The sequence below is a fragment of the Pseudophryne corroboree genome, unplaced genomic scaffold (genome assembly GCF_028390025.1).
Source record: "Pseudophryne corroboree isolate aPseCor3 unplaced genomic scaffold, aPseCor3.hap2 scaffold_1151, whole genome shotgun sequence".
Classification (NCBI taxonomy): Eukaryota; Metazoa; Chordata; class Amphibia; order Anura; family Myobatrachidae; genus Pseudophryne; species Pseudophryne corroboree.
Window position 1 is genome coordinate 120,181 of NW_026967776.1, and position 61,200 is coordinate 181,380.

General features: G+C 50.6%; 1 protein-coding gene across 2 annotated transcripts; it reads right to left on the reverse strand.

Moving 5' to 3' along the window:
* Window positions 1-20,174: 20,174 nt before the first annotated feature.
* LOC134990249 (oocyte zinc finger protein XlCOF6.1-like) lies at window positions 20,175-56,382 on the reverse strand. Of its 2 annotated transcripts, none has more exons than XM_063950666.1 (5): window positions 56,295-56,382; window positions 45,705-45,783; window positions 45,509-45,606; window positions 43,091-43,247; window positions 20,175-21,854 (listed from the first exon to the last, which is right to left on the reverse strand). In XM_063950666.1, exons 2-5 carry the CDS (start codon window positions 45,736-45,738, stop codon window positions 20,851-20,853), a joined length of 1,293 nt encoding a protein of 430 aa, XP_063806736.1. In that variant the 5' UTR covers window positions 45,739-45,783; window positions 56,295-56,382; the 3' UTR covers window positions 20,175-20,850. The 2 variants fall into 2 exon arrangements, with proteins under 2 accessions (XP_063806736.1, XP_063806735.1); XM_063950665.1 differs by having other exon boundaries at window positions 20,175-21,857.
* Window positions 56,383-61,200: the final 4,818 nt, after the last annotated feature.

Below are 61,200 nucleotides of genomic sequence, written 5' to 3' on the forward strand. Positions count from 1 at the left end.
GGGAACTGGGCTGCCAGTGCATGTCTCAACCGTAGGAATTGAAAAAAGAACCTTGATGGAATGTTGTGTGCGTGTTGAAGTTGTTGGAAAGAGTTAAGAATCCCATCACTATATACATGGCCCAAAGATGATACTCCCCATCTTCCCCAAACCTCTCGGACCTGAAGATGACACAGTTCCGGTAACCCATATATGTTATCCAAAGGGTTGTTAGGGTCAACGCCATGGCCACGCATCACCGAGTGCACCATTTTCCACACCAGGAGGGGACCGAGATCATTAACCCATTCCCAGACATGTATCAGTTGCGCCGCGTAGTAGTAGAAACGGAAATTGGGGAGGGCCAGACCCTCCATTTCACGTGTTCTGGTCATGGTATCTAGTTTTAAGCGTGCTCGTTTACTGGCCCACACCAGGGAGGAAAGCAACCCGTCTATTTGTTTAAAAATCTTCTGTGGAATATAGACAGGTGATTGCTGCAGGACATAGAGAAGCTTGGACTGGAAGAACATTTTAACCATATTAACCCTCCCCCTGACTGTTAAGGGCAACTTACCCCACGTCTGCACCCGGCCGCAGAGATACACTATTTGGGGAGTGATATTAAGAGAAGAGAATTTTTGAGAGTTATTAGACACCCAAATACCCAAATATTTGAATGATTCCACCCACTTCAATGGAAGAACCACCAACGGGGAGGCAGGGACTTCGCCCTTAAGTGGGATAATAGAGGATTTCTCCCAGTTTATCAGTAAACCAGAGTATCGCCCGAACCCATCAATAATTTCCAAGATCCTAGGTATAGACTCAGCATAGCGATCCACAAACATCAGGATGTCATCAGCATATAGGGCCACTCTGTCTTCCCGAGCACCCACTTTAAGTCCATAAATACCCGCATCTGTTCTCAGAAGACATGCCAGGGGTTCAATGGCCATAGCAAACAGAGTAGGGGACAAGGGGCAACCCTGTCGCGTGCCTCTAGATAAGGGAAAGGAGTGAGATACGAAACCATTGACCGCCACCCTTGCCGAGGGAGAGGAGTACATCAGTCGAACATATTTAATACATTTCGGGGCGATACCAAATCTACGCATAACTTCCCATAAATATTCCCACTCCACAGAGTCAAAAGCCTTAGCGGCATCTAACGAAACGACAATGGAGGAGGAAGGGTCCGCCCGGGGGATTTGTAGGTGGGTAAACAGACGTCTAAGATTAATGGAGGTCGATTTATTAGGCATAAATCCCGTCTGATCTGGGTGTATAATGTGGGAAATAACTGTATTTAATCTACCAGCCAATCTCTTAGCCAAAATTTTAATGTCAGTGGGTAGGAGGGATATAGGACGGTAAGACTCCACTTTCTTAGGATCCTTGTCAGGTTTAGGGAGAACCACAATCACTGCCTCCGTCTATGGCGGAGGCCATAGACGGGGGAAGAGACTCCTGTGTAAAAATCTGGCCATATAACTCAAGTAAGCGGGGGACAAAAAAATCCAAGTTATGCTTATAGACCTCGGAGGGTATTCCATCCAAACCCGGGGCTTTACCACTAGGAGAGGCCTCAATCGCTGCTCTAACTTCATCAGGGGAAATAGGCGCCTCCAAAAGGTCACAAGCCTCCCCGGACAAGGTGGGGAAGCAGACACCGTCCAAATAACCATTTAATTGTGATGAGGTACAGTCCAATTAAGATTCATATAAGCGACTATAGAAGGATACAAATTCAGCCGTCATCAGTGGAGTCTGGGTCAGGTGAACACCTTCAGCGCTCACAATCTCTACCACCACACTAGTAGGTCTGTCTCCCCGAGCCAGAGAGGCCAGGTATGTCCCCGGCCTGTCCCCCGTAGCGTAAAAGGTATGGGATGAGAAAAGGAGTCTATGCTGAGTCTTTTCCATTAGGTAGTCTCTCCATTCCCTCTGAGCCGACAACCAGGCTGACTTGGAACTGATCAAAGAATCCTGCAAATATTGTAGTTCTGCAGCGGCACTCCGGGCCTCCAACTCAGCCTCCCTTCTCCTATAGAAGGATTTTAACTCAGACACCCGTTTAATCAAACTCCCCCGTATAAAGGCCTTAAATGTGTCCCATAAGTTAGAGATAGACTGGTCGGTACTGTTCAGCTCGAAGTACTCCCGCCATGCGGCCACCATTTCAGATCCGTCTCCCATGTGAACGAACCAGAATGGGTTAAATTTCCACACAGCTTGGCCTCTATCGCAATTAAAGTCTAAATTAAAGGTCAAGGGGGAGTGGTCTGATATACCTCTAGTCTCATATCTAATGTTACCGTCGCGGGGAACCATGTCACTCGAGAGGAGGGCCAGGTCAATCCTAGAGAAAGAAGAGTGGGAGTGTGAGAAACACGAGTATTGTTTAAGAGAAGGATGTCTCAGTCTTCACGGATCGACCAGGCCCAACCCCGACACCACATTTGCAAACCCAGATCTTCCAGGACCTGCAGCAGACGGAGACATGGAGAGCCTATCCATTACCACGTCTAGCACATTATTGAAGTCCCCCAAGCAAATAACAGACACCCCGGGGGATAAGGCCATGAACCCAGCAACCCTCTTAAGTACATCGGGAGAGTATGGAGGGGGCACATAGACTGCTAGCAGGAGGACAGGAACATAAAATAACCTACATTTCAAAAACACATATCTCCCCCAAGGATCTGTTTGTATAGATTCCATTACAAAAGGGACGGTCCGCTTAATAAGGACTGAAACTCCGCGTGAGGCGGACGTGTGCATAGAGTGGTATGCCCAACACACCCAGGGTCTCTTCAGAGAGAGAATCTTACTACCCACCAAGTGTGTTTCCATAAGACAGACAATATCAGCGGCATAGTGTTTGAGCTGTCGGAGCACAAGAGACCTCTTAACTTTATCATTGAGCCCTCTCACATTCCACGATACCACCTTAATCCCCGTCATAGTACAACAAAGGTATGATCAGTGCATCGCCCAGCGGCCGGTCAGCCCAGTCACATACAGATTCAGTAACCAGACACCATTGCTTATATTGCACAGTAATAAACCATGTACTTTCACTACATACATTTCCGCTCAAAAAATAAATATAACCCAACACCCTCCCCTTCCCCCCTCCCTGTATACCACCCCCAACATGCAGCATACCTGGATCCCAAAACTGAGTGTACATACCTAAAAATACCTCAGAGAGTGCCCACGTGTCCTATACAGGGTTATTCTACTACACAAATCCGCTGCTAGCTCCTTGTGCTGACCCTTTACATATTTGTAGATATTAATGTCTCCTCTTAGTTGCTGCGTACTCCAGAGACTCTAACCCTTTATTCAATTTAGTAGCCCGCCTTTGAACCCTTTCTAGTTCTCATATCTTTTTTATAATATGGTGCCAAAAATTTAACACAATATTGTGTTTTTCCCCAAAATGCATAATTTTGCATTTTTCTACATTGAACCTCATTCCCCATTTAGACGCCCAGGCTTCAAGTTTAAATAAGTCATTTTGTAGAGACTCCACATCGCTATCTGAATTAATTACCTTACACAGCTTAGAATCATCCACAAAGATTGACACTGTGCTTTCCAGGACTATTCCTAGATTGTTGCTAAATATATTGAACAGTAGCGGGCCAAGTATGGACCCTTGTGGTATTCCGCTAACTACTGGTGCCCAGCTGTAGAACATCCCATTTACCATTACTCGTACTCTGTTATCCAGCCAATTACCTAGCCATGTACAAATAGTATATCCTAGACTAAGTTCCCTTAATTTGATGATCAGTCTCCTGTGAGGAACTGTTTTGAAGGCTTTTGCAAAATCTAAATACACCACCTCCACTGCTTTTCCCTGATCAAGATTCTCGCTCACTTCCTCGTAGAAGCTAATTGTTAGTTTGACATGATCTGTCCCTTACAAATCCATGCTGACTTTTGCTAATAATCTTATTAACCTGCAGATAATCCTCTATGCTATCCCTCAAAATACCTTCCAATAATTTGCCCACTATAGAGGTTAAGCTAACTGGTCTATAATTACCAGGATTATTTTAAGTTCCCATTTTAAATAAAGGCACTACCTCCGCTATGCGCCAATCCTTAGGTACCTTGCCTGATCTGATTGAACTGTGGAAAATCAAGTATTGGGATCTTTATTTTGCTTAGTCTCTCCAGGACTACAAGTATCCAGCCAAGAGTCATTACCTTCACTATCTTTATGCACTACTTTCTCTGACTGATCCTCCCTGGTGAATACTGAGGAAAAAAATTGTTCAGTATTTCCGCTTTTATTTTATCATTGTTTATCAAAGCTCCCAATTCATCTTTTAATGGGCCTACGTTCTCCTTTAACTTTTTACTGTTTATGTATTTATAAAACTTTTTAGGATTGTTTTTACTCTCTATAGCGATTTGCTTTTTATTTACAATTTTGCTGCAATTATTACTTTTTTGCATTTTTTATTGCATTCCTCGTAATGCTGGAATGACTCCACCCCTCCATTAGATTTAAATGTTTTGAAAGCACGCCTCTTTTTAGCCATTGCTTCTTTGACCCCCTTATTAAGCCACATTGGTTTGTTTTTAGTACTCCTGCGTTTACTGCTCATGGGAATGAATTTGTGAATATGCTCATGGGAATGAATTTGTGAATATTGCTATCAAGCAACCCTTTTAAAGCTACCCACATTACCGTTGTGTCTTTACCATGAAACAAAACTTTCCAATCAATCTCGTTTAGTGCCTGTCTAAAATATCCCTCCAAATTCCCAACCCAGTCATGAGAGTCGTCCTACCATGTTTCCGTAATACCTATAATATCATACTGAGACTTTGATACAAGCCATTCCAATTCCCCCATTTTACCCGATAGGCTTCTTGCATTCACAAGCATACATCTTAGCTTGGCCTCTCCATTGTCCGTTTGTTTTAGTGGTATCTTATCTATATTTACTAGTGATGAGCACCGGAAATTTTTCTGGTTTTGTGTTCGGTTCCGCGGCCGTGTTTTGGGTTCGAACGCGTTTTGGCAAAACCTCACCGATTTTTTTTTGTCGGATTCGGGTGTGTTTTGGATTCGGGTGTTTTTTTCAAAAAACCCTAAAAAACAGCTTAAATCATAGAATTTGGGGGTCATTTTGATCCCAAAGTATTATTAACCTCAATAACCAAAATTTCCACTCATTTTCAGTCTATTCTGAACACCTCACACCTCAAAATATTATTTTTAGTCCTAAAATTTGCACCGAGGTCGCTGGATGACTAAGCTCAGCGACCCAAGCGGCCGACACAAACACCTGGCCCTTCTAGGAGTGGCACTGCAGTGTCACGCAGGATGGCCCTTCCAAAAAACACTCCCCAAACAGCACATGACGCAAAGAAAAAAAGAGGCGCAATGAGGTAGCTGTGTGACTAAGCTCAGCGACCCAAGTGGCCGACACAAATACCTGGCCCATCTAGGAGTGGCACTGCAGTGTCACGCAGGATGGCCCTTCCAAAAAACACTCCCCAAACAGCACATGACGCAAAGAAAAAAAGAGGCGCAATGAGGTAGCTGTGTGACTAAGATAAGCGACCCTAGTGGCCGACACAAACACCTGGCCCATCTAGGAGTGTCACTGCAGTGTCACGCAGGATGGCCCTTCCAAAAAACACTCCCCAAACAGCACATGACGCAAAGAAAAAAAGAGTCGCAATGAGGTAGCTGTGTGACTAAGATAAGCGACCCTAGTGGCCGACACAAACACCTGGCCCTTCCAAAAAACACTCCCCAAACAGCACATGACGCAAAGAAAAATGAAAGAAAAAAGAGGTGCAAGATGGAATTGTCCTTGGGCCCTCCCACCCACCCACCCTTATGTTGTATAAACAGGACATGCACACTTTAACCAACCCATCATTTCAGTGACAGGGTCTGCCACACGACTGTGACTGAAATGACGGGTTGGTTTGGACCCCCACCAAAAAAGAAGCAATTAATCTCTCCTTGCACAAACTGGCTCTACAGAGGCAAGATGTCCACCTCATCATCATCCTCCGATATATCACCGTGTACATCCCCCTCCTCACAGATTATCAATTCGTCCCCACTGGAATCCACCATCTCAGCTCCCTGTGTACTTTGTGGAGGCAATTGCTGCTGGTCAATGTCTCCACGGAGGAATTGATTTATAATTCATTTTAATGAACATCATCTTCTCCACATTTTCTGGATGTAACCTCGTATGCCGATTGCTGACAAGGTGAGCGGCGGCACTAAACACTCTTTCGGAGTACACACTTGTGGGAGGGCAACTTAGGTAGAATAAAGCCAGTTTGTGCAAGGGCCTCCAAATTGCCCCTTTTTCCTGCCAGTATAAGTACGGACTGTCTGACGTGCCTACTTGGATGCGGTCACTCATATAATCCTCCACCATTCTTTCAATGGGGAGAGAATCATATGCAGTGACAGTAGACGACATGTCCGTAATCGTTGTCAGGTCCTTCAGTCCGGACCAGATGTCAGCATCAGCAGTCGCTCCAGACTGCCCTGCATCACCGCCAGCGGGTGGGCTCGGAATTCTGAGCCTTTTCCTCGCACCCCCAGTTGCGGGAGAATGTGAAGGAGGAGATGTTGACAGGTCGCGTTCCGCTTGACTTGACAATTTTCTCACCAGCAGGTCTTTGAACCCCAGCAGACTTGTGTCTGCCGGAAAGAGAGATCCAAGGTAGGTTTTAAATCTAGGATCGAGCACGGTGGCCAAAATGTAGTGCTCTGATTTCAACAGATTGACCACCCGTGAATCCTTGTTAAGCTAATTAAGGGCTCCATCCACAAGTCCCACATGCCTAGCGGAATCGCTCTGTGTTAGCTCCTCCTTCAATGTCTCCAGCTTCTTCTGCAAAAGCCTGATGAGGGGAATGACCTGACTCAGGCTGGCAGTGTCTGAACTGACTTCACGTGTGGCAAGTTCAAAAGGTTGCAGAACCTTGCACAACGTTGAAATCATTCTCCACTGCGCTTGAGACAGGTGCATTCCACCTCCTATATCGTGCTCAGTTATATAGGCTTGAATGGCCTTTTGCTGCTCCTCCAACCTCTGAAGCATATAGAGGGTTGAATTCCACCTCGTTACCACCTCCTGCTTCAGATGATGGCAGGGCAGGTTCAGGCGTTTTTGGTGGTGCTCCAGTCTTCTGTACGCCGAAAGTGTCCCGCAATTCTTCTGGCCACCGACAGCATCTCTTGCACGCCCCTGTCGTTTTTTAAATAATTCTGCACCACCAAATTCAAGGTATGTGCAAAACATGGGACGTGCTGCAATTTGCCCAGATTTAATGCACACACAATATTGCTGGCGTTGTCCGATGCCACAAATCCACAGGAGAGTCCAATTGGGGTAAGCCATTCCGCGATGATCTTCCTCAGTTGCCATAAGAGGTTTTCAGCTGTATTCTGGAAAGCGGTGATACAAAGCGTAGCCTGCCTAGGAAAGAGTTGGCGTTTGCGAGATGCTGCTACTGGTGCCGACGCTGCTGTTCTTGCGGCGGGAGTCCATACATCTACCCAGTGGGCTGTCACAGTCATATAGTCCTGAGCCTGCCCTGCTCCACTTGTCCACATGTCCATGGTTAAGTGGACATTGGGTACAACTGCATTTTTTAGGACACTGGTGACTCTTTTTCTGAGGTCTGTGTACATTTTCGGTATCGCCTGCCTAGAGAAATGGAACCTAGATGGTATTTGGTACCGGGGACACAGTACCTCCAACAAGTCTCTAGTTGGCTCTGCAGTAATGATGGATACCGGAACCACGTTTCTCACCACCCAGGATGCCAAGGCCTCAGTTATCCGCTTTGCAGCAGGATGACTGCTCTGATATTTCATCTTCCTCGCAAAGGACTGTTGGACAGTCAATTGCTTGGTGGAAGTAGTAAAAGTGGTCTTACGATTTCCCCTCTGGGATGACCATCGACTCCCAGCAGCAACAACAGCGCCAGCAGCAGTAGGCGTTACACGCAAGGATGCATCGGAGGAATCCCAGGCAGGAGAGGACTCGTCAGAATTGCCAGTGACATGGCCTGCAGGACTATTGGCATTCCTGGGGAAGAAGGATATTGACACTGAGGGAGTTGGTGGGGTGGTTTGCGTGAGCTTGGTTACAAGAGGAAGGGATTTACTGGTCAGTGGACTGCTTCCGCTGTCGCCAAAAGTTTTTGAACTTGTCACTGACTTATTATGAATGCGCTGCAGGTGACGTATAAGGGAGGATGTTCCGAGGTGGTTAACATCCTTACCCCTACTTATTACAGCTTGACAAAGGCAACACACGGCTTGACACCTGTTGTCCGCATTTCTGTTGAACCCATTTCTCTGTATTTTCTTCACACGATTGCATCTAGGAATATAGATAACTCAGCTCACTTAGATATGAGATTATCTCATACAGAGTGATGTACAATTTAGCTGGACATATTTCTAGTCTGCAGCGATAGCTGAAGTTATCTTTTGGTAATCCCCACTCCCTGATTGCCACTCGTGACATATTGCTCCTCACAGATTAGTTTATATATGGGGACTCTTCACTTTTCTTCTCGGGCAGGCATAGATACTTATGAGAGGACGGTGGTGGGGGAAATCCTACCTCACTATTGCTTTCATGTCCTCTAACGCTCATACACGTGGCCACTGTTATTGGTCCTTGTATATGACCGTTAGCCGGAGGTCACTGGTCAATGCTAAAATGGTTATTAGTACGGTAATGTTTATCATATTGTACGACCTGTTGTTTACTTTTTTCTTTTCTAATGCTTCTCCCCCCCTTATATTGTCTCTATCCTCCCCCCTCTCACCTACCCCCCTCCCAGGATGTGACTGTCATTATCTGGATAAAGCTGATAGTGGTTGGTGCATATGTTTAATCTTTGACACGACAACATGCCTGACTTAGTAGTGGGAACTTGGAATGTAGGGGGATTTAACTCCCCAGCGAAGAGACGGAAAATAATCCTTTATCTCAACAAACAACGGATAGATCTGGCTTTCCTGCAGGAAACGCACCTCACACAGGAGGAGACGGTGAAGTTGAACACCTTAAACTGGCAGGTACTGGGTTTTAGCTCATATAATTCTAAAGCTAGGGGTGTTGTCTTATTGGTAAAGTCATATTCTCACGGAGGTGGTTTCCACTTTAACTGACCCAGATGGTCGTTATGTTATATTATCTGCACAGATTAATGGTAAAATGTACACCATATGCAACGTTTACGCTCCTAATGTTTATAACAAGATGTTTTTTCAGTCTCTACTAGCTAAATTGACCCCCTTTTTAACAGAACCTTTGCTCCTAGGTGGTGATTTTAACCTTATCTCTTCCTCCTATCTAGATAGGTCTCATCTTCCCGTGAGACATCTCACACTGCCTAAACTTGGAGTTCCCTTTTTAGAAGAAAGATTACAAGCAGTAGATATCTGGAGGGCTCTGCACCCCACGGAAAAAGAATACACATGCCTCTCCGCTGCCCATCACACACTATCCAGGATAGATTACATTTTATTATCCCATTCTTTACTTCCTCATGTGTCTGACTCCCAAATTGAGACCATAGCCCTCTTGGATCATGCCCTGGTAACTGCGACCCTTCACTTTCCAAATGTCTCCTCCCCATCTCCTAAATTATGGCGGTTCCCGTCATATCTCGCAAACTCCCTAAAATTCCAACAGAAATTGGAATCCTCCTGGGAATCTTTTCTGACTAATAATGTATCCCATCTAGAAGAAGATCCTATATTGTTCTGGATGACTGCGAAATCAGTTCTCCGGGGTGATATCTTATCATACGTCTCAGCTAATAATAAAAAATATGCCACTCAATATTTAGAGTTTCAGAGGCCCCTGTCAACAGCCTACCAGCAATACAAATCCTCCCCTACCCCACAAAACCGCCTCATTTATCTTAACGCTAAAACTCATTTTGACGAATTCATGTCATCTATGGGCAGTAGATTCTCCTTTTCGGTAAATTATAAATTCTTTAAATTTGGCAATAGAACTGGAAAATTATTGACGACTTTACTAAATGGTTCTCGTCCTCCTATGGTCATGCACCCACTTCGCACATCCACTGGTGCGCTAACCACTTCTAACCAAGAAATCTCTGACATTATATCCTTTTATGAAGGCCTATACTTCCCAACTCCACCTCCTTTGCCCGAATCTCCCCCTACAGTCTCCCCATGGCCCTCTAACTTTTGGGACACTCTTCCTGTTCCACGATTACTCCCCAATATGGTTCAATCATTGCTAGATCCCATCACACTTGAAGAAGTCAGAAATGTCATTGGACAATTCGGCAGGGACAAGGCACCGGGTCCTGATGGCTTCAGTGCTGATTTTTATAAGATTCTTCTACCACGTTTTGGTGAGACTTTGGTGTCGGTCCTGAATGCGGTTTTGACCACTGACACTCTTCCCAGACATTTTAATACAGCCATTCTCAAGGTTCTTCCTAAACCCAGGAAGGACCTCTCTCAGCCGGGATCATACCGCCCAATCTCTTTACTGAATCTCGATTACAAGTTACTTACCAAAATATTAGCGGATCGGATTAAACATTTACTCCCTCATATTATACATAAGGACCAAACAGGATTTATCTGGCGAAGACACTCTGAGGTCAACGTACGACGGGTCCTGTCAGCTATCTATGCTTCCTCCTCCTCTTTTTCTCTCGCCACTCACCCAGTTATCCTATCTCTTGACGCAGAAAAAGCGTTCGATCTGGGTGACTGGGATCATCTTTTCTCTTCTCTTTCACTTTTTGGCTTTCCTGCCCCTTTTGTAAATCTCCTGAAACTCCTTTACACTACTCCTCGGACGCAGGTCTGGTGTAATGGAGTTCTATCCCCAGCTTTTGAGATACATAGAGGAACCAGACAGGGATGCCCCCTGTCACCATTAATCTTCGCCATAGCGCTGGAGCCTCTGGCGATAGCCTTACGACAATCCCCAAGATTTAAAGGAATCAAAATAGGGGACGTGGATCTCCGCCTGGCCCTTTTTGCCGATGACATTGTCTCAGACCCAGTGACCTCCATCCCAGAGATCCTGGACCTGATTCAGACATTTGGAAATAGGGCAGGATATAGGATTAATGTAGCTAAATCAGACATTTTACTCTTAGGCCCCACTACAAATGTCCTATCAGATCTCCTTTCATCACTTTCTTTCAAAATTGCCCCCACAAAAATCACATACCTAGGGATCCAAATCCCGGCGAATCTGTCTAGATTGTACGAGGAGAATTACTCCCCTAGCCTGGCACGAGTAACAACACTTTTGGATAGTTGGAAATGACTTCCCTTGTCACTGTTGGGGAGGATAGCAGTGTTACAAAACATAATCTTCCCCAAACTGTTTTACCTTATGCAAATGCTCCCAATCCGACTTAATAATCGAGACATCCAATACCTACGGAAAATTATGTCAAAATTCTTGTGGAAAGGAAAAAAATCATTCATAGCTTTAGACAAGCTGATGGCTCCTAAGTTGGAGGGTGGGTTCGGGGTCCCTGATTACGCATCTTATTCAATGGCTTCGCTGTTTCGTTTCGCTGCTGGCTGGCTGTTTGATAGGGAACTCTTCACTGACTCCGCACTGGATGAGGCCTTGTTCGCTCCTTATTCCCCGGGAGCTCTGCTACTTTGAAACATAGAATTTGTCGGCAGATAAGAACCACTTGGCCCATCTAGTCTGCCCCTTATTTTTTATATTTTTTTATATTATTTTTTATCACTAACCTTATTTGATCCTTATTTCTTTGTAAGGATATCCTTATGTCTATCCCATGCATGTTTAAATTGCTCTACTGTCTTAGCCTCTACCACCTCTGATGGGAGGCTATTCCACTTGTCCACTACCCTTTCTGTGAAATAATTTTTCCGCAAATTTCCCCTGAACCTCCCCCCCTCCAGTCTCAGTGCATGTCCTCGTGTCCTATTGCTTCTCTTCATTTGGAGAATGTTTCCCTCCTGGACTTTGTTAAAACCCTTCATATATTTGAAAGTTTCTATCATGTCCCCCCTTTCCCTTCTCTGCTCCAAACTATACATATTGAGATTTCTTAGTCTTTCTGGGTATGTTTTGTGATGTAGGCCATGCACCATTTTAGTTGCCCTCCTTTGTACAGTTTCTAATGTATTAATATCCTTTTGAAGATATGGCCTCCAGAACTGAATACAGTATTCTAGATGAGGCCGTACCAATGACCTATACAGTGGCATTATTACTTCTTTCTTTCTGCTGCTGATTCCTCTCCCAATGCAGCCAAGCATCTGACTAGCCTTCCTCATTGCCTTGTTACATTGCTTACCTGCCTTTAAGTCATCTGAAATAGTGACTCCTAGATCCCTTTCCTCCTCAGTAGTTTCCAGTATAGTGCCATTAATACTGTATTTAGCTTTAGGATTTTTGAGACCCAAGTGCATGATTTTGCATTTTTTGGCATTAAACTGTAATTGCCAGACTCTTGACCATTCCTCTAGTCTACCTAGATCCTCAATCATTTGTTTTACCCCACCTGGTGTGTCTACCCTGTTGCATACCTTTGTGTCATCTGCAAAAAGGCATACTTTCCCTTTAATCCCATTTGCAATGTCACCAATAAAGATATTGAAAAGCACTGGTCCAAGTACAGATCCCTGGGGTACTCCACTGGTAACATTTCCCTCCTGTGAATGCACTCCATTTACCACAACTCTCTGTTTTCTATCCTTCAACCAAGATCTTATCCATTCAATAATCCTAATATCCAATCCCAAACTTTCAAGTTTATTTAGCAGTCTGCGATGTGGAACTGTGTCAAAAGCCTTACTAAAGTCAAGATAAGCTATATCCATGGCTCCACCTTTATCCATCACTTTAGTCACACAATCAAAAAAGTCAATAAGATTTGTTTGACATGATCTTCCCCCAGTGAATCCATGCTGTTTGGGATCCAGTAAATTGCCGGATTTGAGATGATCTACAACTCTTTCTTTTAAGAGTGTTTCCATCAATTTCCCTACTACTGATGTAAGACTCACTGGTCTGTAGTTGTTTGCCTCTTCCTTGCTTCCACTTTTGTGCAGTGGGACTACGTTTGCTCTTTTCCAGTCCCCTGGAATTTCTCCTGTAGCTAATGACTGGTTGAATAATTCTGTCAATGGTGCTACCAGCACCTCTTTAAGTTCTTTTAGTATCCTTGGATGTATCCCATCTGGCCCCATAGATTTGTCCACTTTCAGCTTTGAGAGTTCTGTTAGGACCTTCTCCTCTGTAAATGTACTTGTTTCATTTTCCTGAATATCCCTGCAACTTAACTGTGGCCCCTTCCCCTCTCTTTCAGTAGTAAATACTGAGCAAAAATAATCATTAAGATGATCTGCTATGAAATTGTCTCCCTCAACAAGATTCCCAGTGTCCGTCTTTAGTTTTATAATTCCGCCTTTTGTTTTTCTTTTTTCGCTTATATACCTAAAAAAAGTTTTGCCTCCTTTACCCACTGACTGGGCCATTTTCTCCTCAGCTTGTGCCTTTGCACATCTGATTACCTTCTTTGTCTCCTTCTGTCTAACAAGATATATCTTTTTGTCTTCATTATTTTGTGTCTGCTTATATTTCCTAAAAGCCATCTTTTTTGCTCTCACAATATTTGCTACTTCTTTTGCAAACCACACTGGCTTCCTTTTCCTTGTGTTTTTCCTAACAGTTTTGATACAAAGGTCTGTTGCCTTCAATATTGCACATTTGAATGTTTTCCACCTCTCCTGCACTGTTTCCAAGTTCCTCCACTCTGCCAAAGAATCGCTTACACATTTTCCCATCCCTACAAAATCAGCCTTCCTAAAATCCAACACCTTTGTTTTTGTATGGGACGAGTCAGTCTCTGTCTTAATGCTGAACCATACTGCTTGATGATCACTGGATCCGAGGTTTTCACCCACTTTTACGTCTGATAATCTGTCTCCATTTGTAAGTATTAAGTCTAATATTGCGTCTTTCCGAGTGGGCTCCCTCACCAATTGGTGGAGGGATGCTCCCTGAAGGGAATTTAAAATGTTCCTACTTCTAGTGGAACTAGCAACAGACACCTCCCAGTTTACATCAGGAAGATTAAAGTCTCCCATGATTATTACCTCTCCTTTTAATGCCATTTTAGTTATGTCCTGCAATAGGTTCTTGTCAAGTTCCTCTTCCTGACCTGGTGGCCTGTATATCACGCCATTACTAGTGCTGTGACCCTTGAAGTCTTCTAAAAGCTCTTCGTCAGGTCTGTCTAGCGCAGCCCCACCTGTTAGTGACCTGCACTGCAGGCACCAACTTACAAACTGAGCTCCAGTGCCTGGAGGCGGGGCTATAGAGGAGGCAGTGCGGTGCATCCTGGGAACAGTCAAAGTTTTAGCCTGCTGGTGCCTCGGAACAAGATCCAACTCTACACCCCGATGTTATTCCCTGTGCCTATACCAGTGTACCCCGCTGCAGAAATACTTTTACTGACATACAAGGCTATTAACCAAACTGCACCAAAATACATCTCTTCAATCATCTCAAAATTTTTACCTACCCGACCTCTCCGCTCTGCACAAGATCTGCGTCTCTCATCCACACGCATTACTTGTTCACACTCAGGGGTGCTGGAATGGGGGGGCAAGGGGGCAACTCACTCACCCCAAACATGGGAGAGGCGTCAATACTGGGGCAGAGGAGCGGCGGGCAGCTAGGTGTGACGCACATGTGTACTAGCGCCTCTGCCCCCGCTCATGCTGGCACTGGGAGTGCTGTGGTTGGACACCTCCTTGCGCATCTGCGGACAGCTCTGTATCCTCCTCAGTGCTGATTAAGGGGGGTCCCAGGGGGTAAGTACCCTGGGCCCTACTCTCTAAGAGCCCCCCGGAGCTGCTGTATAGGGATCATCCAGCAGACTCCCAGCAGCAGCAGCGGAAGCTGCTGTTGGAGCTGCTGCTGACGGTGGAGCCTGGCGTTAAGGAGAATCATCCCGATGCCGGCCCTGTACCCGCCGCGGGAGGCAGCGCTGTGATCAGATGCTACTGCAGCACCGGTGACTACAAGAAGACGCCGGCGCTGTGCATTTGACATTGGGGCTGTGGAGGAGGAGCGCGGGAAGCTGCCTGACTTTGGGTGCACTCCAGTCAGCAGAGGTCAGTGTATGAGGACACGGGGGAGGGGGGTTCATTAAATATATTCTATAAGTGATAGTGAGTGCTGTTAATGAAATATATACAAGGTGGGGAGGAGGTGGGATCATTAAATATTTAATCTGTGGGGGATCATATGTAAGGGATGGGGTGTTCGTTAGGGGGCTGATGTGCTGAGAGTGTGTGTGTGAAGTCCGTATGTGTGTGTGTATATATATATATATATATATATATATATATACACACACACACATATATGGACTTGGACAGACTTTACAGACACACATGTATATATAATAGGAAGACGTGGGGACATATAGGGGGTCATTCCGAGTTGATTGTAGCAGCTACGATCATGCACACTGACATGTGGGGGGACGCCGCATGTTAGCCCCCCCCCCCTCCACAGAAGTGCAGAGGTATCACACAGCGGCGATGCCTTTGCACTACAAGAGCAGCTCCCGACCAGCGCAGATTTAGCGTGCTGGCCGGGAGCTACTCATCGCTCCCCAGCCCGCATCGGCTGCATGTGACGTCACACAGCCACCGCGGCCTTCCCCTGTAACGGTCAACGCTGCTCCCGCCCAGCGACCGCCTCAGCCTCAGAGGTGATCGCTAGGCAACGACGGCTCCCATGCACCAGCACACTGTGGTACCGGAGCATGCGCAGTTCTGACCCGATCGCTGCGCTTCAACAAACTGCAGCGAGCGATTGGGTCGGAATGACCCCCATAGTACACATAATAGAATATATATATATATATATATATATGCATAAAGATGACCGCTTGCCCTCTGTAGACACCCTATATTTCTATGTTTTGGTCTTGCGCCCATTATCAATCAAAGTATTGTGCCTGCCGATGGATGCAAGACCGAAATGTAACAAGTCTGCAGATTGCAAACTGTCATCTCTATGCCCTAGGAGGGCACCGTAGCGAGTATACCTGTCACCACTTGTGAGTGCCAGACTCATGGAGCTGGTTTTATATAGCGCTAGAAGGCTTCTGTGGTCCTTTAGCTTCTGAAAAGTCAGTGAGTGCCGCCAATTTTTGTTTTTGTATATATATATATCCTGCAAATGCCCGCAGGGTGTCTCTGTGAAAAATGGAAAAGGGGAAGCCAGATGATGGAGAACTGGCGGCAGATGCTTCCCGACCAGATATCATGCACAAGAACCTGCTGCTGGTGGTGCTCTGCCTGATGTTTGGCGTGGAGGTCACAAAGATGTCATTTACCTGCTGAACCTCTGTCATCTAGTCACCATGTTGCAGTTACTAATAATAGCAATGCCCCCACACATCTTCCTGGCATATACCTGCTGAACCCCTGTCTGTGTTTACAGGTTGGGGCTGATATGCCGGTGTTCCCAATAGTTAGAATCCCGACGGGAAGAAAAGTATGTTTACCCTACCCCTCAACCCTCCCTTTTAGCAGCCTAATCCTAACCCATAACCCCCCCAACCTGCTGCAGCCTAACTCTAACCCTCCCCAATGGTGCCTATACCTAACCCCACCCCACAGCCTAACCCTCCCCAGCGGTGCCTAACCCTAACCCCCCCCCCCTTCCCACAGCCTAAACCTAACCCCCCCTCGCAACCTAAACCTAACCTCCTCCAACCCCCCACTTTCACCCTCTGCAGCTTACTTCTCCGGGGGCCCACCACACAGACATCCAGGATCCTGGCAGTCCGTATTCCGGCACCGGGATTGTAATCTTATTCGGAATACCAACACTAGCATTCCAAGCAGTGTCGGACTCCAGTGTAGGTATTTACACTGTCAGGATTCTCACCGGATCCCGTGCTTACCATGTTGCTGATAATGCTAATAATCATAATGATGCACCGACACGTATGACCGGAGACAGTGTACGTCTGAGCGTCTGATGACGTACGTTTCATGTTTGCTTGATCACATCGGTGCCTGGATTTTAAAATGATATACTTGGTTATAGGAAAACATTTCCTCTCAATACCAATATTATTACACAAGTGCTGAATTGAACATATATGTTTCTTTGTGCCTGTGAGAACGATCCCACTGTTATACATTATAGGTAGTAACACTGTCTTAACGTGTGATCCGCTACGGGTAGTAACAAAGTGGTCATTGTAAGACATAGTGGTACCAGAAAAGGCCACTTAGGTTGTATGCAGTAGTAACGCTCTGCAGGGAGCACTTAGTTTGTATGCAGTAGTAACGCTCTGCAGGGAGCACTTAGGTTGTATGCAGTAGTAACGCTCTGCAGGGAGCACTTAGGTTGTATGCAGTAGTAACGCTCTGCAGGGAGCACTTAGGTTGTATGCAGTAGTAACGCTCTGCAGGGAGCACTCTTAGGTTGTATGCAGTAGTAACGCTCTGCAGGGAGCACTTAGGTTGTATGCAGTAGTAACGCTCTGCAGGGAGCACTTAGGTTGTATGCAGTAGTAATGCTGTGCAGGGAGCACTTAGTTTGTATGCAGTAGTAACCCTCTGCAGAGAGCACTTAGTTTGTATGCAGTAGTAACCCTCTGCAGGGTGCACTTAGGTTGTATGTAGTAGTAACGCTCTGCAGGGAGCACTTAGGGTGTATGCAGTAGTAACCCTCTGCAGGGAGCACTTAGGTTGTATGCAGTAGTAACGCTCTGCAGGGAGCACTTAGGTTGTATGCAGTAGTAACGCTCTGCAGGGAGCACTTAGGTTGTATGCAGTAGTAACGCTCTGCAGGGAGCACTTAGGTTGTATGCAGTAGTGACGCTCTGCATGGAGCACTTAGGGTGTATGCAGTAGTAACGCTCTGCAGGGAGCACTTAGTTTGTATGCAGTAGTAACGCTCTGCAGGGAGCACTTAGGTTGTATGCAGTAGTAACGCTCTGCAGGGAGCACTTAGTTTGTATGCAGTAGTAACCCTCTGCAGGGAGCACTTAGGTTGTATGCAGTAGTAACACTGCAGGGAGCACTTAGGTTGTATGCAGTAGTAACGCTCTGCAGGGAGCACTTAGGTTGTATGCAGTAGTAATGCTCTGCAGGGAGCACTTAGGTTGTACGCAGTAGTAACGCTCTGCAGGCAGCACTTAGGTTGTATGCAGTAGTAACACTCTGCAGGGAGCACTTAGGTTGTATGCAGTAGTAATGATCTGCAGGGAGCACTTAGGTTGTATGCAGTAGTAACGCTCTGCAGAGAGCACTTAGGTTGTATGTAGTAGTAACGCTCTGCAGGGCACAGCTGTAAAACATTTTTTTTCTGAGATCACAATCCCGTTGTGAAAGGATCTCATAAATTTGATTTAAAAAAAAGTGTGTTTTAAATCCCTTTTATATTTCACTTGCTTATATCAGTTATTGCTCCACCCATATACCCATACATAGGTAGTGCTGGTATATAAATTATTTTATATCTTTCATAAATTTGTTGTCTTTCCAGGCTGACAATCAATTGGCTTATGTCATGCCTATTGAAAAATCTATCTTAAATAAAAATAATAAAAGTTATGTTTTAATTTATTCATGAAACATAAAGAAAAAAGAGTGCGCCACACATTAAGGCTTCTTTAGATATAAGCCCACAAGCGTTTTTTTTCTAAACCCTCTAACCAGTCATCGCAATTTGCTTAATGTCGCACCTCCAACCAGATTAACTAATCTTTGGTATTAACACTTTCGGATTAATCCCTCTATCGGTTGGTTCATACATAGAAGGATCATAAAACAATTATCACTTGGGCCTGTGCATAGTCCCTCAGACTTAACGTCTTCCCTGGAAATACTTGTGGATGGAGCCCTTCATTCGCTTTGGCAGGATTCAACGGTGGTCAATCTGTTGAAATCAGAGCACTACATTTTGGCCACCGTGCTCGATTCTAGGTTTAAAGCCTACGTTGTATCTCTCTTTCCGGACACAAGTCTGCAGAGGTGGAAAGACCTGCTGGTGAGAAAATTGTCAACTCAAGCGGAACGTGACCCGTCAACAGCTCATCCTTCATTTTCTCCAGCAACTGGGGCTGCGAGGAAAAGGATAACATTTCCGAGCCCACCCGCTGGACACAAAAGTAACAATACAAGTGACACATTAACAGGAAATTGTTTCTGTCACCATAGCGACAATTATCTGGAAATAAGATAATACACAGACACATAAAAAGACTCAACGGAAATCTTTTGTTTTTAAACCACTTTATTTCATATCTTTAATACACAGATTTTTCTCTATATTTTAAACTTCAAAAATACTTTACTCTGCACAACATGGATAAAATATCCTTTAAATCACAGAAACAATTCAAGTTACATTATAGTATTGCAGGCAAGTAAAACAGATACATATCAGGAGAGCCAAAACCCTATGGGGGTCATTCAGACCCAGCCGCAATAGCGGTCCACAGCAGTTTGCTGGTGGTGGCAAAATGCATATGCGCAGCGGCCGCGCAGACACACATTGTGGCCGCATCCCTGAGGGGTAAATGCGTGTGGGCCGGGACCATTTTCCGGGGGGCTGCGTGATGTCACATCTGTGTTCATCTCTGATTAACCCCCTATAAGCTTCCAGAGTGCACCTCATATCTCATCTTTTCCAAGTTACTACAAATGATATGAGATTGGTAGCAGCACTACTTTCAGGATTATTACACAGAACACACATAAAGGCTGACACAGCAAATAACAGTAACACATACAAGGGATTAATTAGAAATAAGGAAGCATAATCATCATTAAGTCTAATTATCAACTGATTCTGTGCGGAACACATACACCTCTTTACTGCCTCCAGCAGCCCCTGGTACTGTACTGTGACCATCCGTCCTGTCTCCCCCCACCACTGCCACCCGCCCTGTCTTCCCCCCCTACTGCCACCCAGTCTCCTTTCACTACTGCCACCCGCCGTCTCCTTCCACTACTGCCACCCACCCTGTCTCCCCCCACTGCTGTCACCTGCCCTGTCTCCTCCCACTCGTCCTGTCTCCCCCCACTACTGCCACCCGCCCCATCTCCCCCCACTACTGCACCCACCCCGTCTCCCGCCATTACTGTCACCCGCCCTGTCTCCTCACTACTGCCACCTGTCCCATCTCCTCCCACTACTGCCACAACCGGTCACACCCACTACTGCCACAACCAGTCACACCCACTACTGCCACCCACCCTGTCTCCCCAATAAGGCTGTTACCACCTTATTGCAAAAAGCATAGGAGATAGGATAAGAACCTTAAAGAACAACGCATGGCAATGATGAGTATACTCCAAAATAAAATAGTTCCTCACCTGAGTGATGTCTATTGTGTGCAACAAGAGCAGATTTATTTCTCAGAGTATAGAAATGGCTTCTGTGTGACTTTGCTGATGTCTAACAAGAACTGATTTGTGCGCAAAACATTTCCCACACTCAGAACATGGGAATGCCTTCTCACCTGTGTGACTTTGCTGATGGGTAACAAGTTGTGATTTTTGTGTAAAACATTTCCCGCACTCAGAGCAAGAAAATGGCTTCTCACCTGTGTGACTTCTGTGATGTATAACGAGATCTGATTTCTGTGCAAAACATTTCCCACACTCAGAACATGGAAAAGGCTTCTCACCTGTGTGACTGCGCAGATGTGTAACAAGTTGTGATTTACTTACACAACATTTCCCACACTCAGAACATGGAAATGGCTTCTCACCTGTATGACTTCTGTGATGTATAACAAGATGTGATTTACTTACACAACATTCCCACACTCAGAACATGGAAATGGCTTCTCACCTGTGTGACTTCTGTTATGTCTAACAAGAGCTGATTTCTGTGTAAAACATTTCCCACACTCAGAACATGGGAATGCCTTCTCACCTGTGTGACTTTGCTGATGGGTAATAAGTTGTGATTTTTGTGTAAAACATTTCCCGCACTCAGAGCAAGAAAATGGCTTCTCACCTGTGTGACTTCTCTGATGTTTAACAAGATCTGATTTCTGTGCAAAACATTTCCCACACTGAGAACATGGAAAAGGCTTCTCACCTGTGTGACTGCGCAGATGTGTAACAAGTTGTGATTTACTTACACAACATTTCCCACACTCAGAACATGGAAATGGCTTCTCACCTGTGTGACTTCTGTGATGTATAACAAGATGTGATTTACTTACACAACATTTCCCACACTCAGAACATGGAAATTGCTTCTCACCTGTGTGACTTCTGTTATGTCTAACAAGAGCTGATTTCTGTGTAAAACATTTCCCACACTCAGAACATGGAAAAGGCTTCTCACCTGTGTGACTGCGCAGATGTGTAACAAGTTGTGATTTACTTACACAACATTTCCCACACTCAGAACATGGAAATGGCTTCTCACCTGTGTGACTTGTTTGATGTAGAACAAGATGTGATTTACTTATACATTTCCCACACTCAGAACATAGAAATGGCCTCTCACCTGCCTTACCTGTGTGTGGGTTAATAGGCTTTGTGTTCTGTGTAAAACATTTGGCATCTATAGAACAGGGAAACACTGTATCTACTGTCAGAGCTGTAACAGATGCCCCAATATCAGAGTGATCAGGAGAACATTTCCCAGGATCAGAGGGATCAGCTGATAGAGCTGGATGTATAATTGGGGTAATGGGGTTATCTCCTGGAGAATCCTGTCTACTGTCATTATCTTTTATGTCACAATCCGGGGATAACATTAGATGTCCTTCTGAGATATTCCTGCTTGTGTGACCATCTGCTGGAAATAAAATACATTATGGAAATGTGAAATTTTCTGTAACAACATTAATCTTGTAAACAATAGAAGACGACTCTCTGGGACACTTAATTGTAAATGTGTGTGTATAATAAAACATAACTTTTAATGAAGGCTTTATAATATTGTGTCTCAGACTATCATTGTGTCCACCCTCCTGAGAACACTCACAATAACAAATGTAATATTATAATAAGACTTAGATATATCTCTCTCTTGTACTGGTAACTAACCATGAAGTATAAATGGAGATGTAGTCACTCGCCAAGTCCTATGTCAGCACCAATGTAAAACAATGAATGGGGAACATATCGTATGAATTGGAGATTCTAGATGAACAATAACATCAGTCATATGAGCTGATGGATCAGAGAAATGTCTCCTAACGTTACTCCTGGAAGCATTGGTAAGGTAGCATTCCTTTATGTGTGTGCTCATACGCTGGTAAGCCTGTACATGTGTTACTCGCCCTTATATAAGGTATATTGCTACAGCAGAGTAGGTGTGGAACAAGGTATTTTACATGCAATACACCATATAATACCCTGTAATCATCATCATCTGCTAGGTTATAAACTACTTTCTCTTACGTCCTAGAGGATGCTGGGGTCTATTTAGTACCATGGGGTAGAGATGGGTCCTTTGGGAGCCACTGGCACTTTAAGAGTTTAATAGTGTGGGCTGGCCCCTCCCTCTATGTCCCTCCTATCAGACTCAGTTTAGAAAATGTGCCCGGAGGAGCCGGTCACAGCTAGGGGAGCTCCTAGGAGTTTTCTTAGTTTTTTATTTTCTATTGTTAGTTAGGTACAGGGAGGCTGCTGGCAACAGCCTCCCTGCTTCGTGGGACTTAGTAGGGGAGGGGGGGAGTAGGAACCAACTTCCTGAAGAGTTAATGGCTCTCTACTCCGCTGACATGACACTGAGCTCCTGAGGGTGCTGATCACAAGCCCACAAGGCGACAGCTGTCTCCCGAAGCACGGCCGCTACCCCCTAACAGAGCCAGAAGAAAGAAGAGTGGTGAGTATAGCGCCCGTGGCCCAGTTAGCGGGTCACCAGCGGGTATGATGGCACAAGGGTGTGAGCGCAGCTCTGACAGGCTGCGCTCCAGGAAGGCTCAGCAACACACAGTGTAGGCGCTTTGAGGGGCATCCTGAGCCAACACGGATAAACCCTACACTGGTCACGCAGCTAACAGGGGCTAATCTCCCTGTTATCACTAAAATCCTCAGGCCAGTATAAACAATTAGTGCGGGAAGCCGCTCGACATTACAAGGGACGGGGCTTCCTCAGAGCGGATCCAGCACTCACCAGCGCCATTTTCTCCCTGCAGATCATAGGAACTAGGACACTGACCTATTAAGGTTAGTTAGTCAGTGCCGAGCTGTTATCATAATAACTGCCTACAGGGGCGCTGTGTGGCTGGCTCCTTATACTCTGTGACTCTCTGAAGGTACTCTGGGGGAAACTGTGTCTGACATTTTCCGGTGTGTGTAAGTGTGTATATCCACATTACCATGTCTAAGGACTCTGTGTCCTGTGCTGCAGAGTGTGTATCTTCTCCTGAGGAGTCTATTCCATCTACTCAGGACTGCAATGTGCTGTCTCAGCCTTCTGACTCCAAACCCCCATGGGTGGATTATTTAAGGGGAATGATATCCCAGATTTCAACAAGGATGTCACATACTGAGAAAGAGACGCAGGTTTTGAGACAATCTGTAGTGGGTTTGAAGTATTCAGCTCCCACTACTTCATCTAAATCCCCAACTATATACCCCCAAAAAATGTACACTTGTCCAGATAATGCAAGCTGACACTGATACCGACTCTGATACAGGGGACGGTGATAGGGATATGTAGGGGGGGGGTGTAGCCCTTGCTAAAGGGGTGCCGCTAATGTTTGAAGCCATTAGGGATGTTTTGCATATTTCTGAGAAGGTTCCGGAACAAGTAGAGGAATCTTATATTACAGTAAATAAGAAATCCTCGCTTACCTTCCCTGCTTCTAAGGAGTTAAACTACTTGTTTGAAAAATACTGGGAAAACCCAGAGAAAAAAATTCCAGACCCTAAAAGAATTCTCTTTGCTTTCCCTTTCCCTGAATAGGATAGGAAGAATTGGGAAAACCCACCTATAGTAGACGCTTCTGTATCTAGGCTGTCTAAAAAGGTGGTTTTACCTGTCCCTGGTTCAACCGCTTTAAAGGAGCCGGCTGACCGCAAGATTGAGACTACGCTCAAATCACTATACACTGCTACAGGCGTGGCTTTAAGGCCCACTATTGCTTGTGCATGGATTTCTAAAGTCATAGTAAAGTGGTCAGAGACCTTTCTAGAGGACTTAGATACTATGGATAGGAGTGACATTGACTTGTTTTTACGCCACATACAAGATTCAGCAGGTTTCACTTTATCTCACCCTTCATTACCTCTCACTAATTTACCCCTGCTGTTTTCAGCAGCCTCTCTCACTAACCTATTTTCACTTTTTCACTATATATTTTTTCACTTTTGTGTTGCCCTGGGGTCACTCAGCTGCTTCATTTTGGGGGGTCCCGCACCCTAGATTTGTACCCCCCAAAATGTTAGGGACTTGCCCGACTAATGAGGTCACCTGGACGCGGTGGGCAAGCCGTTACTTATGGCCATAACTATGCGAAGAACCTCGCTTAAAATGCCAAATTTTATTGCTATTATTATTAATAAATTGGTAATGTTTGAATTGTGCACCTGCAACCTTTTTCTTTGTATGCAGTTCTACTGAAAGGTCTCCGCAGGGTCGCACCTCTCATTACCGGTGTGCACCCCAGGACCCCTCCCCTGTATACCTAATGCTGTGTATTCACATACACAATAGAAGGCCAGAGACCCCTTCTGCCTGGTGGTAGCACCCACGCCCACCTGTCCTATATATTGGTTTTAATTAGGTTCCTGACATTTCTTAGACTGCATGCAGAGCAAGGTGAGTCCTGCACAAATGTATATTGGATTATCAGATGGGGGTGCATTTCCGGAGTGTGGGTCCCCCTGGACTGTTGTGGCTGTTTTGCCTCAGGAGCAACACATACTAACACTTATTTTCATATTTACTTTCATCCCTATCGTGTGTTTTGTTTCAATGTAATTCATTTCCTACCTTCACTTTTCACTACTTTACCTCTCACTACTTTATCTCACCCTTCATTACCTCTCACTAATTTACCCCTGCTGTTTTCAGCAGCCTCTCTCACTAACCTATTTTCACTTTTTTACTATATATTTTTTCACTTTTGTGTTGCCCTGGGGTCACTCAGCTGCTTCATTTTGCCCCCCCGCACCCTAGATTTGTACCCCCCAAAATGTTAGGGACTTGCCCGACTAATGAGGTCACCTGGACGCGGTGGGCAAGCCGTTACTTATGGCCATAACTATGCGAAGAACCTCGCTTAAAATGCAAAATTTTATTGCTATTATTATTAATAATAAGAATTTACTTACCGATAATTCTATTTCTCGGAGTCCGTAGTGGATGCTGGGGTTCCTGAAAGGACCATGGGGAATAGCGGCTCCGCAGGAGACAGGGCACAAAAAAGTAAAGCTTTACTAGGTCAGGTGGTGTGCACTGGCTCCTCCCCCTATGACCCTCCTCCAGACTCCAGTTAGGTACTGTGCCCGGACGAGCATACACAATAAGGGAGGCATTTTGAATCCCGGGTAAGACTCATACCAGCCACACCAATCACACCGTACAACTTGTGATCTAAACCCAGTTAACAGTATGATAACAGAAAGAGCCTCTTAAAGATGGCTCCTTAAACAATAACCCGAATTAGTTAACAATAACTATGTACAAGTATTGCAGATAATCCGCACTTGGGATGGGCGCCCAGCATCCACTACGGACTCCGAGAAATAGAATTATCGGTAAGTAAATTCTTATTTTCTCTATCGTCCTTGTGGATGCTGGGGTTCCTGAAAGGACCATGGGGATTATACCAAAGCTCCCAAACGGGCGGGAGAGTGCGGATGACTCTGCAGCACCGAATGAGAGAATTCCAAGTCCTCTTTTGCCAGGGTATCAAATTTGTAGAATTTTACAAACGTGTTTTCCCCCGACCACGTAGCTGCTCGGCAGAGTTGTAATGCCGAGACCCCTCGGGCAGCCGCCCAAGATGAGCCCACCTTCCTTGTGGAATGGGCCTTAACAGATTTAGGCTGTGGCAGGCCTGCCACAGAATGTGCAAGTTGAATTGTGCTACAAATCCAACGAGCAATCGACTGCTTAGAAGCAGGTGCTCCCAACTTGTTGGGTGCATACAGTATAAACAGCGAGTCAGACTTTCTGACTCCAGCCGTCCTTGAAATGTATATTTTTAAGGCTCTGACAACGTCCAACAACTTGGAGTCCTCCAAGTCGCTAGTGGCCGCAGGCACCACAATGGGTTGGTTCAGGTGAAATGCTGACACCACTTTAGGAAGAAAATGCGGACGAGTCCGCAGTTCTGCCCTATCCGAATGGAAAATTAGATAAGGGCTTTTATAAGATAAAGCCGCCAATTCAGATACTCTCCTGGCAGAAGCCAGGGCCAGTAACATAGTCACTTTCCATGTGAGATATTTCAAATCCACCTTTTTCAATGGTTCAAACCAATGGGATTTGAGGAAATCTAAAACTACATTTAGATCCCACGGTGCCACCGGAGGCACCACAGGAGGCTGTATATGCAGTACTCCTTTGACAAAAGTCTGGACCTCAGGGACTGAGGCCAATTCTTTTTGGAAGAATATTGACAGGGCCGAAATTTGAACCTTAATAGATCCCAATTTGAGACCCATAGACAATCCTGATTGCAGGAAATGTAGGAAACGACCCAGTTGAAATTCCTCCGTCGGAACACTCCGATCCTCGCACCACGCGACATATTTTCGCCAAATGCGGTGATAATGTTTCACGGTGACTTCCTTCCTTGCCTTAATCAAGGTAGGAATGACTTCTTCTGGAATGCCTTTCCCTTTTAGGATCTGGCGTTCAACCGCCATGCCGTCAAACGCAGCCGCGGTAAGTCTTGAAAGAGACAGGGACCCTGTTGGAGCAGGTCCCTTCTCAGAGGTAGAGGCCACGGTTCGTCCGTGAGCATTTCTTGAAGTTCCGGGTACCAAGTCCTTCTCGGCCAATCCGGAACCACTAGTATTGTTCTTACTCCTCTTTGCCGTATAATCTTCAATACCTTTGGTATGAGCGGCAGAGGAGGAAACACATATACTGACTGGTACACCCAAGGAGTTACCAGCGCGTCCACAGCTATTGCCTGTGGATCTCTTGACCTGGCGCAATATTTGTCCAGTTTCTTGTTGAGGCGAGACGCCATCATGTCTACAATTGGTCTTTCCCAACGGTCTATTAACATGTGGAAGACCTCTGGATGTAGACCCCACTCTCCCGGATGAAGATCGTGTCTGCTGAGGAAGTCTGCTTCCCAGTTGTCCACGCCCGGGATGAACACTGCTGACAGTGCTATCACGTGATTCTCCGCCCAGCGAAGAATCTTGGCAGCTTCTGCCATTGCACTCCTGCTTCTTGTGCCGCCCTGTCTGTTTACATGGGCGACCGCCGTGATGTTGTCCGACTGAATCAACACCGGCTTTCCTTGCAGGAGAGGTTCCGCCTGGCTTAGAGCATTGTAGATTGCTCTTAGTTCCAGAATGTTTATGTGAAGAGACTTTTCCAGGCTCGTCCATACTCCCTGGAAGTTTCTTCCTTGTGTGACTGCTCCCCAGCCTCTCAGGCTGGCGTCCGTGGTCACCAAGATCCAATCCTGAATGCCGAATCTGCGGCCTTCTAATAGGTGAGCCTTCTGCAACCACCACAGAAGAGACACCCTTGTCTTTGGTGACAAGGTTATTCGCAGGTGCATCTGAAGATGTGACCCTGACCATTTGTCCAACAGATCCCTTTGGAAAATTCTTGCATGGAATCTGCCGAATGGAATTGCTTCGTAAGAAGCCACCATTTTCCCCAGGACTCTTGTGCATTGATGCACTGACACCTTTCCTGGTTTTAGGAGGTTCCTGACCAGGTTGGATAACTCCTTTGCTTTTTCCTCGGGAAGGAAAACCTTTTTCTGAACCGTGTCCAGAATCATTCCTAGGAACAGCAGACGAGTTGACGGGATTAATTGGGATTTTGGAATATTCAGAATCCACCCGTGTTGTCTTAGCACCTCTTGAGATAGTGCTAATCTTGTCTCCAGCTGTTCTCTGGACCTTGCCCTTATTAGGAGATCGTCCAAGTATGGGATAACTAATACGCCTTTTCTTCGAAGAAGAATCATCATCTCGGCCATTACCTTGGTAAAGACCCGAGGTGCCGTGGACAATCCGAACGGCAGCGTCTGAAACTGATAGTGACAGTTTTGAACAACGAACCTGAGGTATCCCTGGTGTGCGGGGTAAATCGGAACGTGGAGATACGCATCCTTGATGTCCAAGGATACCATAAAGTCCCCTTCTTCCAGGTTCGCTATCACTGCTCTGAGTGACTCCATCTTGAACTTGAACTTTTTTATGTAGAGGTTCAAGGACTTCAGATTTAGAATAGGTCTTACCGAGCCATCCGGCTTCGGTACCACAAATAGAGTGGAATAATACCCCCTCCCTTGTTGTAAGAGGGGTACTTTGACTATCACCTGCTGAGAGTACAGCTTGTGAATGGCCTCCAAAACCGTCTCCCTTTCGGAGGAGACGGTTGGTAAAGCAGACTTCAGGAAACGATGAGGAGGATCCGTCTCTAATTCCAACCTGTACCCCTGAGATATTATCTGCAGGATCCAGGGGTCTACCTGCGAGTGAGCCCACTGCGCGCTGTAATTTTTGAGACGGCCGCCCACTGTCCCCGAGTCCGCTAGAGAGGCCCCAGCGTCATGCTGAGGTTTTTGCAGGAGCCGGGGAGGGCTTCTGTTCCTGGGAAGGAGCTGCCTGTTGGTGTCTCTTCCCTCTGCCTCTGCCTCGTGGCAGGTACGACAAGCCCTTTGCTCTCTTATTTTTGTAGGAGCGAAAAGGCTGCGGTTGAAAGGTCGGTGCCTTTTTCTGTTGGGGAGTGACTTGAGGTAAAAATGTGGATTTCCCGGCAGTAGCCGTGGCCACCAAGTCTGATAGACCGACTCCAAATAACTCCTCCCCTTTATACGGCAAAACTTCCATATGACGTTTTGAATCCGCATCGCCTGTCCACTGTCGTGTCCATAATGCTCTTCTGGCTGAAATGGACATAGCACTTACTCGTGATGCCAGTGTGCAGATATCTCTCTGTGCATCACGCATATAGATAAATGCATCCTTTATTTTCTAACGACAGCAAAACATTGTCCCTATCTAGGGTATCAATATTTTCAATCAGGGATTCTGACCAAACTACTCCAGCACTGCACATCCAGGCAGTTGCTATAGCTGGTCGTAGTATAACACCTGCATGTGTGTATATACTCTTTTGGATACCTTCCATCCTCCTATCTGATGGATCCTTAAGTGCGGCCGTCTCAGGAGAGGGTAACGCCACTTGTTTAGATAATCGTGTTAGCGCCTTGTCCACCTTAGGGGGTGTTTCCCAGCGCGCCCTAACCTCTGGCGGGAAAGGGTATAATGCCAATAACTTCTTTGAAATTATCAACTTTTTATCAGGGGCAACCCACGCTTCATCACACACGTCATTTAACTCTTCTGATTCAGGAAAAACTGTTGGTAGTTTTTTCACACCATACATAATACCCTGTTTTACGGTATCTGTAGTATCAGCTAAATTTAACGTCTCCTTCATTGCCAAAATCATATAACGTGTGGCCCTACTGGAAAATACGTTTGAATTTCCACCGTCGTCACTGGAATCAGTGCCTGTGTCTGGATCTGTGTCGACCGACTGAGGCAAAGGGCGTTTTACAGCCCCTGACGGTGTTTGGGGCGCCTGGACAGGCATTAATTGATTGTCCGGCCGCCTCATGTCCTCAACCGACTGTTTAAGTGAAGTGAGACTATCACGTAATTCCACAAATAAAGGCATCCATTCTGGTGTCGACCCCCTGGGGGGTGACATCTGCATATTTGGCAATTGCTCCGCCTCCACACCAATATCGTCCTCATACATGTCGACACACACGTACCGACACACACAGCAACCACACAGGGAATGCTCTAATGAAGACAGGACCCACTAGCCCTTTTGGGGAGACAGAGGGAGAGTCTGCCAGCACACACCAAAAAGCGCTATATATGACAGGGATAGCCTTATTATAAGTGCTCCCTTATAGCTGCTTTATATATATATATATATATATATATATATATATATATATATAATATAGCCATTAATCTTGCCCCCCCTCTCTGTTTTACCCTGTTTCTGTAGTGCAGTGCAGGGGAGAGACCTGGGAGCCGTCCTGACCAGCGGAGCTGTGACAGAAAATGGCGCCGTGTGCTGAGGAGATAGGCCCCGCCCCTTTTTCGGCGGGCTCTTCTCCCGCTATTATTTGAGTTAGGCAGGGGTTAAATATCTCCATATAGCCTCTGTGGGCTATATGGGAGGTATTTTTAGCCTTTAGTAAGGTTTTTATTTGCCTCTCAGAGCGCCCCCCCCCAGCGCTCTGCACCCTCAGTGACTGCCGTGTGAAGTGTGCTGAGAGGAAAATGGCGCACAGCTGCAGTGCTGTGCGCTACCTTATGAAGACTGAGGAGTCTTCAGCCGCCGATTTTGGACCTCTTCTATCTTCAGCGTCTGCAAGGGGGCCGGCGGCGCGGCTCCGGTGACCATCCAGGCTGTACCTGTGATCGTCCCTCTGGAGCTAGTGTCCAGTAGCCAAGCAGCAAATCCACTCTGCACGCAGGTGAGTTTACTACTTCTCCCCTAAGTCCCTCGTTGCAGTGATCCTGTTGCCAGCAGGACTCACTGTAAAATAAAAAACCTAAACTAAACTTTCTCTAAGCAGCTCTTTAGGAGAGCCACCTAGATTGCACCCTTCTCGTTCGGGCACAAAATCTAACTGGAGTCTGGAGGAGGGTCATAGGGGGAGGAGCCAGTGCACACCACCTGACCTAGTAAAGCTTTACTTTTTTGTGCCCTGTCTCCTGCGGAGCCGCTATTCCCCATGGTCCTTTCAGGAACCCCAGCATCCACAAGGACGATAGAGAAAAATTGGTAATGTTTGAATTGTGCACCTGCAACCTTTTTCTTTGCATGAAGGACATTGGCCTGCTACTTCCATGGCTATCTCGGCACGCAGAGGACTCTGGCTACGCCAATGGACTGCGGATGCAGAATCCAAGAAAAGTGTGGAGAACCTGCCAGTCACAGGTCAGGCACTATCTGGGGACGTATTGGATGCGTGGATTTCCACTGCAACTGCGGGTAAGTCGACATTTCATCCGTCCGCAGCAGCCCTAGTTAGGAAATCTTATCCTTCGTCCACACTGCAGTCCTTTCAGACCGCAAAGTTTAAAAAATCCAAACCCCCTCCCACCTTCTTTAGAGGAGGTCGGGGAAGATCCAAAAAACCTGCACCAACAGGTTCCCAGGAACAGAAACCAGGTTCTGCTTCCTCCAAATACTCAGAATGACGGTGGACCTCTCAGTCTGGAGATCAGGCAGGTGGGAGCGAGACTAAAAGATTTCAGTCACATCTGGGCGTCATCATGCCTAGACCTCAGGGTGACGGATATTGTTACCAAGGGGTACAGACTGGAGTTTCAGGAACTCCTACCTCACAGATTCTTCAAATCAGGCTTACCAGCTTCGCTGACAGAAAGTGCTATCCTACAGAAAGCCATTCAAAAATTGGTACGAACAAATGTTATTGTTCCAGTTCCACCTCACCCAAAAACCAATGGTTATTACTCAAACCTGTTTGTGGTACCAAAACCGGACGGTTCCGTAAGGCCTATATTGAACCTGAAGTTGTTGAACCCCTACTTGAGGGTTTTCCAAATCAAGATGGAGTCTCAGAGCGGTGATCTCAGGTCTGGAGGAGGGGGAAATCCTAGTATCCCTTTATATCAAGGATGCGTACCTTCACATTCCGATCTGATCCCACCTCACCAGGCCTATCTACAGTTTGCACTACAGAACTGTCACTATCAGTTCCAGACGTTGCCATTTGGCCTCTCTACAGCAGTGAGGGTGTTCACCAAGGTCATGGTGGAGATGATGCTCCTCCTATGCAAATTGGGAGTGAACATAATTCCATATCTGGATGAAAGGCTAATAGAGGCATCTTCCAAGGAGAAGCTGTTGCAGAGTATTGCGCTCTCAACTCAACTACTCTGGGATCATGGGTGGATCCTGAACCTTCCAAAGTCACATTTGGAACTGACAAGGAGACTGCCCTTCCTGGGGATGATACTCGACACAGAAATGCAGAGTGTGTTTCTACCGGTGGAGAAAGCATTGGTGATCCAATCAATGGTCCGGGATGTCTTGAAACCTCCCCGGGTATCGGTTCATTGATGCATTCACCTTCTGGGGAAGATGGTATCCTCCTACGAGGCTCTACAATACGGAGATTCCATGCACGGTTCTTCCAGCTGGATCTCCTGGACAAGTGGTCGGGATCGCATCTTCACATGCACCAGCCGATATGCCTGTTGCCGAAAGCCAGAATTTCACTACTCTGGTGGCTGCAAACTTCTCACCTGCTGAAGGGCCGCAGGTTCGGGATTCAGAATTGGATTCTTCTAACCACGGATGCAAGCCTCAAAGGTTGGGGAGTAGTCACCCAAGGGGAAAACTTCCAAGGAAAGTGGTCATGCCAGGAATCGGTCCTTCCAATATACATTCTGTAACTAAGGGCCATATACAATGGCCTTCTACAAGCGGCTCATCTTCTGCAAGATCGAGCCATTCAGGTTTAGTCAGACAACGTCACAGCGGTGTACTACATAAACAGGCAGGGTGGAGCGAAGAGCAGGGCTGCAATGTCAGAGGTAACAAGAATCCTCCTCTGGGCAGAAAGACACACACTGGCACTGTCAGCGATCTTCATTCCGGGAGAGGACAACTGGGAAGCAGACTTCCTCAGCAGACATGACCTCCATCCAGGAGAATGGGGCCTCCACCCGGAAGTATTCACAGAGGTAACACGCCGATGGGGTATACCTCAGATAGACATGATGGCCTCTCGCCTCAACAAGAAGCTTCGGAGGTACTGTTCCAGCTCACGAGACCTACAGGCAGTGGCGGTGGACACCCTGGTGACTCCATGGGTGTTCCAGTCAGTGTATGTGTTCCCTCCACTTCTACTCATCCCAAGGATTCTCAAACTAATAAAAAGATCAAGAGTTCCGGCGATCCTCATTGCTCTGGACTGGCCAAGTCGGGCTTGGTACGCGGATCTTCTGGCATTACTGCTGGAGGATCTGAGGCCTCTTCATCTTCGCGAGGACCTTTTACTGCAGGGGCCGTTTGCCTATCAAGACTTACCGCGGCTACGTTTGACGGCATGGAGGTTGAACGCCAGATCTTAGCTCAGAAGGGCATTCCGAATAAGGTTATTCCTACTCTGATCCAAGCTAGGAACGGGGTAATGTCTAAGCATTACCATCGAATTTGGAAAAAGTAAGTGTCTTGGTGTGAATCCAAAAAGTTTCCTAAGGTGGAGTTTCAACTGGGACATTTTCTCCTCTTTCTGCAAGCAGGTGTTGGCCTACACTTGGGCTCCATCAAGGTACAGATTTTGGCCTTGTCTATTTTCTTCCAGAAACAATTGGCTGCTATCCCTGAGGTTCAGATTTTCTTGAAAGGAGTTCTGCACATCCAACCACCCTTTGTGCCTCCTATGGCACCTTGGGATCTTAATGTGGTGCTGTAGTTCCTGCAATTGGATTGCTTCGAACCTTTACAGGAGGTGGACGTAAAGTTTCTTACTTGGAAGGCGATTCCTTACTTGGCCTTGGCTTCTACCAGACGTGTGTCAGAATTGGGGGCATTGTCGCACAAGAGCCCCTGCTTGATTTCACATGAGGATAGAGCTGAGCTCAGAACGCGTCAGCAATTTCTCCCTGAGGTTGTGCCGGCTTTTCATATCAACCAACCTATTGTGGTGCCAGTGGCTACTGACACCTCAATTACCTCAAAGTCCTTGGATGTCGTGCGGGCTTTTGAAAATCTATGTGAAGAGAACTACTCGTCACAGGAAGTCGTACGCACTATTTGTACTTTATGATCCCAATAAGATTGGGTATCCTGCTTCTAAGCAGACAATTTCACGCTGGATCAGGCTTACTATCCAGCATGCTTATTCCACGGCAGGATTGCCAATTCCAAAATCTGTTCAGGCGCACTCTACCCGTAAAGTGGGTTCTTCCAGGGCAGCTGCCCAGGGTGTCTCGGCTATTCAGCTTTGCCGAGCAGCTACATGGTCACGTTTGCTAAGTTTTACAAGTTCTATACTTTGGCCTCTGAGGACCTCAAGTTTGGTCAATCAGTTCTGCAGGAACCTCAGCACTCTCCCTCCTGTACTGGGAGCTTTGGTATATCCCCATGGTACTAAATGGATCCCAGCATCCTCTACAGACTACGAGAAAAGGATTTACCGGTAGGTAATTAAAATCATATTTTCTCTAACGTCCTAGTGGATGCTGGGGACTCCGTAAGGACCATGGGGAATAGACGGGCTCCGCAGGAGACATGGGCACTTTAAGAAATAATTTAGATTCTGGTGTGCTCTGGCTCCTCCCTCTATGTCCCTCCTCCAGACCTCAGTTAGAATCTGTGCCCGGACGAGCTGGGTGCTGTTTAGTGAGCTCTCCTGAGCTTGCTATAAGAAAGTATTTTGTTAGGTTTTTTTTTATTTTCAGAGAGCTTCTGCTGGCAACAGACTCCCTGCATCGTGGGACTGAGGGGAGAGAAGCAGCCCTACTCTCTGAAGCTAGGTCCTGCTTCTTAGGCTACTGGACACCATTAGCTCCAAAGGGATCGTGCACAGGCTCTCACCCTCGTCGTCCGATCCCGGAGCCGCGCCACCGTCCTTCTAGCAGAGCCGGAAGACAGAAGCCGGGTGAAAGAAGCAAGAAGACTTAGAAATCGGCGGCAGAAGACTCCAATCTTCACTGAGGTAGCGCACAGCACTGCAGCTGTGCGCCATTGCTCCCACACTAAACCCACATACTCCGGTCACTGTAAGGGTGCAGGGCGCAGGGGGAGGGGGGGGCGCCCTGGGCAGCAATTAGAGACCTCTTTGGCAAAAGTTTGCATATATACAGTTGGGCACTGTATATATGTATGGGCCCCCGCCAAAAATTGTACATGAAAGCGGGACAGAAGCCCGCCATCGAGGGGCGGGGCTTCTTCCTCAGCACTCACCAGCGCCATGTTTTTTCTCCACAGCACCGCTGAGAAGAACTTCCCCAGCCTCTCCCCTGCAGTTACACGGTAGAAGAGGGTAAAAAGAGAGGAGGGGGGTGGGCACATAATTAGGCGCAAAAATCAATATAAACAGCAGCTACTGGGTTAACATTAAGTTACTGTGTTATTCCTGGGTTAATAGCGCTGGGGTGTGTGCTGGCATACTCTCTCTCTGTCTCTCCAAAGGGCCTTATGGGGGAATTGTCTTCAGATGAGCATTCCCTGAGTGTGTGGTGTGTCGATACGTGTGTGTCGACATGTCTGAGGTAAAAGGTTCCCCTAAGGAGGAGATGGAGCAAATATGTGTGTGTGTGTGTGTGTGAGAGGGTGTCTCCGTCGACAACGCCGACACCTGTTTGGATATGTGTAATTAAGTGCTAAGGTGAATTTATTGCACAAAAGATTAGAGAACAGACAGGAATTCTACCCATGTCTGTCCCTATGTCGCCGAGACCTTCAGAGTCTCTCAATGCTCACTATCCAAAATAATAAACACTGATATCGACACGGAGTCTGACTCCAGTGTCGACTATGATAATGCAAAGTTACAGCCAAAATGGCAGAAAAGTATTCAATATATGATTATTGTAATAAAAGATGATTTGCATATCACTGATGACTCATCTGTCCCTGACACAAGGGTACACATGTTAAGGGGAAGAATGCTGAGGTAAATTTCCCTCCTCTCATGATGAAAAAGAGCGGGAATCTCCAGACAAGATATATATAGAGATATATAGAGATATATATATATATATATATATATATATATATATATATATATATAGAGAGATATATATATAGAGATATATATATATAGAGATATATATATTAAAGATGCTGTCTTAAGAGATATATATATATATATATTATATATATATATATATATGAAACATGCCCAAAGAGACATGAGTCTACTGGGTCCTAGGGTCAAAGCTATGTCGATTTCTGCTTGACGTGTCCTGTAGAATATGCAATGGACAGATGATGCCGACTTAAGAGGCATATGGAAGGCTGAGGATTGTGTGGAGAAGGGTTCTCGGACCTGGTCTCCACAGCTATAGCTGGTAATTCTGATTTTTTTGCCTTATATCCTGCACAGCCTAGGAAAGCACGACATTATCAAATGCAGCCTTTCGAACAAAGAAACAAGAAAGTCCAAGGTGTGTCCTTTCTTGCCAGAGGCGGATGCAGAGGAAAGAAGCTGCACAACACAGCTAGTTCACAGGAACAGAAGTCCTCCCGGCCTCTACAAAATCCACCGCATGTCGCTGGGGCTCCACAGGCAGAGCTAGGCCCGGTGGGGGCACGCCACAAGTGGGTTCACTCCCTGTTAGATCCCTGGGCAATAGATATTGTGTCTCAGGGATACAAGCTGGACTTTGAGGAGATGCCCCCTCACCGACGGCCGTGCCGCCTTCCCCCCACGAGAGGGAAACAGTGTTAACTGCAATTTACAAATTGTATCTTCAACAGGTGGAGGTCAAGGTTCCCCTCATTCAACAAGGAGGGGGTTATTATTCGACCATGTTGTAGTCCAGAAACCAGACGGTTCGGTCACTCATATTGAATTTAAAATCCCTGAACACATACCTGAAAAGGTTCAAGTTGGAATCGCTAAGAGCGGTCATTGTAAGCCTAAAAGGGGGAGATTTTATGGTGACTCTGGACATAAAGGATGCATACCTTCATGTCCCCATTTATCCACCTCATCAGGCGTACCTCAGAAATGCGGTACAGGATTGTCATTACCAATTTCAGACGTTGCCGTTTGGTCTCTTCACGGCCCCGAGAATATTCACCAAGGTAATGGCGAAAAGGATGGTGCTCCTGCAGAAGGAAGGTGTCACTATTATCACGTACTTGGACGATCTCCTCATAAAAGCGAGATCAAGAGAGCAGTTGCTGAACAGCGTATCACTTTCTCTGGAAGTGTAACGGCAACACGGCTGGATTCTCTATATTTCAAAGTCGTAGTTGGTTCCTACAGCTCATCTGCCTCTCCTAGGCATGATCCTAGACACAGACCAGAAAAGGGTTTATCTCCCGATTGAGAGAGCTCAGGAGCTCATGACACTGGTCAGGAATCTATTAAAACCAAAACAGGTGTCAGTGCATCACTGCACTCGACTCCTGGGAAGGATGGTGGCATCATACGAGGCCATTCCCTTCGGCAGGTTCCATGCGAAGACCTTCCAATGGGACTTACTGGACAAGTGGTCCGGATCACTTCTTTAGATGCATTGGTTAATCACCCTATCCCCCAGGGCCAGGGTGTCTCTGCTGTGGTGGCTGCAGAGTGCTCACCTTCTCGAAGGTCGCAGATTCGGCATTCAGGACTGGGTCCTGGTGACCACGGATGCAAGCCTCCGAGGGTGGGGGGCAGTCACACAGGGAAGAAATTTCCAAGGGCTGTGGTCAAGTCAGGAGACTTGCCTTCACATCAACATCCTGGAACTAAGGGCCATATACAACGCCCTACGTCAAGCGGAGTCCCTGCTTCGCGACCAACCGGTTCTGATTCAGTCAGACAACATCACCGCAGTGGCTCATGTAAACCGCCATGGCGGCACAAGGAGCAGGGTGGCGATGGTAGAAGCCACCAGAATTCTTCGCTGGGTGGAGAATCATGTAAGCGCACTGTCAGCAGTGTTCATTCCGGGAGTGGACAACTGGGAAGCAGACTTCGTAAGCAGACATGACCTACACCCGGGAGAGTGGGGACTTCATCAGGAAGTCTTCGCACAGATTGCAAGTCGGTGGGGACTGCCACAGGTAGACATGATGGCGTCCCGCCTCAACAAAAAGCTACAGAGGTATTGCACCGGGTCAAGAGACCCTCAGGCAGTAGCGGTAGACGCCCTAGTGACACCGTGGGTGTTCCGGTCAGTCTATGTATTTCCTCCTCTTCCTCTCATACCCAAGGTGTCGGGGATAATAAGAAGAAAAGGAGTGAGAACAATCCTCATTGTTCCAGATTGGCCACGACGGACCTGGTATCCAGATCTGCAGGAAATGCTCACAGAGGATCCGTGGCCTCTTCCTCTAAGACAGGACCTGTTGCAACAGGGGCCCTGTCTGTTCCAAGATTCTAGCAGAAAAAGGCATTCCGGTTGAGGTTATTCCTACGCTGATAAAGGCTAGGAAGGAAGTAACAGCAAAACATTATCACCGTATATGGCGAAAATATGTTTCTTGGTGTGAGACCAAGAATGCTCCTACGGAAGAATTCCATCTGGGCCGTTTCCTTCACTTCCTACAAACTGGAGTGAATTTGGGCCTTAAATTAGGCTCCATTAAGGTCCAGATTTCGGCCCTATACATTTTCTTTCAAAAAGAATTGGCTTCTCTCCCAGAAGTTCAGACTTTTGTAAAGGGAGTGAACATGGTGTTAAGTTTCCTAAAGTCACACTGGTTTGAACCACTTAAAACGGTAGAGCGGAAATATCTCACGTGGAAGGTGGTCATGTTATTAGCCCTAGCTTCGGCTAGGCGAGTGTCAGAATTAGCAGCTTTGTCACATAAAAGCCCCTATCTGGTTTTCCATGTGGATAGAGGAGAATTGCGGACCCGTCCACAATTTCTGCCAAGGGTGGTATCATCTTTTCATATGAACCAACCTATTGTGGTGCCTGTAGCTACACGTGACTTGGAGGATTCCGAGTCCCTTGATGTGGTCAGGGCTTTGAAAATGTATGTAGCCAGAACGGCTAGAGTCCAGAAAACAGAGGCACTATTTATCCTGTATGCAGCCAACAAGCTTGGTGACCCTGCTTCAAAGCAGACTATTGCTCGCTGGATCTGTAACACGATTCAGCAGGCGCATTCTAGGGCAGGATTGCCATTACCTAAATCGGTCAGGGCCCATTCCACTAGGAAAGTGGGCTCTTCTTGGGCGGCTGTCCAAGGGGTCTCGGCACTACAGCTGTGTCGAGCTGCTACTTGGTCGGGTTCAAACACTTTTGCAAAATTCTATAAGTTTGATACCCTGGCTGAGGAGGACCTCATGTTTGCTCAATCGGTGCTGCAGAGTCATCCGCACTCTCCCGCCTGTTTGGGAGCTTTGGTATAATCCCCATGGTCCTTACGGAGTCCCCAGCATCCTCTAGGATGTTAGAGAAAATAAGATTTTAAACCTACCAGTAAATCTTTTTCTTGTAGTCCGTAGAGGATGCTAGGCGCCCGTCCCAAGTGCGGACTACTTCTGCGAGACTTGTATATAGTTATTGCTTCAATAAGGGTTATGTTATAGTTGCATCGGTGCTGAACTGATGCTATGTTGTTTTTCATACTGTTAACTGGGTTGTTGTCACAAGTTATACGGTGTGATTGGTGTGGCTGGTATGAGTCTTGCCCTGGATTAACAAAATCCTTTCCTCGTACTGTCCGTCTCCTCTGGGCACAGTTTCTCTAACTGAGGTCTGGAAGAGGGGCATAGAGGGAGGAGCCAGTGCACACCCAGAACTAAATTCTTTCTTAAAGTGCCCATGTCTCCTGCGAAGCCCGTCTATTGCTCATAAAAAAGATTTACCGGTATGTTTAAAATCTTATTTTTCTGTGATTAGAAAAACGACTGCTGTACGGCAGCGTCTTCCAATAGGACTTTTATCACATCCCTGATAGCAAGTATAAGGCGCTCAATACCCTGTTCAGAAGGTGAGTCCTCTGTAATAGGATACCATTCCTCCCCCTCCTCCTGTACCTCATCCTCAGTTTCTGAGAGTAGATCAGGCAGCCCACGCTTATGTGGCCCTGAACTAGGGAGGGGGGGGGTTGTTTATTATCTGCCCTTGCAGCTAGGTCTGCTACATCCTGCTGCAGTTGTTGTGTCTTTTGCTTATTAGCAGTGAGCTGGGATGACATGTCTGTCATCATGGTTTTTATGGCACTGAGCCAGGATGGCTCCTGACCCTCCCCCTCCAGTCTAACTAACTTGGGAGGATTGGCTGCATTGTTCACATGAGAGGGAACCAACCGCAGAGGGAGAGAATCTGGTGTGACATACACTGCATAATTGGTGTTTTACCATGTTTACAGTAGACAAACACACACACACACACACACACACACACACACACACACACACACACACACAGATAAGTATATTGAAAAGCAAGCCTTCCCAGATTGGTATGTGAGAAGGAGACACAGAGAGAGAGGAACAGCACACCCAGGCCCAGCAGACCCAGTGAGACTGCAGGCTGTCTGTATCACAGTATAACACCGTAGTCTTTACTTTTCAGGACACTATAGTGTGTATAATAGCGGTTCTCCACCTTATTTACACCCCTGTCCCAGTTTCCTGCGTATCCTGAGTGTCTGCAGGAGCTGTGTGTACTTGCTGCTGCAGCTGTAATTAGAGGAAAGCACCAAAACGCCCCTGGTCCCGCTCTGAGGAAGCTCCACCCGCTGTAATGGCGCCGGAGCTCCACAGATATTTATACTGACAAATGTCCCCTAACAGGTGTAAAACGTAACATGAATCCCTGTTTCCACCACCGCTGCCAGTGTACACAGGGGGGCTATAGCGGATCCCTCCATAGAGCGTCCGTATGCCGCCCCTGTAAACGCGCCGCACCAAGAACCGAGGGACCCCCTTGTGGGTCCCCCGGTTTGTACTCACCACTCTTCTCACCTCCCGGCATTGCTAGGGGTGTGCGGCGTGCTGTGATTGCGTTTGGTAAGGCGCAATGCCCTGCGGTACCAACAACCTCTCAGGACGGTGGTCCTGCAGCGGGGAAGCTGTTCTGATGCCTGAAGAGACCGGAACCCCCCCCCCCCCCCCCTAACTCCCTCAGTGCAGGTATACTGTTATACTGTCGCTCCCACACAGCATACCGACAACAACAACGTTTAAAATAAACTGAAGAAAATCCTCTGGAGCTGCAGAGTGGCATCCTCTCCTGAGGGCACATATTTCTAAACTGCCTGTATGAGGGGGCATAGAGGGGAGGAGCCAGCACACACAGTGGAAGAAATGTAAAGTGCACCGGCTCCTTTGGACCACATCTATACCCCATTGTACTAAGTCACCAGTATACCTTATGGATATTAGAGAAAAAGGAGTGGTTTATATATAGGACCGGCGTATGCTAATACAGACACTCTCATTGAATACCTGGCATGTAATACCATAGGCTGAGGTACTGCTAGCACACAGTATGGCTGCTGGTGACACAGAGTGACATGATGTGAGGGGGAGAGCAGGAGTATAATAGGGGCTGATGGCTCCTGATGTATGAGATACACCAGAGAGTGTGGGGAGGAGACTGGTCAGATCTCAGGGCTGGTAACACACAGTGACATGATGTGAGGGGGAGAGCAGGAATATAATAGGGGCTGATGGCTCCTGATGTATGAGATACACCAGAGAGTGTGGGGAGGAGACTGGTCAGGTCTCTGGGCTGGTGACACACAGTGACATGATGTAAGGGGGAGAGCAGGAGTATAATAGGGGCTGATGGCTCCTGATGTATGAGATACACCAGAGAGTGTGGGGAGGAGACTGGTCAGATCTCTGGGCTGGTAACACACAGTGACATGATGTGAGGGGGAGAGCAGGAGTATAATAGGGGCTGATGGCTCCTGATGTATGAGATACACCAGAGAGTGTGAGGAGGAGACTGGTCAGGTCTCTGGGCTGGTGACACACAGTGACATGATGTAAGGGGGAGAGCAGGAGTATAATAGGGGCTGATGGCTCCTGATGTATGAGATACACCAGAGAGTGTGGGGAGGAGACTGGTCAGATCTCTGGGCTGGTAACACACAGTGACATGATGTGAGGGGGAGAGCAGGAGTATAATAGGGGCTGATGGCTCCTGATGTATGAGATACACCAGAGAGTGTGGGGAGGAGACTGGTCAGATCTCTGGGCTGGTAACACACAGTGACATGATGTGAGGGGGAGAGCAGGAGTATAATAGGGGCTGATGGCTCCTGATGTATGAGATACACCAGAGAGTGTGGGGAGGAGACTGGTCAGATCTCTGGGCTGGTAACACACAGTGACATGATGTGAGGGGGAGAGCAGGAGTATAATAGGGGCTGATGGCTCCTGATGTATGAGATACACCAGAGAGTGTGGGGAGGAGACTGGTCAGATATCTGGGTTGGTAACACAGAGTGGCATGATGTGTATGAAAGAGCAGGAGTATAATAGGGGCTGATGGCTCCTGATGTATGAGATACACCAGAGAGTGTGGGGAGGAGACTGGTCAGATCTCTGGGCTGGTGACACACAGTGACATGATGTGAGGGGGGAGCAGGAGTATAATAGGTGCTGATGGCTCCTGATGTTTGAGATACACCAGAGAGTGTGGGGAGGAGACTGGTCAGATATCTGGGCTGGTAACACACAGTGGCATGATGTGAAGGAAAGAGCAGGAGTATAATAGGGGCTGATGGCTCCTGATCTACGAGATACACCAGAGAGTGTGGGGAGGAGACTGGTCATATCTCTGGGCTGGTAACACACAGTGACATGATGTGAGGGGGGAGCAGGAGAATAATAGGGGCTGATGGGTCCTGTTGTATGAGATGCACCAGAGAGTGTGGGGAGGAGACTGGTCATATCTCTGGGCTGGTAACACACAGTGACATGATGTGAGGGGGGTGCAGGAGAATAATAGGGGCTGATGTCTCCTGATGTATGAGATACACCAGAGAGTGTGGGGAGGAGACTGGTCAGATCTCTGGGCTGGTAACACACAGTGACATGATGTGAGGGGGAGAGCAGGAGTATAATAGGGGCTGATGGCTCCCGACTCTCCCTGAGAACATACATATTCCTCATTAGTTTGTACTGACTGAGCAAGGAGAATGTGACTCTTCTGTAATAAGTGTTTATTACTCACCTGTGCTGATAACTGTAGGAATTTCCTCCTCCTTACACTGCTGATCACCCCTCACATACGTCTCTTCTTCTTCCTCTGTATCTTCTGCCTTTATAACAGTTAGATACGTCTCTTCTCCCTCTATATCTTCTGTTTTAATATCAGACAGACGTTGTACCTACAAAAAGCAAAAAAATTAGATTTTACCGTTGTTAAATCTATCTGCGAGGTACACTGTGTTCCACAGGGAATAACATTGGTGTGTAGAGTATGATCTTGATCCGAGCCACCAACAGGATAAAAGCTTTGACCGTTCCCAGAATGCATAGTGCCGCCTCCTCTATAACCCCGCCTCCGTGCACAGGAGTTCCGTTTTTGTTAACCAGTCCAATGCAGTAGCAGGTAAAAGAGACAACAATCATTAGTAACCACATACAAGACACTCTCACGACAGGAGAAGGTGTCAGCAGCTAATGCCATACCAACCAAAAGAAGCCAAGTGCGTCAGGGTGGGCGCCCTGTGGAACCCAGTGTACCTCGCAGAAAGATTTAACAACTGTAAGTTCTTACCATAAATCTTGTTTTCGGCTGCGGGATACACTGGGTTCCACAGGGAACAACATCGGGGATGTCCTAAAGCAGTTCCTCATGGGAGGGGATGCACTGTAGCGGGCACAAGAACCCGTCGTCCAAAGGAAGCATCCTGGGAGGCGGAAGTATCGAAGGCATAGAACCTTATGAACGTGTTCACTGAGGACCAAGTAGCCACCTTGCACAATTGTTCAAGGGTCGCACCACGGCGGGCCGCCCAAGAAGGTCCAACAGATAGAGTAGAATGGGCATTGATAGTCGCAGGAGCTGGACCACCAGCCTGTACATAAGCATGCGCAATCACCATTCTAATCCATCTGGCCAAGGTCCGCTTGTGAGCAGGACAGCCACATTTGTGAAAACCAAACAGTACAAAGAGAGAATCAGACTTCCGAATGGAGGCAGTTCTCTTCACATAGATACGTACCAAATTCAAAGACCGCTCTTTGGAAGACAATTTAGGAGAGGCAAAGGCCGGAACCACAATCTCATGATTAAGTTGGAAAGAAGAAACCACCTTAGGTAGGTACCCGGGACGTGTTCTATGAACCGCCCGCTCACGGTGAAAAATCAGATATGGAGACCTACAAGACAAGGCACCCAAATCCGACACCCATCTAGCAGAGGCAATAGCCAGCAAAAAACAGAGACCCTTGTAATGCCTCCAGAACCACCGACAAGTCCCAAGAAGCCACAGGCGGGACGTAAGGAGGTTGAATCTGCAACACACCCTGAGTGAATGTATGATCAGGTAGAGTCGCAATTTTCCTCTGCAACCAAACCGACAAGGCAGAAATATGAACCTTGATGGAGGCCAGACGAAGGCCTAAGTCCAGGCCCTGTTGTAGAAAGGCCAAAAGTTTGGCCGTACTAAATTGGTAAGCATCATGATTGTTAGTGGTGCACCAAGCAAAGTAATTCCAGACCCTATGATAAACCAGAGCAGAAGCCAGTTTCCAGGCCTTCAACATAGTTTGAATGACCGCCTCAGAAAATCCTTTGGCCCTCAGAATGGAAGCTCCAAGAGCCACGCCGTCAAAGCTAACCGGGCCAAATCCTGTTATACACAGGGGCCCTGAACGAGGAGATCTGGGCACTGTGGAAGAAGAAGGGGACGCTCTATCAATAGACCCTGAAGGTCTGAGGACCAATGCCGTCTGGGCCACGCTGGAGCGATCAGAAGTAGGATTCCTCCTTCTTGCTTGAACTTCCTTATTACTCTGGGCAGGAGTGACAACGGAGGGAACACGTGTTGCAGACGAAAGTTCCATGGAATTGCCAGTGCATCCACGAACGCTGCTTGAGGATCCCTTGTCCTTGTTCTGAAGACCGGAAAATTGTGATTGTGTCGAGATGCCATCAGGTCCACATCTGGAAGGCCCCATTTGTCCACGAGGAGTTGAAATACTTCTGGATGGAGGCTCCACTCTCCGGCGTGCAGCCGTTGAAGTCTTCATTTTTCACTTAAAAAAGCTCATCTGAGGACTGCTGGAGCAGCCCGTCTGTTGTATGCCTGCACTGCATGGCACCAACTACAAAACTGAGCTCCTGTGCACAGAGGCGGGGTTATAGAGCAGGCGGAGCTATGCACTCTGGGAACAGTCACAACTTTTAGCCTGTTGGTGCCTCGGATCAAGATCCTACTCTACACCCCAACGTTACTCCCTGTGGAACCCAGTGTACCCTGCAGCAGAAAAAAAAACCACAACACTATAATGACATTTGCATACATTCAGATTAAACTGAGGTGAAACAGTATAATATCAGTGTATAAAACACACAGCTCCTCTACAGATTATATAGTGACAGTCACTTTGGTATATTGGGGAGAACTTAAATCCCACCTACCTGATCCTCCTGTGGGATCCTGTGATTCTCCTCTGTACAATCCTGGGAATACAGAGGACGGGGACATCTCTCTGGGGTATCTCTGTTACTGGGTCCACCTGTAGGAGACACACAGAGACTGAGTACAGTGTATATATGTGATTATCAGGCCCCATACCTGCTCTCCCCTGTACAATACATGACAGTCTCCTCTTACCCAGTAATGTGAGGGGCCGGTTATTCTCCATCATCACGTCCTTGTACAGACCCCTGTGTTCCTCTATATACTCCCCCTCCTGCATGGAGACATAGACAGTGACATCCTGACACCTTATAGGAACCTGACACACACAGTGATACAGTCATCACCCAGACACATCCCCTGGTGTAACTGTATAATGCCCCATTCCCAGCAGTCACCTCTCCAGTCATCACCCAGACACCCCCCCTGGTGTTACTGTATAATGCCCCATTCCCAGCAGTCACCTCTCCAGTCATCACCCAGACACATCCCCTGGTGTTACTGTATAATGTCCCATTCCCAGCAGTCACCTCTCCAGTCATCACCCAGACACATCCCCTGGTGTTACTGTATAATGTCCCATTCCCAGCAGTCACCTCTCCAGACATCACCCAGACACGCCCCCCGATGTTACTGTATAATGCCCCATTCCCAGCAGTCACCTCTCCAGTCATCACCCAGACACGTCACCTGGTGTTACTGTATAATGTCCCAATCCCAGCAGTCACCTCTCCAGTCATCACCCAGACACGTCCCCCGGTGTTACTGTATAATGTCCCATTCCCAGCAGTCACCACCCAGACACATCCCCTGGCGTTACTGTATAATGTCCCATTCCCAGCAGTCACCTCTCCAGTCATCACCCATACACATCCCCTGGTGTTACTGTATAATGTCCCATTCCCAGCAGTCACCTCTCCAGTCATCACCCAGACACATCACCTGGTGTTACTGTATAATGCCCCATTCCCAGCAGTCACCTCTCCAGTCATCACCCAGACACGTCCCCCGGTGTTACTGTATAATGTCCCATTCCCAGCAGTCACCACCCAGACACATCCCCTGGCGTTACTGTATAATGTCCCATTCCCAGCAGTTACCTCTCCGGTCATCACCCGTACACATCCCCCGGTGTTACTGTATAATGTCCCATTCCCAGCAGTCACCACCCAGACACATCTCCTGGTGTTACTGTATAATGTCCCATTCCCAGCAGTTACCTCTCCGGTCATCACCCGTACACATCCCCTGGTGTTACTGTATAATGTCCCATTCCCAGCAGTCACCTGTCCAGTCATCACCCAGACACATCCCCTGGTGTTACTGTATAATGTCCCATTCCCAGCAGTCACCTCTCCAGTCATCACCCGGACACATCCCCTGGTGTTACTGTATAATGTCCCATTCCCAGCAGTCACCTCTCCAGTCATCACCCGTACACATCCCCTGGTGTTACTGTATAATGTCCCATTCCCAGCAGTCACCTGTCCAGTCATCACCCAGACACATCCCCTGGTGTTACTGTATAATGTCCCATTCCCAGCAGTCACCTTTCCAGTCATCACCCGTACACATCCCCTGGCGTTACTGTATAATTACCCATTTCCAGCAGTCACCACCCAGACACATCCCTGGCGTTACTATATAATGCCCCATTTCCAGCAGTCACCATCCAGACACATCCCCTGGCGTTACTGTATAATGCCCCATTCCCAGCAGTCACCTCTCCAGTCACCACCCAGACACATCCCCTGGTGTTACTGTATAATGCTCCATTCCCAGCAGTCACCTCTCCAGTCATCACCCAGACACATCCCCTGGTGTTACTGTATAATGCTCCATTCCCAGCAGTCACCTCTCCAGTCATCACCCAGACACGTCCCCCGGTGTTACTGTATAATGTCCCATTCCCAGCAGTCACCACCCAGACACATCCCCTGGCGTTACTGTATAATGCCCCATTCCCAGCAGTCACCTCTCCAGTCACCACCCTGACAAGTCCCCCGGTGTTACTGTATAGTGACCCATTCCCAGCAGTCACCTCTCCGGTCATCACCCAGACACGTCCCCTGGTGTTACTGTATAATGTCCCATTCCCAGCAATCACCTCTCCGGTCATCACCCAGACACGTCCCCTGGTGTTACTGTATAATGTCCCATTCCCAGCAGTCACCTCTCCAGTCATCACCCAGACACATCCCCTGGCGTTACTGTATAATGTCCCATTCCCAGCAGTCACCACCCAGACACATCCCCTGGTGTTACTGTATAATGCCCCATACCCAGCAGTCACCTCTCCAGTCACCACCCAGACACATCCCCTGGCGTTACTGTATAATGTCCCATTCCCAGCAGTCACCACCCAGACACATCCCCTGGTGTTACTGTATAATGTCCCATTCCCAGCAGTTACCTCTCCAGTCATCACCCAGACACGTCCCCTGGTGTTACTGTATAATGTCCCATTCCCAGCAGTCACCTCTACAGTCATCACCCAGATACATCCCAGATGTTCCTGTATAATGTCCCATTCCCAGCAGTCACCTCTCCAGTCATCACCCAGACACATCCCCTGGCGTTACTGTATAATGCCCCATTCCCAGCAGTCACCTCTCCACTCACCACCCAGACACATCCCCTGGTGTTACTGTATAATGCTCCATTCCCAGCAGTCACCTCTCCAGTCATCACCCAGACACATCCCCTGGTGTTACTGTATAATGCTCCATTCCCAGCAGTCACCTCTCCAGTCATTACCCGTACACATCCCCTGGCGTTACGGTATAATGTCCCATTCCCAGCAGTCACCACCCAGACACATCCCCTGGCGTTACTGTATAATGCCCCATTCCCAGCAGTCACCTCTCCAGTCACCACCCAGACACGTCCCCCGGTGTTACTGTATAGTGACCCATTCCCAGCAGTCACCTCTCCGGTCATCACCCAGACACGTCCCCTGGTGTTACTGTATAATGTCCCATTCCCAGCAATCACCTCTCCGGTCAACACCCAGACACGTCCCCTGGTGTTACTGTATAATGTCCCATTCCCAGCAGTCACCTCTCCAGTCATCACCCAGACACATCCCCTGGCGTTACTGTATAATGTCCCATTCCCAGCAGTCACCACCCAGACACATCCCCTGGTGTTACTGTATAATGCCCCATACCCTGCCGTCACCTCTCCAGTCACCACCCAGACACATCCCCTGGCGTTACTGTATAATGTCCCATTCCCAGCAGTCACCACCCAGACACATCCCCTGGTGTTACTGTATAATGTCCCATTCCCAGCAGTCACCTCTCCAGTCATCACCCAGACACGTCCCCTGGTGTTACTGTATAATGTCCCATTCCCAGCAGTCACCTCTACAGTCATCACCCAGATACATCCCAGATGTTCCTGTATAATGTCCCATTCCCAGCAGTCACCTCTCCAGTCATCACCCAGACACGTCCCCTGGTGTTACTGTATAATGTCCCATTCCCAGCAGTCACCTCTACAGTCATCACCCAGATACATCCCAGATGTTCCTGTATAATGTCCCATTCCCAGCAGTCCCCTCTCCGGTCATCACCCGTACACATTCCCTTGCGTTACTGTATAATGTCCCATTCCCAGCAGTCCCCTCTGCGGTCATCACCCGTACACATCCCCTGGCGTTACTGTATAATTACCCATTTCCAGCAGTCACCATCCAGACACATCCCCTGGTGTTACTGTATAATGCCCCATTCCCAGCAGTCACCTCTCCAGTCACCACCCAGACACGTCCCCCGGTGTTACTGTATAGTGACCCATTCCCAGCAGTCACCTCTCCGGTCATCACCCAGACACGTCCCCTGCTGTTACTGTATAATGCCCCATTCCCAGCAATCACCTCTCCGGTCATCACCCTTACACGTCCCCCTGTGTTACTGTATAATGTCCCATTCCCAGCAGTCACCTCTCCGCTCGTCACCCAGACACGTCCCCTGGTGTTACTGTATAATGTCCCATTCCCAGCAGTCACCTCTCCAGTCATCACCCAGACACATCCCCTGGTGTTACTGTAAAATGTCCCATTCCCAGCAGTCACCTCTCCAGTCATCATCCAGACACATCTCCCGGTGTTACTGTATAATGTCCCATTCCCAGCAGTCACCTCTCCAGTCATCACCTAGACACATCCCCTGGTGTTACTGTATAATGTCCCATTCCCAGCAGTCACCTCTCCAGTCATCACCCAGACACATCCCCTGGTGTTACTGTATAATGTCCCATTCCCAGCAGTCACCTCTCCAGTCATCACCCAGACACATCCCCTGGTGTTACTGTAAAATGTCCCATTCCCAGCAGTCACCTCTCCAGTCATCATCCAGACACATCTCCCGGTGTTACTGTATAATGTCCCATTCCCAGCAGTCACCTCTCCAGTCATCATCCAGACACATCTCCCGGTGTTACTGTATAATGTCCCATTCCCAGCAGTCACCTCTCCAGTCATCACCCAGACACATCCCCTGGTGTTACTGTATAATGTCCCATTCCCAGCAGTCACCTCTCCAGTCATCACCCAGACACTTTCCCTGGTGTTACTGTATAATGTCCCATTCCCAGCAGTCACCTCTCCAGTCATCACCCAGACATGTCCCCTGGTGTTACTGTATAATGTCCCATTCCCAGCAGTCACCTCTCCAGTCATCACCCAGACACATCCCCTGGTGTTACTGTAAAATGTCCCATTCCCAGCAGTCACCTCTCCAGTCATCATCCAGACACATCTCCCGGTGTTACTGTATAATGTCCCATTCCCAGCAGTCATCACCCAGACATGTCCCCTGGTGTTACTGTATAATGTCCCATTCCCAGCAGTCCTAGTGTCATCACTGATATCTTTGGTAATTACACACACAGACATGGATATGCCCGTCTTACCCCAGCAGGTGACAAACAGGAAGGCAGGGGGCAGCAGGGGAGGGGGTATGGGAGGCAGGGGGCAGCAGGGGAGGGTGGTATGGGAGGCAGGGGGCAGCAGGGGAGGGGGGTATGGGAGGCCGGGGCAGCAGGAGTGGGTGGTATGGGAGGCAGCAGGGTATAGGGGGCAGCAGAGGAGGGGGGTATGGCAGGAAGGGAGCAGCAGGGCAGGGGGTATAGGGGGCAGCACGGGGAGGTATGGGAGGCTGGGGCAAAAGAGGAGGGAGGGGAGGGCGGTATGGGAGGCAGGGAGCAGCAGGAGTGGGGGGTATGGGAGGCAGGCAGGGAACAGCAGGGCAGAGGGGTATGGGAGGCCAGAGCAGCAGGGGATGGGGGGTATGGGAGGCAGAGGGCAGCAGGGGAGGGGGGTATGGGAGGCAGGGGGCAGCAGAGGAGGGGGGTATGGGAGGCAGGCAGGGGAGGGCGGTATGGGAGGTAGGGGGCAGCAGGGGAGGGGGTATGGGAGGCAGGCAGGGGAGGGGGTATGGGAAGCAGGGGGCAGCTGGAGAGGTGGTATGGGAGGCAGTAGGGTATAGGGGGCAGCAGGGGAGGGGGGTATGGCAGGCAGGGGGCAGCAGGGGAGGGGGTTATGGAAGGCTGGGGCAACTGTGGTGGCAGGGAGCAACAGGGCGGTATGGGAGGCCAGAGCAGCAGGGGAGGGGGGTATGGGAGGCAGGGAGCAGCAGGGTAGGGAGGTATGGGAGGCAGGCAAGGGGCAGCAGGGCATGGGAGGCAGGCAGGGGGCAGCAGGGGAAGAGGGTATGGGAGGAAGGGGCAGAAGGAGAGGGGGGTATGGAAGGCAGCAGGGGAGGGGGGTTTGTGAGGGAGGCAGGGGGCAGCAGGGGAGGTGGATATGACAGGCAGGGAGCAGTAGGTGGGTATGGGAGGCAGCAGGGTATAGGGGGCAGAAGGGGAGGGGGTAAGGCAGGCAAGGCAGGGTGTATAGGGGCAGCAGGGGAGCGGGGTATGGGAGGCTGGGGCAACAGGGCAGGGGGGTATGGGAGGCAGGCAGGGGAGGGGGTATGGGAGGCAGGCAGGGGGCAGCAGGGGAGCGGGGTATGGGAGGCAGGGGCAGAATGAGATGGGGGTATGGGAGGCAGGGGGGCAGCAGGGCAGGGGGGTATGGGAGGCAGGGGGCAGCAGGATATGGCAGGCAGGGAGCAGCAGGGCAGGGAGGTATGGGAGGCTGGGACAACTGTGGCGACAGGGAGCAGCAGGGCAGGGGGGTATGGGAGGCAGGAGAAGCAGGGGAGGGGGGTATGGGAGGCAGGGAGCAGCAGGACAGGGGGGTATGGGAGGAAGGGGCAGAAGGAGAGGGGAGTATGGGAGGCAGCAGGGGAGGGGGGTTTGTGAGGAAGGGGGCAGCAGGGGAGGTGGGTATGACAGGCAGGGAGCAGTAGATGGGTATGGGAGGCAGCAGGGTATAGGGGGCAGAAGGGGAGGGGGTAAGGCAGGCAGGGCGTATAGGGGCAGCAGGGGAGGGGGGTATGGGAGGCTGGGGCAACAGGGGAGGCAGGGAGCAGCAGGGCAGGGGGGTATGGGAGGCAGGCAGGGGAGGGGGTATGGGAGGCAGGCAGGGGAGCGGGGTATGGGAGGCAGGGGCAGAAGGAGATGGGGGTATGGGAGGCAGGGGCAGCAGGGTAGGGGGGTATAAGGGGCAGCAGGGCAGGGGGGTTTGGGAGGCAGGGGGCAGCAGGGGATGGGGATATGGCAGGCAGGGAGCAGCAGGGCAGGGAGGTATGGGAGGCTGGGACAACTGTGGCGGCAGGGAGCAGTAGGGCAGGGGGTATGGGAGGCAGGAGAAGCAGGGGAGGGGGGTATGGGAGGCAGGGAGCAGCAGGACAGGGGGGTATGGGAGGCAGGCAGGGGGGCAGCAGGGGATGGGGGGTATGGGAGGCAGAGGGCAGCAGGGGAGGGGGTATGGGAGGCAGGGAGCAGTAGGGCAGGGGGGTATGGGAGGCAGGCAGGGGGCAGCAGGGCAGGGGAGGAGGGTATGGGAGGAAGGGGCAGAAGGAGAGGGGGGTATGGGAGGCAGCAAGGGAGGGGGGTTTGTAGGCAGGTGGCAGCAGGGGAGGTGGGTATGACAGGCAGGGAGCAGTAGGTGAGTATGGGAGGCAGCAAGGTATAGGGGGCAGAAGGGGAGGGGGGTAAGGCAGGCAGGGCAGGGTGTATAGGGTGCAGCAGGGGAGGGGGGTATGGAAGGCTGGGGCAACAGGGGAGGCAGGGAGCAGCAGGGCAGGGGGGTATGGGAGGCAGGCAGGGGAGGGGGTATGGGAGGCAGGCAGGGGGCAGTAGGGGAGCGGGGTATGGGAGGCAGGGGCAGAATGAGATGGGGGTATGGGAGGCAGGGAGCAGCAGGGCAGGGGGGTATGGGAGGCAGGGGGCAGCAGGGGAGGCAGGGAGCAGCAGGGCAGGGAGGTATGGGAGGCTGGGACAACTGTGGCGGCAGGGAGCAGCAGGGCAGGGGGGTATGGGAGGCCGGAGAAGCAGGGGAGGGGGGTATGGGAGGCAGGGAGCAGCAGGACAGGGGGCTATGGGAGGAAGGGGCAGAAGGAGAGGGGGGTATGGGAGGCAGCAGGGGAGGGGGGTTTGTGAGGAAGGGGGCAGCAGGGGAGGTGGGTATGACAGGCAGGGAGCAGTAGATGGGTATGGGAGGCAGCAGGGTATAGGGGGCAGAAGGGGAGGGGGTAAGGCAGGCAGGGCGTATAGGGGCAGCAGGGGAGGGGGGTATGGGAGGCTGGGGCAACAGGGGAGGCAGGGAGCAGCAGGGCAGGGGGGTATGGGAGGCAGGCAGGGGAGGGGGTATGGGAGGCAGGCAGGGGACAGCAGGGGAGGGGGGTATGGGAGGCAGGGGCAGCAGGGTAGGGGGGTATAAGGGGCAGCAGGGCAGGGGGGTTTGGGAGGCAGGGGGCAGCAGGGGAGGGGGATATGGCAGGCAGGGAGCAGCAGGGCAGGGAGGTATGGGCGGCAGGGAGCAGTAGGGCAGGGGGGTATGGGAGGCAGGAGAAGCAGGGGAGGGGGGTATGGGAGGCAGGGAGCAGCAGGACAGGGGGTATGGGAGGCAGGGGATGGGGGGTATGGGAGGCAGAGGGCAGCAGGGGAGGTGGTATGGGAGGCAGGGGGCAGCAGGGCAGGGGGGTATGGGAGGCAGGGGGCAGCAGATGAGGGGGATATGGGAGGCAGGCAGGGGAGGGGGTATGGGAGGCAGGGGGCAGCAGGGGAGGGGGGTATGGGAGGCAGGCAGGGGAGGGGGTATGGGAAGCAGGGGGCAGCAGGAGAGATGGCATGGGAGGCAGCAGGGTATAGGGGGCAGCAGGGGAGGGGGTATGGCAGGCAGGGAGCAGCAGGGGAGGGGGTATAGGGGGCAGCAGGAGAGGGGTTTATGGGAGGCTGGGGCAACTGTGGTGGCAGGGAGCAACAGGGCGGTATGGAAGGCAGGGAGCAGCAGGGTATGGGAGGCAGGCAGGGGGCAGCAGGGCATAGGAGGCAGGCAGGGGATGAGGGTATGGGAGGAAGGGGCAGAAGGAGAGGGGGGTATGGGAGGCAGCAGGGGCGGGGGGTTTGTGAGGCAGGGGGCAGCAGGGGAGGTGGATATGACAGGCAGGGAGCAGTAGGTGGGTATGGGAGGCAGTAAGGTATAGGGGGCAGAAGGGGAAGGGGGTAAGACAGGCAGGGCAGGGTTTATAGGGTGCAGCAGGGGAGGGGGGTATGGGAGGCTGGGGCAACAGGGGAGGCAGGGAGCAGCAGGGCAGGGAGGTATGGGATGCAGGCAGGGGAGGGGGTATGGGAGGCAGGCAGGGGAGGGGGGTATGGGAGGCAGGGGGCAGCAGGGCAGGGGGTATAAGGGGCAGCAGGGCAGAGGGGTATGGGAGGCAGGGGGCAGCAGGGGAGGGGGATATGGCAGGCAGGGAGCAGCAGGGCAGGGGGGTATGGGAGGCTGGGACAACTGTGGCGGCAGGGAGCAGCAGGGCAGGGGGGTATGGGAGGCAGGAGCAGCAGGGGAGGGGGGTATGGGAGGCAGGCAGGGGAGGGGGTACGGGAGGCAGGCAGGGGAGCAGGGTATGGGAGGCAGGGGCAGAAGGAGATGGGGGTATGGGAGGCAGGGGGGTTTAAGGGGCAGCAGGGGAGGGGGGTATGGGAGGCAGGAGCAGCAGGGGAGGGGGGTATGGGAGGCAGGGAGCAGCAGGACAGGGGGGTATGGGAGGCAGGCAGGGGGCAGCAGGGGAGGTGGGTAGGGGAGGCAGTCAGGGGGCAGGAGGGTATGGGAAGCAGACAGGGGACAGCAGGGCAGGGGGGTATGGGAGGCAGGAGCAGCAGGGGAGGGGGGTATGGGAGGCAGGCAGTGGAGAGGGTATGGGAGGCAGGGGGCAGCAGAAGAGGGTGTATGGGAGGCAGGGGGCAGCAGGGGAGGGGGGTATGGGATGCAGGAGGCAGCAGGGGAGGGGGTATGGGAGGCCGGCAGAGAAAGCAGGAGAGGGTGGTATGGGAGGCAGGCAAGGGGCAGCAGGGTATTGGGTGCCGCAGGGCAGGGGGTATGGAAGGCAGCAGGGGAGGGGGGTAAGGGAGGCAGGCAGGGGGTAGCAGGGGAGGGGGTATGGCAGGCAGGGAGCAGCAGGGGAGGGGGTATGGGAGGCTGGGGTAGCAGGGGAGGTGGTTATGGGAGGCAGGCAGGGGAGGGGGTTATGGGAGGCAGGCAGGGGGCAGCAAGGGAGGGGGGTATGGGAGGAAGATGAGGGGGTATGGGAGGCAGGCAGGGAGCAGCAGGGCAAGGGAGTATGGGAGGCAGGGGGCAGCAGGGGAGGTGGGTATGGGAGGCAGGCAGGGGGCAGCAGGGGAGGTGGGTATGGGAGGCAGCAGGGGAGGGGGGTATGGGAAGCAGGGGGAAGCAGGGGATGGGGGTATGGGAGGCAGGCAGAGGAGAGGGTTATGGGAGGCAGGCAGGGGGCAGCAGGGGAGGGGGGTATGGGAGGCAGGGGAGGGGGGTATGGGAGGCAGGGGGCAGCAGGGGAGGGGGTATGGGAGGCAGGGGGCAGCAGGGGAGAGGGGTATGGGAGGCAGCAGGGGAGGGGGGTATGGAAGGCAGGGGGCAGCAGGGTAGGGGGTATGGGAGGCAGGGGAGGGGGGTATGGGAGGCAGGGGGCAGCAGGGGAGGGGGGTATGGGAGGCAGCAGGGGAGGTGGGTATGGGAGGCAGCAGGGGAGGGGGGTATGGGAGGCAGGCAGAGGAGGGGGGTATGTGAGGCAGGCAGGGGGCAGCAGGGGGGGGGTATGGGAGGCAGGGAGCAGCAGGGGAGGGGGTATGGGAGGCTGGGGCAGCAGGGCAGGGGGTTATGGGAGGCAGGCAGCGGGCAGCAAGGGAGGGGGGTATGGGAGGCAGGCAGGGGGCAGCAAGGGAGGGGGGTATGGTAGGCAGGGGGCAGGAGGAAGAGTCAGGAGAGGAGGGGGGTATGGGAGGCAGGTGGCAGCAGAGGAGGGGGGTATGGGAGGCAGGGGGCAGCAGGGGAGGGGGGTATGAGAGGCAGGGGGCAGCAGGGGAGGGGGGTATGAGAGGCAGGGGGCAGCAGGGGAGCGGGGTATGGGAGGCAGGGGGCAGCAGGGGAGGGGGGTATGGGAGGCAGGGGGCAGCAGGAGAGGGGGGTATGGGAAGCAGGGGAGGGGGGATGGGAGACGGGGCAGCAGGGGAGGGGGGTATGGGGGGCAGGGGGTAGCAGGGTAGGGGGGTATGGGAGGCAGGGGGTAGCAGGGTAGGGGGGTATGGGAGGCAGGGGGTAGCAGGGTAGGGGGGTATGGGGGGCAGGGAGAAGAGACAGGAGGGGGGGGGGGATGTTACCAGGGACAGTATTTCGGGGTCAGCGCCTAACTCATCGCATGGGATCAGCCACCAGCCCCGCCCACTCTCTCATAGGCTGCAGCAACCCGTCACTCAGCCAGCCCCGCCCCTGCCTCTAGCTATTGGTCGCAGGGTCCAATCACTCATTCACATTTCCCCCGCCCATTGCTCGCAGCCCCGCCCACTCTCCTTCCCATACACGTCACGATGAGTGACGGGACTTTCCGACCAATGGCGTGTAGAGTGGGCGGGGCTGGATGATGAGTGACGGGACGCTGCGCCTTATGACCGGGAGGGTGGGCGGGACTGCTCCTGGTTGCTTAGTGACTGCGGCTGTCCCTACCCATAATCCTATGCGCTATGCAAACGGTGGGCCGGAAACAGTGCCCCGCCTCTTCCTGTACACAGAGCTCCGCCTTCGGTCTCCTCCAGGTAATGGCCGCCGCCCCCTCTCCTGCCGGGCAGGGTGTATGTGCTGCAGTGTGTGGTGCATGGAGAGTATATTACCCGTGTCATACACACACACAGCGCTGCTCACACTGCTGTCACTGCTCATACAGGGTGTTACACATAGGGGGCGCTATATACACATAGGGGGGCGGTATACACACATAGGGGGCAGTATATACACATAGGGGGGCGGTATACACACATAGGGGGCGGTATATACACATAGGGGGCCGGTATACACACATAGGGGGCAGTATATACACATAGGAGGCGGTATATACACATAGGGGACAGTATACACACATTGGGGGCTGTATACACACATTGGGTGCGGGCTGTATGCACACATAGGGGGCGGTTTACACACATTGTGGGCTGTATACACATATAGGGGGCGGTATACACACATAGGGGGCGGTATACACACATAGGGGGCGGTATACACACATAGGGGGCGGTATACACACATTGGGGGCGGTATACACATATAGGGGGTCGGTATACACACATAAAGGGCGCTATACACACATTGGGGGCTGTATACACACATTGGGGGCTGTATACACACATAGGGGGAGGTATACACACATAGGGGGCGGTATACACACAGGGGGGCGGTATACACACAGGAGGGCGGGATACACACATAGGGGGCGGTATACACACATAGGGGGCGGTATACACACAGGAGGGCGGGATACACACATAGGGGGCGGTATACACACAGGGGGAGAGGTATACACACATAGGGGGCGGTATACACACAGGAGGGCGGGATACACACATAGGGGGCGGGATACACACATAGGGGGCGGTATACACACATAGGGGGCGCTATACACACATAGGGGGCAGTATATACACATAGGAGGCGGTATATACACATAGGGGACAGTATACACACATTGGGGGCTGTATACACACATTGGGTGCGGGCAGTATACACACATAGGGGGCGGTATACACACATTGGGGGCTGTATGCACACATAGGGGGCGGTTTACACACATTGTGGGCTGTATACACATATAGGGGGCGGTATACACATATAGGGGGCGGTATACACACATAGGGGGCGGTATACACACATTGGGGGCGGTATACACATATAGGGGGTCGGTATACACACATAAAGGGCGCTATACACACATTGGGGGCTGTATACACACATTGGGGGCTGTATACACACATTGGGGGCTGTATACACACATTGGGGGCTGTATACACACATAGGGGGAGGTATACACACATAGGGGGCGGTATACACACATAGGGGGGCGGTATACACACAGGAGGGCGGGATACACACATAGGGGGCGGTATACACACATAGGGGGCGGTATACACACAGGAGGGCGGGATACACACATAGGGGGCGGTATACACACATAGGGGGCGGTATACACACAGGAGGGCGGGATACACACATAGGGGGCGGTATACACACATAGGGGGCGGTATACACACATAGGGGGCGGTATACACACATAGGGGGTGGTATACACACATAGGGGGGCGGTATACACCCAGGAGGGCGGTATGCAGACATAGGGGGCGGTATACACGCATAGGGGGCGGTATACACGCATAGGGGGCGGTATACATACATAGGGGGGCGGTATACACACATAGGGGGCAGTATAGACACATAGGGGGGCAGTATACACTCAGGAGGGCGGTATACACACATATGGAGCGGTATACACACCCTGTCTCCCATAACCCTCCCTCCTGCTGCCCCCTGCCTACCTCCCATACCCCCCTCTTATGCTGCCCCCACTCTCCCATACCCCTCCCTCCCCTGCTGCCCCCTGCCGGCCTCCCATACTCCTCTCCCCTGCTGCCCCCTGCCTGCCTCCCATACCCCCCTACCCTGCTGCCCCCTGCCTGTCCCCTTCTATCCCCCTCACCTGCCGCCCCCTACTTGTCCTCTGCTATCTCCCTCCCCTGCTGCCCCTGCCTACCTCCCATACCCCCCTCCTATGCTGCCCTCATTCTCCCATACCCCCCTCCCCTGCTGCCCCCTGTCTGCTTCTCATACTCCCCTCCCCTGCTGCCCCATGCCTGTCTCCCATACCCCCCTTCCCTGCTGCCCCCTGCCAGCCTCCCAAAACTCTCTCCCTTGCTTCCCCATGCCTGCCTCCCATAGCCTCTCCCCTGCTGCTCCCTTCCTGTCCCCTTCTATCCACCTCACCTGCCGCCCCCTCTCTGTCCCGTTCTGTCCCCCTCATCTGCCGCCCCCCTGCCTGTCCCCTTCTATCCCCCTCACCTGCCGCCCCCTGCCTGTCCCCTTCTATCCCCCTCACCTGCCGCCCCCTGCCTGTCCCCTTCTATCCCCCTCACCTGCCGCCCCCTGCCTGTCCCCTTCTATCCCCCTCACCTGCCGCCCCCTGCCTGTCCCCTTCTATCCCCCTCACCTGCCGCCCCCTGCCTGTCACCTTCTATCCCCCTCACCTGCCCCCCCCCCTGCCTGTCCCCTTCTATCCCCCTCACCTGCCTATCCCCTTCTATCCCCCTCACCTGCCGCCCCCTGCCTGTCCCCTTCTATCCTCCTCACCTGCCGCCCCTGCCTGTCCCTTTCTATCCCCCTCACCTGCCGTCCCCTGCCTGTCCCCTTCTATCCCCCTCACCTGCCGCCCCCTGCCTGTCCCCTTCTATCCCCTTCACCTGCCGCCCCCTGCCTGTCCTTCTATCTCCCTCACCTGCCGCCCCCTGCCTGTCCTCTTCTATCCCCCTCACCTGCCGCCCCCTGCCTGTCCCCTTCTACCTCCCTCACCTGCCGCCCCCTGCCTGTCCCTTTCTATCCCCCTCACCTGCCGCCCCCTGCCTGTCCCCTTCTATCCCCCTCACCTGCCGCCCCCTGCCTGTCCCCTTCTATCCCCTTCACCTGCCGCCCCCTGCCTGTCCCCTTCTATCCCCCTCACCTGCCGCCCCCTGCCTGTCCCCTTCTATCCCCCTCACCTGCCGCCCCCTGCCTGTCCTCTTCTATCCCCCTCACCTGCCGCCCCCTGCCTGTCCCCTTCTATCCCCTTCACCTGCCGCCCCCTGCCTGTCCTTCTATCTCCCTCACCTGCCGCCCCCTGCCTGTCCTCTTCTATCCCCCTCACCTGCTTCCCCCTCCCTGTCCCCTTCTAACCCCTCACCTGCCGCCCCCTGCCTGTCCCCTTCTATCCCCCTCACCTGCCGCCCCCTGCCTGTCCCCTTCTATCCCCCTCACCTGCCGCCCCCTGCCTGTCCCCTTCTATCCCCCTCACCTGCCGCCCCCTGCCTGTCCCCTTCTATCCCCTTCACCTGCCGCCCCCTGCCTATCCCCTTCTATCCCCCTCACCTGCCGCCCCCTGCCTGTCCCCTTCTATCCCCCTCACCTGTCGCGCCCTGCCTGTCCTCTTCTATCCCCCTCACCTGCCGCCCCCTGCCTGTCCTTCTATCTCCCTCACCTGCCGCCCCCTGCCTGTCCCCTTCTATCCCCCTCACCTGTCGCCCCCTGCCTGTCCCCTTCTATCCCCTTCACCTGCCGCCCCCTGCCTGTCCCCTTCTATCCCCCTCACCTGCCGCCCCCTGCCTGTCCCTTTCTATCCCCCTCACCTGCCGCCCCCTGCCTGTCCCCTTCTATCCCCTTCACCTGCCGCCCCCTGCATGTCCCCTTCTATCCTCCTCACCTGCCGCCCCCTGCCTGTCCCCTTCTATCCCCCTCACCTGCCGCCCCCTGCCTGTCCCCTTCTATCCCCCTCACCTGCCGCCCCCTGCCTGTCCTCTTCTATCCCCCTCACCTTCTGCCCCCTGCCTGTCCTCTTCTATCCCCTCACCTGCCACCCCCTGCCTGTCCCCTTCTATCCCCTTCACCTGCCGCCCCCTGCCTGTCCCCTTCTATCCTCCTCACCTGCCACCCCCTGCCTGTCCTCTTCTATCCCCCTCACCTCCCGCCCCCTGCCTGTCCCCTTCTATCCCCCTCACCTGCCGCCCCCTGCCTGTCCCCTTCTATCCTTCTCACCTGCCGCCCCCTGCCTGTCCCCTTCTATCCCCCTCACCTGCCGCCCCCTGCCTGTCCCCTTCTATCCCTCTCACCTGCCGCCCCCTGCCTGTCCTCTTCTATCCCCCTCACCTGCCGCCCCCTGCCTGTCCCCTTCTATCCTTCTCACCTGCCGCCCCCTGCCTGTCCCCTTCTATCCCCCTCACCTGCCGCCCCCTGCCTGTCCCCTTCTATCCCCCTCACCTGCCGCCCCCTGCCTGTCCCTTTCTATCCCCCTCACCTCCCGCCCCCTGCCTGTCCCCTTCTATCCCCCTCACCTCCCGCCCCCTGCCTGTCCCCTTCTATCCCCCTCACCTGCCGCCCCCTGCCTGTCCCCTTCTATCCCCCTCACCTGCCGCCCCCTGCCTGTCCTCTTCTATCCCCCTCACCTGCGGCCCCCTGCCTGTCCTCTTCTATCCCCCTCACCTGCCGCCCCCTGCCTGTCCC

Bases quoted from the DNA above. Each gene is read 5' to 3' on its own strand.
- LOC134990249 (XM_063950665.1), bottom strand. From the start codon at position 45,738: ATGATGGAGAATAACCGGCCCCTCACATTACTGG. The intron at 43,248-45,508 runs GTAGGTGGGATT...TGCTTTTTGTAG, and splicing joins GGATCCCACAGGAGGATCAG to GTACAACGTCTGTCTGATAT. The intron at 21,858-43,090 runs GTGAGTAATAAA...TTTTATTTCCAG, and splicing joins TCCTACAGTTATCAGCACAG to CAGATGGTCACACAAGCAGG.